This window comes from Mus caroli, unplaced genomic scaffold, assembly GCF_978045245.1.
Source record: "Mus caroli unplaced genomic scaffold, Mus_caroli_1 scaffold_15, whole genome shotgun sequence".
NCBI classification, from domain to species: domain Eukaryota; kingdom Metazoa; phylum Chordata; class Mammalia; order Rodentia; family Muridae; genus Mus; species Mus caroli.
In genome coordinates, this window is record NW_028227270.1 from 35744946 (window position 1) to 35817034 (window position 72089).

The 72089-nt window shown below is 38.9% G+C and overlaps 2 pseudogenes; both read left to right on the plus strand.

The window, feature by feature from the left end:
- Positions 1-33940: 33940 nt before the first annotated feature.
- On the plus strand, positions 33941-34533 carry LOC110308607 (high mobility group protein B3 pseudogene; annotated as a pseudogene).
- Positions 34534-43317: 8784 nt separating this feature from the next.
- On the plus strand, positions 43318-43554 carry LOC147000880 (Nuclear RNase P; annotated as a pseudogene).
- The last annotated feature ends 28535 nt before the right edge of the window (positions 43555-72089 follow it).

Consider the following 72089-nt stretch of genomic DNA (forward strand, 5'->3'; position numbering starts at 1 on the left):
AAACAGAACTCCATTGGCTCATGCTCTAAGATCAAGAACTGGTAAATCAGACCTCATGAAACTGGGAAGCTTCTGTACGTCAAAGGACTTAGTCAATGAGACAAAACAGCAACTTTCAGATTGGGAAGAAAAAATCGTCACTAACCTCACATCTGATAGAGGTCCAATAACCAAAATATATAAAGAAATCAAGAAGTAAATTATCAAAAAAGCCAAACATCCCAATTAAAGAAAGGTGGGGAAGAGATAGAACTAAACCGAGAATTCATCACAGAGGAGTCTCAAATAGCTGAGAAGCACCTAAAGAAATGTTCAAATCCTTAGTGATCAGAAAAATGCAAATCAAAACGACCCTCAGATTCCATCCTACAACAATCAGAATGGCTAAGATCAAAACCTCAGGTGACAACACATGTTGGAGAGGATGTGGAGAAAGAAGAACACTCATCCATTTCTGATGGGATTGCAAACTGGTACAACCACTCTGGAAATCAATCTTGGAGGTACCTTAGAAAACTGGAAATAGATATACCTGAAAACCCAGCAATATCACTCTTGGTAATATACCCAAAAGATGGCCTACCATGCCACAGGGGCACGTGTTCCACTATGTTCATAGTGGCCTTTTCTGTGATAGCCAGAAGCTGGAAACAACCCAGATGTCCCATGACAGAAAAATGGATTCAGAAAATAATGTCATTTTTTTTACACAATGGAATACTAATCAGCTATTAATAACCAGGAACACCTGAGTTTTGCAGGCAAATGGATGTAACTAGTAAATATCATCCCGAGTGAGGTCACTTATACCCAAAAGGTCATGAATGCTATGTACTCACTCATGAAAAAAAAAAAATATATATATATATGTATATATATAGAGAGAGAGAATGCCAAAGATATAGTCCACAGAACTCAAAAATGTCAACAAGCCGAAGGGCAAAAGTGTAGATGCCTCATTCCCATTTGGGAGGGAGAACAAAGCAATAACAAGTGGGGATGGAGAGAGAGAGTCCTGGGAGGGAAAGTAGATGGAGGAAGGGAATGGGGTTATGAGGGGAACCTGATCTGGTATTTCATACGGGAAAATGACTGAAGCCCTGAGGGCCAGCAGAGAGAATGGAAACAGGCAACCTCGGGAGGTAGGAAGTTAGAGAAACCTTCCAGCATGCACCAGAGACCTGTGAGGTGAGAGACTCTTTGGACTCAAAGGGAGGAACCTTAGATGAAATGCCTTGCAGTAGTGAGAGGTAACTTATAGAATCCACCTCAAGCAGGAAGAAAAGACATCAAATGTGGGAGGAGGGCCATCTCAGAGTCACAAATCTGACCCATAATTGTTCCTGTCTGAAAGGATTACAGGGAAGGAAATGGAGAGGAGCCTGAGGAAAAGAAAGTCCAGCAACAGGCACAAAGTGGAATCCATCTCAAGGGAAGGTCCCAAGGCCTGACACTATTACTGAGGCTATATAGAGCACTCACAAAAAGGCATATAACATGGCTGCACTCCAGAAGACTCAAGAAGCAAGTGAAAGAAAAGATGCAGATATTTGCATCTAACCAGTGGAAAGAAGCAGCTGACCCTTATTGTTGAATTAGGGAAGGCTGAAAGAAGCTGAGGAGAAGGGCACTCCTGTAGGAGCACCAGCAGTCTCAGTTAATTTGGACCCCTGAGATCTCTCAAACACTAGACACCAAATAGGCAGCATACACCAGCAAATATGAGGCCCTTAACACAAATAAAGTAGAGGACTGCCTGGTCTGTGTCCATTCAGAGATAATGAACCTAACAGACTGGAAGCCCCCGGGAATTTAGAGGTCAGGTTGGGTATGGGATGGGGAAATTCATGTAGAGCCCGGAGATGGGGTGGGGATGAGGTATGCAATGTGGAATAGTCAGAGGGTTGATGGGGGTGAGGGAATAAAATATGGAGTGTCAAAAAATTAATTTATAAATCAGTTAAAAAATAACATAAAAATACCAGGACCCAGTTATACCATTCCTGGATATATAACCAGAACATGGTCCGACATGTAATAAGGACACATGCTCCACTATATTCATAGCAGCCATATTTATAATAACCAGAAGCTGAAAGGAACCCAGATGTCTCTCAACAAAGGAATGGATAAAGAAAATGTGGTACATTACACAATGTAATACTATTCAGCTATTAAAATCAATGATTTCATGAAATTCACAAACAAATGGATGGAATTTGAAAATATCATTCTGAGTGAGGTAAATGTACTCACTGATAAGTGGATATTAGCCCATAAGTTCAAAATACCCAAGATTCAATTCACAGACCCTATGATGCCTAAAAAAAGGAAGGCCAAAATGTGGATGCTTCATTGCTTCTTAGAAGGGTAAACTAAATACTCACAGGAGGAAATATGCAGACAAATGTGTGAAGCAGAGACTGAAGGAAAGGCCATTCAGAGACTGCCCCGCCTGGGGATTCATCCCATATATAACCATCAAAACCAGGTGCTATTGTGGATTCCTGGAAATTTTTGCTGATGTAAGCCTGATATGGCTGTCTCCTGAGATGTTCCTTCAGAATCTGTCAAATACAGAAGCAGATGTTTGCAGTCAACCATTGGACTGAGCATGGAGGTCTCCAGTGAAGGAGTTGGAAAAGGGACTGGAGGAGCTGAGGGGTTTAGGCCCCAATGGAGGGGGCAAGAGTGTCAACCTGACAGACTCCTGGAGCTCCCAGGGACTGGACCACCAACCAAAGAATACACATGGAGGGACCCATGGCGCTGGCCACATATGTGGCAGAGGATAGCCTTGTTGAACATCAGCGGGAAGAGGGGTCCTTGGGCCTGAGGGTGTTTGATGCCCCAGTATAGGGGAGTGCCAGGTAGTGAAGGTACGAGTTGGTGGGTGGGTGTGGGAGCACCCTCATAGAGACAGGGAAAGAGGGAATGGGATAATATGTTTCCAAAGGGGAGACCTGGAAAGGTGAAAACATTTGAAATGTAAATAAAGAAAATATCCAATAAAAAAAAGAGTGGTACTGACTTTTAGAATGGATTAAGATAAAAATTATGTAAATATACCCATTATATACATGACATTAGACAATGACACAGATAAGTTACTTTTTCTATTTCCATCCATTTCCTTGCATATTTCATATTGACATTTTTTAACAGCTGAGCAATACTCCTTGTGTAAATTTACCACATTTTATCTATTCTTCAGTTGAGCAATATCCAAGTTATTTCCAGTTTCTTGCTATTATTAATAAAGCTGTTATGAACATACTTAATCAAGTAGCCTTGTGGTATAATGGAGTGTCCTTTGAGTATATGACCAGCACCCGTATAGCTGGATCTTGGGGTAGATCAATTCACAATTTTCTGAGAAACTGCCATATTGATTTCCATAGTGGCTGTACAAGTTTGTACTCTCACCAGCAATAGAGGACTGTGACCCCTTGCTTTATATCCTAGTCAGCATGAGTCATCACTTGTGTTTTAGAACGTTGCCATTCTGACAGGTGTAAGTTGAAATCTTAAGAGTTCTTATTATTTGCATTTCCCCAATGGCTAAGAATATTAAACATTTCTTTAAGTGTTTCTTGGTCATTTGAGATTTCTTCATTGAGGATCTGTACCCTGTTTTGTAAATTGGATTATTGGGTTTGATGTTGTCTACCTTCTGTGGTTCTTTATATATTTTGGAGATCAGCTCTCTGTCAGATATAGGTTGGACCTTTTCCTGTTTTGTAGACTGCTGTTTGGCCCCATTGATGGTATCTTTTGCTTTACAGAAACTTTTCAGTACTGTATGTAGAGAGAATCTCTTGTATACTGAATGAATGCATCACTCTCAATAAAAATTCCTATTGCCTATAGGAAAGGGTACTATAGAAAGTGAAACATCTGGTTGGCAGGAAGGATTCTGAGATAGAGTCAAGTGAGAAGATGCACCCAAGGGATGTAAATGAAGACAGACACATGAAATCTGAGCAGAGGTAACCAGCCACGTGGCAGAACTTAGATTAGAATAAATAGCATATTATGTTATAAGCTAGCTGGAAAAGTAGTCAAAGCTATGGCCAAGGAGCTTGTAAATATAATAAAGTGTGGAGGTTATTAAGGGTGCTCCTCAAGAACTAATAAACACGTTTGCAGCAGCCTTCCCACCTGCTCCTGGAGTCTGAGCTATTGTTTCCACATCACCTCAACACCAACTCCCAAGGGTGAATATGGTTGGGCAGGAAGTTCAGGGCATAATGCAACATCTGGTGCCCAATATGCTGTATGGACTACTTCCATATCCTTGTTTTTTGGCTGCTTGCAAAAATTCTTTTGGAGAGGTTTATTTTTGCCTGCTGCTACAGTTTGGCCTGAACACCTCTTCTCCTTGCAGTACTGCTATTGATTGATTGTTCAGTGAGTTGCCCCTTAGTGTTTTATTGTCCACTTGCCCCAGTGGCCAATGGACTTTGACTTTCAGTTTAGGTTTGAGTATGAGCACAGTCCTCCTTACTGTCTTCTTTGTCTTTGTCCTCTAGACCCTGGTGCCTCACAGAAGAGCTGGTCTCCCAGGTAGTGGTACTGGGATTATCTCCCTAATGCCTTTCCCCTCCCTCAGATTATGTGCGGTCATACAGCCTCAGAGTGACACAAGGGAGTCCCCTGCTTAGTACAAGATTTTTGACACCTAGTCTGTCATATCTGTCTGTTCGTCTTGTTTCATTTTCCCATGTTGTTATGGGCTCCCTCCCCTCCATGATCATGAAAACCCAGATTAGGGCACTTAAAATCCTTCTTGTGACACTTAGTCTCAAGGTTAAAACTCATGACTTAGATCAATTTTGGGAGAAGGCCACCGTTTTGCACCAGTGGATATCTCCAGAAAACATATGGGACCCTGACTTCTAGAAGCATATTCTCTTCCTCACCTGCAAGCACGAGGTACAGTCTAGGATTATCCTCCCTTGTTCTTTGTTCCTATCTTCCTTGCAGTCATCCAAAATCTTAAGAATTCTTCACCAGAAGTAGTGGTGGCTACCCATAACAAGCACTGCCAAGATCAGGCTAATGTACTCCTTTTCATTGCTGACTCAATCCCACGTTCTCTGGGCAAACAGGTTGGTCTCTATAATGCAGATGAGGACACCACTGCTCTGGCCCCCTGTCCCATGTGACTGAGACAGTGGAAAGGTGTGTCAATGCTGTCCCAACCAGAGACATGCTCATCCAGCATCTCTCATGGGAGGGCCTTAATGCCCCACCCGAAGTGCTGTGGCAGCCATAAGGAATGATGATATCCATAAATGGGAAGTTGCCACTTGTGATTTGGACTCTGTTATAGACCTCATTGCATCTCTCACTGCCTCCATTGACACTTTGGTCATGGAGCATGTACAGAGTGTGTTCCCTCCTCCTGATGGATCCCTGATTGCACCTATTGGAGCTGTGGCAAACCCTGTCACCATAGATGGGACTGCCCCTCAATTAAACCAAAGAACAGATTTCCCCTTTGTAACAAAGGTATCCATTGGGATAAGGATTGCCATTCTCAAAAGCAGGAAGACAATTTAAACTCCAAAAGGAGCATCCTTCAGCCTCACCAGTAAGAGGGAGCCTTGCTCAGTCAGGAGTCTTTTGGACCTTGCCTGTGTTTTCTCACTTCTTGATGATGACTGTGCACTTAAATGGTATACCTGTTATAGTGTTGGTTAACACAGGGGCAGATGTCACAATAATAACAAAAATAAATGATTGAGCTTCCCTTATTGGAGATTTAGGCCTGGTTCCTCCATTACAGGAGTTAGAGCCCAACAGACCACCAAAATGTTTACCCGACCTGTCCATTGGCAGGACTTGGATGACAATCATGGATCTTTTACACATATTATAGGTGATGACCCCCACAACTGCTGGGAAAGAGATATTCTGGAAGACGAGACTGCCATCTTTACTACATACAACCTTGCCTTTTTTGATGATGTTATACAACATGACCAACTGGACCTCAAAGGTCAAAGTTGGGGATCACCTGCAATTCTAATGGCCACTGTCCACACAGTACCAATTGACATCAAGGTACCTGAACCTATACAATTGGCCTGGCTCTCTGAAGCCGATATCTGCGTGGACCAGTAGCTCATTTTGGAACCTATACGTTCTGCTCTCAAGGAACTGATCTTGGAATAATTAGTTTTGGGCCATTTGGAACCCTCAGTCAGCAGACATAATACTCCCATTTTTTGTTATTAGAAAGAAGTCAGGGAAACATAGGCTTAGAAAGGATCTGAGAACTGTTAATGAACATATGGGGAAAATGGAAGCCACTCAAGTGAGACTGCCTCATCCCAGTGCTATCCCTCCCAAGTACCATGTAATGCTTCTAGAGATTAAGAATTGCTTTGTCCAGATCCTTCTGGCTCCCCAGGACAGACACCATTTTGCCTTTACAGTGTGGGAGGCTAATATGAATAAACAAACCAGAATATATCAGTGGACATCCCTGCTTCAGGGCATGAAGTCCAATCATTTCTCAGGTATCACGTGCCACCAGAGAAGTATCTTACTACTACTTTCCCCCAGCTACCAATTTTAGATAAACTCCATAGTATATATAGCTCTCACCTCATTCCCAAAGCAACTATGACCTTTCTGATACTAATAAAGCCTTATCCAAAGACCAGGAGAAAAGAACTCAACTCACATTCTCCCCAGTCTTGGCTCAATGCAACTCGGTGTATTATTGGGACTCATCAAAAATTTTTGAATGTTGCCAACAGGAGCCAATCAATATTTTCTCAGACAGCCAATACACATTACAGGCTATACACATGTACCATGTCTTTCTCCTATATTAAAGAGCAAAAAAAGCCCTATATATGTCTGCATGGGATTTCTCCAGAAGGCTCTTGAGAATAGGGCACATACCTGGTTCACTTCACATATAAGATCACATTCAAAATTGCCTGGCATATTTGCTCAAGGAAATGAAAGAACTAATGCCCTGATTATGGCTGTAGATATGGAATTCGTAGAACAAGTTGCTACATCCACTCCAGTAGTGACCCTCATAACAGGCCCAAAAGCCTGATGCAGTCCCAAGATGAAAAGTTCACAGAAACTTAGTCTCCTGGAACCATGGCATCCTGTAATAATGAATGCTCCAAATCTGTCCTTGCTTTAGATGATAAACGGATCTGTGTAAATGGATCCCTCAATATTCCTTTATTATAAGTGCCTCTAAGGATTGGTTTTGACATATAGCTAAGTTAGATTCTTCACCAGTCCTAGGCAGTCCTTCTACTAACCCTAGGCATGGATAGCTAAGTCACTGCCCTACACAGGAATTTATTATTATCTAGGAAGAAGGAAGGTTGTGGTCTAAGGAGGAACCAGAGTATATACTTAGAACTATAGATAGCTGAGTTACACCCATACACAGGAATTTACAATGGCCTAGGGGGCACTCCGCTCGCTAGAAGTGGGTGAAATAAATAAGACAAAAAACTAGATAAGGGGCAGCCTCTTAGCCCTGTTCAGGAACTGTGGACCTCGTTATAGGACATAGATCCAGTTATAAGAAAAACTTTGAGTTGTAGATTGATACTTTAGGTAAAATTAAAAGTTATGGTAAAAGCATTAAAAAGAGACTTCATAAAGGTCAAAATATAGCTCAATTCTTACAGTTACCTTATTTACAACTTCCCAATCCTACATTGTGTCAAAAATTCATACATAAGGCTTTATTGGAAGTTAGGAAATTATTCCTGCAAACATATATAATTAATTTTGTGTATGGTGCTTTTGTTGGTTGCAGAAAGTAAAGATTGTTTTGCAGATGGCTCTAAAATGTTTGACTAGTGTGGGCTGATGGTGGCTTCAGAAAAGATTCAGCATGTTAGACCTTTGGGTTATTTGAGACATTTAGTTTATAGAGATTGTATCTTTTCTCAGTGAGCTGCCCTTGGATTGGATGTATTGGAAGTTTTGGATGCTTGCCAGAAGCTGTTAGAGAATTTTGGGTTTAAATCCTGGTTTGACAAGCTGCCTCTTTCAAGCAGGAAAAGAAAGGAAAGGAAAGGAAAGGAAAGGAAAGGAAAGGAAAGGAAAGGAAAGGAAAGGAAAGGAAAGGAAAGGAAAGGAAAGGAAAGGAAAGGAAAGGAAAGGAAAGGAAAGGAAAAAAGAAAGTGGATTTTGGAGCTCTCCCAGGGACAGAGGGAAATTGGGAGACATCCTGTAAATTCTCTCTGGCCCATACAGGAGATAGCCTTAATATTGGTTACATCAAGTTCTCTACCCTTTTTGTATTGTCTGTGTTTGGTGCACCAATCTGTCCACGTGTCAATACATATATGTTTTTATTTCATTGTCTGAATGAGTGTTGTTCTATGTCTTATGTTGAAAAAAAAAATGGTTTAAACTATCTGCTGATTCAGTCTCAGTTTGCACAGGGGAAGCTGAGAGTGGCCCTGAAACTTAGCCAAGAATCAAGCACAGCAGGAGCACCCCTGTGAAAAACTGTTTTAAAAAAGGCATCTGCAACATCTTAGTTCTAAGGCAAATAAGCTGTTAGTTGTTTTTCCTAGAAAATTCTCAGCAATTGTGATTATTGTGTCTAGCAAATGACAAAGTGCTTTTAATCTTGAAATTATAGCTAGAAAAAGTAAAAATCTTTGATATAAATTTATAAGATTTGCTTAGCCGCTTCATTTGTTTTTGTTTTTGTTTTTGTTTTTTTAAACTGGTCTTAAAGGTATGCTCTGCATGTCATGGTCATAGAGTATTAGCTTATAAGTTATTGGGTTTGATTAAAAACGTGTAACATTGATAACAAGAAAGTTAGCTTGAAAGTGGTAACTCACGGCTAGAGTCATTTTTAAAACAACACATGGCATAAACAAGACCAAGAAACTAGGCTTCTAAGGATACTTCAAATTGAGATAATATATAATTCTTATCTTAGAAACTAGACTTATAAGAGATAAGATTCAAAACAATGTCTCTTTAGTAAAATATTAAAATTTACACTGTCATACATTCATGAATAGGCAACCAAATTTTGTAATGTTATAGTGATGGTTCTATTATTGATTCTAAAGAGAATAAATTGTTTCAAAATTGGGTTTTGCTTTCCCAAAGTTGTATATATATTCTACTATTGCAAAAGAAACAAAAATTCTAGAATCTGTCCTCACTGCAAGAGAGGCAAAGCTCACAGCAGCCTCGCAGGGCTTGTGTGGCCTTTCTTTTGTTTTGCAAACCATTCCTCAAGAAGTTCTTGAAACCTCACCTCTCCCTGCCTTCAGGGGAATTTCTTTTTGGCTAAACAATGTTACAGATCTACCCAGGTGTTGTTCATAATAAAGTTTAAACTTAAGATTTACAAAAGGTCAATCAGGCTATAGAGCTTATAAGGGCATTACAAGCTGGCTTATCTACTCCATATAAAATTATTATAGATTTGAAAGTTTGTTTTTTTCCTTTGCATCCTGATAATTGTAAAGGGTTTGCTTCTAGTGAGCTTGTAATCACTGGAAAAATTTGCCTCTAAGTATGGCTAATATAGCCTTACATTATGTAAGAAAAAAATTTTATTGTCTCTGCTTCAATACAAGAAGCTAAGAGTTTGAATCTTTCAGTGTATATTGCTTCTTAAATGGAAAGTATTTTATTAGCTAATACCTCTAAAGAGAAGTTTACTTCAAATCTTTTAAAGTTCTAGGGAGTAACTGTTACTCCAGAAAAGATTCAGAAGCAATATCTTTTTAACATTTAGGGTTTTAGTTATACTAGAAAATTGTGGTACAGAAAATTTGAGAAAGAAAAATTGATTTGTTTCAAATTATTTTTTGCAAAAGCTTCCAGGAGATGTTAATTGACTAAGACCTCACCTTAAACTCACCACAGAAGGACTTAAGCCTTTGTTAGATGCTATCAAGTAAGATTCAAATTAACTGGTGAGAAAAAAAAAGGCTTTACAGAAAATAGAAAAAGATTCTGTGATTCAATTGTTATCAATTATAATCAATGGTAATCAAATATTAGCTGCTTATTTTGGCAAAGAAAACATTAAGGTAAAATCATCTTTCTTCATCTCCAAGTAAAGTTTTAACATCCTATTATGACACTGAAATTTTGATGCCAAAAAGCTCGTTGCTGAGTAAGTGCCTTATAGTATTCTATAACCAGGCATACTTATGCCTAGGTGAAGTGGAAGAATCCTCATACTGGCACATGGCATGGTCCTATTCAGATCCTTAATATGGGGAAGAGAACATGTTTGTGTTTTTTCCACAGAATGCTGTAGGAGCATGCTAGCTTCCAGAGTGATTCCTGTGACAGGCTGACCTGATAGTTGCTGAGTGCCCTGACGATGGTAACAGGAAAGCTGTACTGGGCACATAGAGAAGGAAATCAGGGAGAGCAGACACTTGCAAGCAAAATGAAGAGACTCTCCCTACTCTGCCACAGACTGCAGCAATGAGAACCAACCTGGTGCCGACTTAAAAACAACTAAAGAAACTGAGGTGGAGGGATGGTACAGAGAATGAGCAAGAACACTACTGCTCAATACAGAAGTGGATGCTCACAGTCATCTATTGGATGGAACACAGGGCCCCCAATGGAGAAGCTAGAGAAAGCACCCAAGGAGCTGAAGGGCTCTGCAACCCTATAGGTGGAACAACAATATGAACTAACCAGATTAGCCAGAGACCATTTCTCTAGCTGCATATGTATCAGAAAATGGCCTATTTGGCCATCACTGGGAAGAGAGGCCCCTTGGTATTGCAAACTTAATATGCTCCAGTACAGGGGAATGCCAGGGCCAAGAAGCAGGAGTGGGTGGGTAGGGGAGCAGGGCAGAGGGAGGGTATAGGGAACTTTCGGGATAGCATCTGAAATGTATATAAAGAAAACATCTAATAAAAAATAGAAAAAAAAACTAATAATAAAAAAAATAGCTGCCCACTCACTCCCTTTCTATTCAGTATAGTAATTGAAGTTCTAGCCAGAGCAATAAGACAACTAACGAAAATCAAGGAGATACAAATTGGAAGAAAACAAAAAAAAACCAAAAGAAGTCAGAGTATCATTACTTGGAGATGAAATGATAGTAAACGTAAGCAACCCCAAAAGTTCTACCAGAGAAACCTATAGCTAAAAACAACTTCAGCAAAGGTGCTGGCTACAAAATTAACTCAAAGAAATCAGTAGCTCTCCTTTATACAATGAAAACTTGGTCAAGAAAGAAATTAGGGAAACAACACCCTTTACAATAGCCACAAATAATATAAAACATCTTGGTGTATCTCCAATAAAGCAAGTGAAAGATCTGAATGACAAGAAGGTGACATCACTGAAGGAAAAAGTTTAGAAGATATCAGAATATGGAAAGATCTCACATGCTCATGGAAAATGGCAACTTTACCAAAAGCAATCTACAGATTTAATGCAATCCCCAACAAAATTCCAACAAAATGTTTTATAAACCTTAAAAGAGGAATTCTCAACTTCATATGGAAAAATTATAAACCCAGGATGGCCAAAATGATCATGAGCAATACAAGAATTCCAGGAGGAATTAACCATCTCTGACCCAAGCTATACTACCGAGTAATCCTGATTAAAAATCTGCATGGTATTGGTGCAGAATCAGACATGTTGATCAATAGAACCAAATTGGAGACTGAGCAATAAACCCACATAACTATACATGCTTGACTTTTGATAAAGAAGATAAAACCACACAATGAAAAAAGTAAGCATCTTTAACAAATGGTGCTAGTCTGACAGGATATCTACAAGTAGAAGAATGAAAATAGATGCATATTTATCACACTTCACAAAAGTCAAGTCCAAGTGGATCAAGGACCTCAACCTAAAAACTTATATATTAAATCTCATAGAAGAGACAGTGGGAAATACCCTTGAACAAATTGGTACAGCAGACAATTTCTTGAACAGTACTCCAATGGCTCAGGCTCTAAGATCAACAATTGATACATGGGACCTCATTAAACTACAAAGCTTCTATAAGGCAAGGATATTTTCAGTGAGACAAATCAGCAGCCTACAGACTGGGAAAATACCTTCACCAACTCTATATCTGATAGAGTGCTAATATCCAAAATATATAAAGAACTCAAGAACTTTAACCCCAACAACTCAAATAATCCAAATAAAAACAAGGGCACAGATTTTTGTCTCCAGTGACAGTCTAAGACAGGACCAGCCAGGAGTACACAGGCTATAGAAGTGGTAGAGCTGCTGGGACAGGGACATTCCTGCCTCCATCTGAATCTAGGAGCTTGGGCTGTTCCATAGACCTCTGTGCATGGGTCCTGCCAGGGGAGAGTTCATCTCACAGGAGTGCTGACACAGGCTTACAGTCCCACAGGAGGGAGAAGCTCAAGCCAGAGACAGCAAGACCAACCAACACCAAACATAACTAGATGGAAATCAGCAAGTACAAGAAACATACCAACAGTCTCTAGATGGTCCATCCTTTTGTCTCAGCTCCAAACTTTGTCTCTGTAACTCCTTCCATGGGTGTTTTGTTCCCAATTCTAAGAAGGGGCAAAGTGTCCACACTTTGGTTGTTGTTCTTCTTGAGTTTCAAGTGTTTAGCAAATTGCATCTTATATCTTGGGTATACTAAGTTTCTGGGCTAATATCCACTTATCAGTGAGTACATATCATGTGAGTTCTTTTGTGATTGGGTTACCTCACTCAGGATAATGCCCTCCAGGTCCAACCATTTGCCTAGGAATTTCATAAATTCATTCTTTTTAATAGCTGAGTAATACTCCATTGTGTAAATGTACCACATTTTCTGTATCCACTCTTCTGTTGAGGGGCATCTGGGTTCTTTCCAGCTTCTGGCTATTATAAATAAGGCTGCTATGAACATAGTGGAGCATGTGTCCTTCTTACCGGTTGGGACATCTTCTGGATATATGCCCAGGAGAGGTATTGTGGGATCCTCCAGTAGTACTATGTCCAATTTTCTGAGGAACCGTCAGCCTCCAAATGCTAACACCATTGCATACATTAGCAAGATTTTGCTGAAAGGACCCTGATATAGATGTCTCTTATGACACTATGCCGGGGCCTAGCAAACACAAAAGTGGATGCTCACAGTCAGCTATTGGATGGATCACAGGGCCCCCAATGGAGGAGCTAGAGAAAGTACCCAAGGAGCTAAAGGGATCTGCAAACCTATAGGTGGAACAACAATATGAACTAACCAGTACCCTCTGGAGCTCGTGTCTCTAGCTGCATATGTATCAGAAGATGGCCTAGTCAGCCATCAGTGGAAAGAGAGGCCCATTGGTCGTGCAAACTTTATATGCCTCAGTACAGGAGAACGCCAGGGCCAAGAACACCAGGGAGTGGGTGGATAGGGGAGTGGGGGGTTATGGGGGTCTTTTGGGATAGCACTGGAAATGTAAATGAAGAAAATACCTAATTTAAAAAAAAAGACATACCAACAAAAACCAAGGCTACATGGTATAATCAGAACCAAGTTCTCCCACAACGGCAAGTCTTGGATACCCAAACATAAGGGAAAAGCAAGACTTTGATTTAAAATCACATCTCATGATACTGATAGAGGACTTTAAGCAGGGCATAAATAACTTTCCCCCCAAACAAACAAAGAAGCAAAAACAAACAAACAAAAAAACCCAGGAAAACAAAGAAAAACAGATAGAAGACCTGGAAACACAAAAATCCCTTAAAGAATTATAGGAAAATACAAGCAAACAGGTGAAGGAATTGAACAAAACCATCCAAGATCTAAAACTGGAAATAGAAACAATAAAGAAATCATAAAGGGAGACAACTCTGGAGATAGAAAACCTAGGAAAGAGATCAGGACGTATAGATCTGAGCATCAGCAAGAGAATACATGAGATAGAAGAGAAAATATCAGGTGCAGAAGATGCAATAGAAAGCATTGATACAACAAAGAAAATGCAAAGGCAAAAAGCTCCTAACCCAAAACATCCAGGAAAACCAGGACACAAGGAGAAGACCAAACCTAAGGATGATAGGCATAGATGAGAATGAAGACTTTCAACTTAAAGGACTAGTAAATATCTTCAACAAAATTATAGAAGAAAACTTCCCTAACCTAAAGAAAGAGATGCCCATGAACATACAAGAAGCCTATGGAACTCCAAATAGACTGGACTAGAAAAGAAATTCCTCCTATTGCATAACAATGAAAACACCAAATGCACAAAACAAAAATAAAAGAATATTAAAAGCAGTAGGGTAAAAGGTCAAGTAATATATAAAGGCAGACCTAACAGAATTATACCACATTTCTCGACAGAGACTATGAAAGACAGAAGATCCTGGGAAGATGTCATACAGACTCTAAAATATCACAAAGGCCAGCCTAGGCTACTATACCCAGCAACTCTCAATTACCATAGATGGAGAAATCATGGTATTCCATAACAAAAACAAATTTACACAATAACTTTCCACAAATCCAGCCCTTCAAAGAATAATAGATGGAAAACACCAACACAAGAAGTGAAACTACTCCCTACAAATAGGAAGAAATTAATCTTCTTTTAATAAACCAAAAAAGAATAAAACAAAAATGTCAGGAAGCAACAATCACTTTTCCTTAATATCTTTTAATATCAATGGACTCAATCCCCCAATAAAAAACATAGACTAGCAGACTGGATACATAAACCAAACCCAAAATTTTTCTGCATACAAGAAACCCACCTCAGTGACAAAGACAGACATTACCTCAGAGTAAAAGGTTGGAAAACAATTTTCTAAACAAATGGTCCCAAGGAAGAAGCTGAAGTAGCCAATCTAATATCAAATAAGATTGACTTTCAACATAAAATTATAAAACGAAGATAAGGAGGGTGACTTCATATTAATCAAAGGTTAAATCTACCAAGATGAACTCTCAATTATAAACATATATGCACCAAACGAAAGGGCACCCACACTCATAAAAAATCTTTACTGAAGCTCAAAGCAAACATTGCATTTCACACAATAATAATAGGAGATTTCAATTCCCTACTCCCATAAATGGACAGATCATAGAAACAGAACCAAAACAGAGACACATTGAAACTAACAGAAGTTGTGGACCAAATGGATTTAACAGATATTTATAGAACATTTTATCCTAAAAGAAGAGAAGATACTGTCTTCTCAGCACCTCATGGTAGCTCTCCAAAATTGACCACATAACTGCTTACAACACAGGCCTCAAAAGATACAAGAATATTGAAATAATCCAATGCATCCTATGAGATCATCACAGACTAAGGCTGGTCTTCAATAACAACAAATATAATAGAAAGCCCACATACACATGAAAGCTGAACAAGGCCCTACTCAATGATAACTTGGTCAAGGAAGGAAGGAAGAGAGAGAGAGAGAGAGAGAGAGAGAGAGAGAGAGAGAGAGAGAGAGAGAGAGAGAGAGAGAGGAAATACTTTTTAGAATTTATTAAAAATGAAGCCTCAACATACTCAAACTTATAGGAAACAGTGAAAGCAATGTTAGGACGAAAATTCATAGCTCTAAGTGCCCCAAAAAAGAAACTGGAGAAAGCATACAATAGCAGCTTTACAACACAACTGGAAAGCTCTAGAATAAAAAGAAGCAAATAGACCCAAGAGGAGTAGAAGGCAGGAAACAATCAATTTCAGGGCTGAAATCAACTAAGAAACAAAAAGAACTATTCCAAGAATAAACAAAACCAAGATCTGGTTCATTGAAAAAAAAATCAACAAGATAGATAAACCCTTAGCCAAACTAACCAGAGGACACAGAGATAGTATCCAAATCAACAAAATCAGAAATGAAAAGGGAGACATGAAAACAGAAATTGAGGTAATCCAAAAAATCATCAGCTCCTACTACAAAAGCCTATACACAACAAAACTGGAAAATCTTGATGAAATGGACAATTTTCTAGACAGATACCTGGTACCAAAGTTAAATCAGGATCAGATAAACAATCTAAACAGTACCATAACCCCTAAAGCAATAGAAGCAGTCATTAATCATCTCCCAACAACAGCAATAAAAAAGCCCAGGACCAGATGGGTTTACTGCAGAGTTTTATCAGACCTTCAAAGAAGACCTAATTCCCACTCTTCTCAAACTATTCCATAAAATAGAAACAGAAGGAACACTACCTAATTTGTTCAATGAAGCCACAATTACTCTGATACCTAAACCACACAAAGACCAAACAAAAAAGAGAACTTCACACCAAATTCCCTTATAAATATTGATGCAAAAATTCTCAATATAATTCTCGCAAACCAAACTCAAGAACACATCAACACTATTATCCATTATGATCAAGTAGGCTTCATCCCAGGGATGCATGGATGGTTCAATATACAAAAATCCATCAGTGTAATCCACTATATAAACAAACTCAAAGACAAAATCACATGATCATCTCCTTAGATGCTGAGAAAGCACTTAACAAAATCCAACACCCATTCATGATGAAAGTCTTGGAAAGATCAGGAATTCAAAGCCCGTACCTACACATAGTAAAAGCAATATACACCAAACCAGTAGCCAACATCAAACTAAATGGAGAGAAACCTGAAGCAATCCCCCTAAAATCAGGGACTAGACAAGAATGTCCATTCTCTTCCTACCTGTTCCAAATAGTACTCGAAGTCCTAGACAGAGCAATAAGAAAATAAAAGGAGGTCAAAGGGATACAAATTGGAAAGGAAGAACTCAAAATATCACTATTTGCAGATGTTATGATAGCATACTTAAGTGACACAACAAAGAGTACTCCTAACCCTGATAAAACAACTTCAGTGAAGTAGCTGGATATAAAATTAACTCAGACATATAAACTACTCAAAGGAAAAACAGGCTGAGAAAGAAATTATGGAAACAACACCTCTCACAATAATGACAAATAATACAAAATATCTAGGTGTGACTCTAACTCAGCAAGTGAAAGATTTGTATGACAAGAACTTCAAGTTTCTCAAGAAAGAAATAGAAGATCTCAGAAGATGGAAAGATCTCCTATGCTCATGGATTGGCTTGATTAATATAGAAAAAATCACCATCTTGCTGAAAGCAATCTACAGATTCAATGCAATACCCACCAAAATTCCTACTCAATTCTTCATAGAGTTAAAAAGAATAATTTGCTAATCCATCTGGAATAACAACAACAACAATAAAAAAAAAACAGGAAAACCAAAACTATTCTCAATAATAGAAATTCTGGGGGAATCAGCATCCCTGACCTCAAGCTGTACTACAGAGCAATCGTGATAAAAACTGCATGGTATTGGTATAGTGACAGGCAGGTAGATAAATGGAAGAGAATTAGAGACCCAGAAATGAACCCACACACCATGGTCACTTAATCTTTGACAAAGGAGCTAGAACCATCCAGTGGGAAAAGGACAGTGTTTTCAAAAAATGGTGCTGGTGCAAGCATTTTCAAAAAATGGTGCTGGTGCAACTGGCAGTAAACATGTTGAAGAATGCAAATCAATTCATTCTTATTACCTAGTACAAAACTCAAGTCCAAGTGGATCAAGGACCTCCACATAAAACCAGATACACTGAAATTAATAGAAAAGTAAGTGGGGAAGATCCTTGAGCACTTGAGCACATGAGAAATTTTCCTGAAGTGAACACCAAAAACTTATGCTCTAAGATCAAGAACTGACAAGTGGAGCCTCATAAAATTACAAAGTTTAATTTTTTTTTAAATTGCTGTAAGGCAAAGGACACTGTCAATAGGACAAAATAGCAGCCAGCACATTGGAAATTATCTACATCCCTACAGATGATAGAGGGCTATATCCAATGTATACAAAGAACTCAAGAAGGTAGACTCCAAAAAATCAAATAACCCTATTAAAAATGGGGTACAGTGCTAAACAAAGAATTCTCAACTGAGGACTACTGAATGGCTGATAAGCAGATAAAGAAATGTTCAACATCCTTAGTCATCAGGGAAATGCAAATCAAAACAATACTGAGATTTCATCTCACACCAGTTAGAATGGCTAAGATCAAAAAATGCAGGTGACAGCAAATGCTGGTGAGGATGTGGAGAAAGAGGAACACTACTCCGTTACTGGTGGGGTTGCAAGCTGGTACAAAAACTCTGGAAATCAATTTGTGGTTCCTCATAAAAATAGGACATAGTACTACCTGAGAACCCAGCTATACCATTCCTGGATATATATACCCAGAAGATGTTCCAACATGTAATAAGGACATATGCTCCACTATGTTTATAGCAGCCATCTTTATAATAGCCAAGAATTGGGAAATAAAAAGATGTTCCACAACAGAGGAATGGATACAGAAAATGTGGTATATTTACACAATGGAGTACTACTTAAATATTAAAAATTATGAATTCATGAAGTTCTTGGGTGAATGGATGGAACTAGCAAACATCATGGTGAGTGAGATAAAAGAAAACATATGGTATGCACTCACTGGTAAGTGGATATTAGCCCAGAATTTCAGAATACCCAAGATATAATTCACAGACCAAGAAGTGCTTTCTTTCAGGAGCCTAATATAGCTGTCTCCTGAGAGACTTTGACAGTTCTTGACAAATACAGAAATGGAGGCTCACAGCCATCCATTGGACTGAGCACAGGATTCACAATGGAGGACCTAGAGGAAGGACCCAAGGACCTGAAGAAGTTTGCCACCCCATAGGAAGAACAACAATATGAACTAGACAGTACCCCCCAGAGCTCCTCAGGACTGAACCACCAACCAAAGAATAAACAAGGAGGGACTCAAGGCTTCAGCCACATATGTAGCAGAGGATGGCCTTGTGGGACATCAATCAGAGGAGATGGCCTTGACCTTGTGAAGGTGTGATGCCCCAGTGTAGGGGAATTCCAAGACATGGAAGTGTGAGTGGGTGGGTTAGTGAGCAGGGGGATATGGGATTTTCAGAGGGGAAATGAGGAAAGGGGATAAAATTTGAAATGTAAATAAAGAAAATATCTAATAAAAAAGTGAAAAAAATAAATTTAAAAATTGGGGCACAGAGTTAAACAGAATTCTCAACAGAGTAAACTTGAATGTCTGAGAAGCACTTAAAGCAATGTTTAAAGTCCTTAGTCATGAGGCAAATTCAAATCATAAGAACTCTGAGATTCAATCTTACACTAATCAGAATGGTTAAGATCAAATCCTCAAGTAACAGCACATGCCAGAGAGGATGTGGAGATGTGGAGCAAAGAGAGCACCCCTCCATTGCTGGTAGAAGTGCAAACTGGTACAACCGTCTTGGAAATCAATTTGGTGGTTTCTCGGAAACCTTGTAATAGTGTTACCTGAAGACACAGCTATACAAGACTCCTAGGCATATACTCAAAATATGCTCCACTGTTCCACAAAGACATTTACTCAACTATCTATGTTCATAGCAGCTTTAGTTGTAATAGCCAGAAACTAGAAATAACCTAGATGTACTCAACTGAAGAATGGATGAAGAAAATATAGTACATCCGCACAATGAAAAACAAAGACATCATGAATTTTGCATGTAAATGGATGGAACTTGAGAATATCATCCTGAGTGAAGTAATCCAATTCCAAAAGTTAATATATGGTATATATTCACTTCTAAAGGGATATTAGCCATACAGGAGCCCCATGCTACACTCCACAGACCCAAGAAGACTGAACAGGAAGGGCACAAGCAATGATGGGGGAATGCGATGGTCATGGAAAGCAGAGGCAAGGATCTAGGTGGGAGAGGATATCAGAAGGGTAGTGGAGGGTGAGGTGTGGGGAGGGGCAGGGGGATAGTCAGATGGTCATGAGAATGAATGGAAATCTGCAACTGACTGGGCATGGGGGTGGGGGGAGGTGGAATGGAGGAGTCTCCAGGAAGAAACAGAGAAATAGCCCAGGGGAGGCACCCAAGAATCAATGCGGGTGTCCTTGGCTGTGACTCACAGCATTAGGTATATGGATCATGGGGAGGATGCTTCTTGTGCCCAGACAGAAATCCCTGTGGTGATTAATAGGGACACTAATGCACCCACAAAACTTTCAATCCAAATCCTATCCTATCTACAAGAAATGCAGGGGTTAGGGATGGAGAAGAGACTGAGAGAATGGCCAACCAATAACCAGCCCAACCTGAGACCCTTCCCATGGGCAAGTACTAATCCCTGACACTATTAATGATTCTCTGTTATGATTGAAGACATGAGTCTAGTGCAGCTGCCCTTTGAAAGACTCCACTCAACAACTGACACAGACAGATACAGATACCCACAGTCAAACAGTGAATGGAGATTTGGACTCTTACAGAAGAATAGAAGGAAGGATTGAAGCCCCTAAGGAGATAAGAACTCCAAAGAAAGACCAACAGAATCAACTAAGCTGGACCCTTGGCTGAACCACCAACCAAAGAGCATACATGGGCTGGCTGTAGGCCTCCCTGCACATTTGTATCCGATGTCCAGCTTGATCTTCATGTAGGTCCCGAACAACTGGAGCGGGAGTTATCCAAAAAGCTGTTGCCTATATGTGGGATATGTTCTTCTAGATGGGTTACCTTGCCTGGCCTCAGTGGGTGAGGAAGCACCTTAGCTTTGCAAAGACTTAAAATGCCAGGGTGAGGGATATGCTGGGAAGCCCCCACCTGCTCAGAGAAGTAGGGGAGAGAGAATGGTGGGAGGATTGTGGGAGGGGGTGACCAGGAGTGGGGCAATGACTAGAATGTAAAGTAAATAAGTTAATATATATATATATGTATATATGTATATATATGTATATATATATATATATATATATATATATATATATTTGAAGACCAGATATATATTGTTTGAAGACCAGAAAAAATACGCAATTAAAAATTTTAAAATACCCTTTATTGAACAAACATGCTCTTTCTGAGTCAAAAGCAAAAACAAAAACGACAGGCTAACATAATAGATTTTTCTTCTGTCACATCCAAGAATCATATCTTAACCTCAAGTTCAGACATCACCTCAGGGCATAATGGTAGAAAAAATGTATTCTAAGCAAACGGCCCTAAGAAGCAATTAATGAGTAATTTTAATATCTGATTAAACAGATTTCAATGCAAAACAAGTCAGAATATATAGGAAAAAAAAAAAAACACTGCATACTCATCAAAGGAAAAATCCACTAAGAAGACAGCAATTCTTATGTACCAAGCACAAGGGCATGCAGTTCATAATAGAAACACTACTACACCTTAAGGCACAAATTGACCCTTTCACAATGATAGTATAGGACTTCAGTAGCCACTCTCAGCGATAGACAGGCCATCCAGACAAAAACTAAACATAAAAATGTTGGAGCTAACTGACTTCATAAAACAAATGGACTTAAGAAATACTTACAGACCATTTCACCCTAGCTACATATGTAGCAGAAGATGGCCTAGTCAGGCATCATTGGGAAGAGAGGCCCCTTGGTCTTGCAAACTTTATATGCCCCAGTACAGGGGAATGCCAGGGCCAAGAAGTGGGAGTGGGTGGGCAGGGGATCAGGGCAGGGGGAGGGTATAGGGAAATTTTGGGATAGCATTTGAAATGTAAATAAAGAAAATATCTAATTTTTTAAAAGGCAAAAAAAAAAAACCCACACTAAAATGTACCTTCTCAGCATTTCATAGAACTTTCTCCAAAACTGACCGTATACTTCCATACAGAGAAAGTCTCAAAAATATAAGAAAATCAAACCATGCATCATATCAGACCACCATGGGTTAAAGGTGGATATCAACAGCAGCAAAAAAACGGAAGAAAGATTATAATTTTATAAAAAGTGATAAATTCACTACTGTATAAATATTGTGTCAAGCTAGAAATTAAGAAAAAAATGAAAACCTTTTTAGCATTGAATGAAAATGGATAAAATCATTCAAAACTTAAAAGACATAATGAAGGCAGTTCTAAGAGACAATTTTGTAACACCAAATTCCTACAAAGAATGGAGAAATCTTGTATTAGTAACTTAACACACCTGAAAGTTCTATCACAAAAAAGAAAAAAATTACAATCAAAAGGAGTAGACACCAAGAAATTATCAAACTCGAGGCTGAATTGAATAAATTAGGAACAAACAAACAAATGTAAAGAATTTATTCTTTGAGAATATCAATATTGATAAACCCTTAGCCAGAGACGAAACCCTTAGATAGAGACAAAATGGGAAACATACCCATAGACATCAAAGAAATCCAGAAAATCATAAAGACATACTTTGAAAACCTGTACTCCATAATCAACCAATATGTGATTTGAGCCTACTCCATGAAATAGAGCACATATCTACTACAGCTTCGGTGGCCAAGAACCTAGGACTGGATAGGCCAAGGACATAATAGAAAACCAAATAATACCATTCTGCCAAAATATCATAATACATACATCATATACATACACACACACACACACACACATTAATAAAATGATGCCTAATGACATTCTGCTATACTCGGAGAATGATGCCTCACTCAGAAATCATTGTAGAAGCTCCCTCCTGTGGCAGATGGAAACAAATGCAAAGATCTACAATAAGACATTGTGAAGAAATGAGAGATCTTGGAACATTCAGCCCTAATGGGTGTTTCAATCAAACCTCCCATCAAGGCTGGGGGAACTTTGTGGAAGAAGAAAAACAATACTAATAACAAAATGGCATCTACAAAGAAATTATAATAGCATCAACACAGAGCCACACATAAATAGAAACTGGTTGGATCATCAAAAACAAATAATAAAGATTAATGATTCAATTTTTAAAGCAATTTTACATTATGGGTGTTTTCCTGCATATGTATCTGTGTGCTACATCATACCTGGTACCCACAAAGGCATTAGATTCCCTGTAACTGAAATTGCTGATTGTTTTTGAGTCACCATCTGGATGCTAGGAAGAGCAGTCAAGGCTCTTAACTATTTACCTACTCAGTCTACAATCAATGGGACCAAGAAGAATGGATACAATAAATGAGGCAGACTAAAATAGCATGCAATAGCCAACTTTATTCAGAGCATCAGATGGTTTATACTCTGGATGTTAAGACTAATCACGTGAGTAAAGTGTGCAATCACAAAGGCAACCCACATGGAAGACAATACACTGAAGTGGAAATTTCTGTTGTGCTTGTTGTTGTTTGGGGGTGGTGGGTTTTTTTTTTTTTTTGTTTTGTTTTGTTAACAATTCAGTCTGGCTAATGGTTTATTTATCCTGTTGATTTTCTTAAAGAACCAGATTCTGGTTTTCTTGATTCCTTGTATTCCTTTTCTGGTCAAATCTATTTGGAGTTCTATAGGTCTCTTCTGTTTATGGGCAGTGATTACTTCAAGTTAGGGAAGTTTTCTCCTATAATTTTGTTGAAGATATACTTGTCAGCACACCTGTTGAAACCTACTTCTTCAGGACTCCAGCTTATACAGAAGACTGCCTAAAAAAACATGCCAAATGGAATTGAGCAACTACTATATTATTAGACTTCCCATTCACAGCTGCCCATTGTTGGGTTAGTCAAACTGTAGATTGTAAGTCATTACAATAAAATTCTTTAATATAAAAAATAAAATTTGTTGAAGATATTTACTGGCCCATTAAGTTGGGGAATCTTCACTCTCTTCTATAGCTACTATCCATAGGTTTGGTCTTCCCATTGTGTCCTGGATTTCCTGGATGTTTTGGGTTAGGGTTTTTTTGCATTTTGAATGTTCTTTGATTGTTATGTCAATGTTTTCTATGGTATCTTCTGCACCTGAGGTTCTCTCTTCTATCTCTTGGATTCTGTTGGTGATACTTGCATGTATGAGACCTAATCTCATTCCTAACTTTTCTATCTCCAGTGTAGTCTCCCCTTGTGATTTCTTTTTTGTTTCTACTTCCATTTTTAGATCCTAAATGGTTTTGTTCAATTCCTTGACCTGTTTGATTGCTTTCTTGTAATTCTTTAAGGAATTTTTGTGTTTCCTCTTTAAGTGCTTCTACCTGTTTACCTGTGTTGTCCTGTTTTTCTTTAAGGGAGTTATTTATGTCCTTCTTTAAGTCCTCTATCATCATCATGATATGTCATTTTAAGTTAAAGTCTTGCTTTTCTGGTGTATTGGGATATCCATGGCTCACTGTGGTGGGAGAATTGGGTTCTGATGATGCCAAGTAGCCTTGGTTTCTGTTTCTTATGTTCTTGCCCTTGCCTCTTGCCATCTGGTTATCTGTGATGGTAGCTGTTCTTAATGTCTTTAACTGGGGCTTATCCCTCCTGCAAGCCCGTGTGTCAGAACTCCTGGGAGACAAGTTCTCTCTGGGAGTAATTTGGGCATGAAGAGCTGTGCACAGGGTCAGCTCTGGGATGCAGATGGAAACTGGAAGGATCCTGTCCCCTGCTGTCCCTTGGTTCTTGTGTCCTGATATCTCTGGGTGGATCTCTCTTGGGTCAGGAATTTGAGCAGAAGTGGTGGTCTTACCTGTGCTCACAGGAGTGTCAGCACTCCTGGGAGACAAGCTCTTTCCCAGTGGTATTTGGCTATGAAGCGCTGTGACATAGGATCAGCTTCAGGAGCAGATGGAAACCAGAAGGCTCTAAAGTTGTTTTTATTTAAAACAAGAGACCGAAATCGGTTTTCTGGCAGAATACTTAATATATTTTTATTTAATTTTTATTAAATTATCTGATTAGTGTTTCCGTTGTATAACATAAATATGTAAAAGAAGTCTAAGTGAGAGAAATGAAAATGGAAAGCACTGGCTTATTAAGAGAAACATAACCAATTGCTCTAAGCTTGACACCACTTGAAGAACATACCATGTAATCCAGAAGACTATGATAGCAGTCAATAAATATGAACAACAGGAAAGTGTAGATGAAAGGCTATGGTGACAGATGGCAAATAAAGGGAACCTGTAGTCCTGAAGTGTTTCTCTAAGGACAGCATCTCCAGAGCTGTCAAACTCAATTCCTGTCTATAGCCACAGAAAGCTGCTCTAATAGGATCATGCCTTTGAGGAATGAAAATTCCAGACTTTAAAGGACATTATGGAGGTTTTCTTCCATAAGTATTCAGACGTAGTAGAACATTATGTAAATAATTCTGACTAGAAAATAGTTTAATAAGAATACCAACTTCCAAATTTGTTGTATTTTATACTTAGCAGACTCAAACTTTTCCATGATTGGAAATCTCCAACATTTGTCATTTAAATTTTTTAAGTTGGCCTCTTTGAATTCACTTAATAAATTAATAGTTCAAATTAAGTTTCTAAACATTGATTGCATATAAAAGAGCACACACCTTCCCATATTTCCTACATTTTAGAAACCTCTACTATAAATGCAAAGTTACTCCTTTTAAATCACTCCTATTAAGTCTATTAAATCTTTCCTATTGAAAAAGTATCTACAAGGAAAGATAAACTGATACCAATAAATTAGCTGTGTATCTCATGATTGTTAACACATAAAATAAATAGAATAGATCTTGAATTGTATATTTATAATATAGGGTACGTACTAAAATGGAGTAATATACTACATTTTTATAGAGACATTTATAAAAGATCTTTAAAGATGAAAAACTGCTGTGGAGAAAATAAAATACAAAAACTTTGAGAGGTTACTAGCTAGAAAAAAAATAAAACAGTACCATAGAAATAAATCTCTGCTTATAACATCAGTGTGTTAAAGTATTTTGTTCCAAAGAAACTATTCAAAGCAGATAAAGCAACAGAAGACTGGATGAGAAGGATCTCAGGAGCTCTTGTTGGGTCATCCACTTGCTTCCTTAAGTCCAGTTTACAGCACACAGGATGGCTGCCCCCTTCACTTGAATCACGGCTCAATGAGCAGAGCTCATCATGAAACGCTTCCAAGTGTGCCTAAGTTGTTTTCCTTTCCAACAGAAACAGACATGTAGAGATGTCATTTTCTGAACATCTCTACATTTAATGTGCTCCCTTCTCTTTCCTCCTCCTCTACTTCATCCTCCTTTTGCTCCTTCTCCTCTAACATTTTGGTATATGTGAACATTTTTCCACATTCCAAGCTAATTTAATCACTGTATGTAGAAAAATAAATTAGTAAAATATCAGATTGTTCAAAACAGATTCAGATATAAGTCCCATTCAAACCATTCTCAAATCATTTTCTTACTTTTTACTTCAAGTTGTCCATAAAGGCAGGTCTCTGACCATAATGGTTTCCTTTTCCTTGAGCATTGAAAGTGTTGTAAAAAACAATTCTCCATTCAAACCTTACTAAATTTTTTGTTATTGATCATTAAATATAAAACAAATAAATCCCAGATTCCTGGATTTTTTTCCAGGAGAATTGTAATTTTGATGCCACCCAGTGCTACATATTGAAATCTTATCTCAAAATACAGGGGAAAGATGATTTTTTTTTAAAGAAGTTGTGGCAATTCTATAGACTAGACAGAAACATGGATATTATGTGTTTAAAATGTAACTTTGCAAGTGAATGCTCTCTGTCTAAACAGTTTAAAGTCCAATAGGGCCAAAACTTTTAGCTGAAAAAAAAAATTTAATACCTCTGCTCAATTGGAATTCACTGCATTGATCTTATAGATGGAATGATAGATGGTCATGACCTTTAACAATTATTCACCCTAAATAACTATAGATGGTACCAATGTGACATCCAAATTCTCCCCAAATAACCTAGATGTATAGCAATAGGTTTTTTTCTTCACTGGTCTCAAAAATTCATGGCATATCAACCAAAATTATTTTACTCCTCTGCTCTGAAGCTGTACTCAGTTATTCTGAACATCTCATTAACTTAAAATTCTTTCTGTAATACGAACACAGAGATTTTTTTTTCTTATATATTTGGCAAACAATCCCAAAACCTAGCAAACACCTCACAAAGCAAGTAATCACACCTTAACAATTCATTATATCTTTCTTCATAAATAAACCAGGATTAAAAATGAACAAGAACAAGAACAAAATTTAAAAATACAATTTTTTAATGATTTAATACCACAGAAGAAACTAAATTAGAACTCTCATTCCTGAGTCCAAATCCACTGCCTAACCCCTACACTCAGGCACCCACCATACTCTTCCTTGTTTAAGACTCTGGGAAAAATACCTTCACCCTTGCTTCTATACAAGCATCGAAGGTGAGATTTCCTGACTTGGGCTTTTTTTTTTTGTCAAGAACTCAAGAGTTCCTCATGTTGGTTTATTAAAATGTGAAGAGCAATCTGTTCTCAAATGGCTTATATAATTATTTTCTTTAGAGTGCCACAGTGGAGCAATAAAGGACCTTACTCTGTTGTTAACCTAGATAAAACTAATATAATGTGGGAATGAAAGTGACCACAGAGCAGCAAAATCTATATTAGGATCTTTCTTAACTGTGTTCATTCTTTATCAAGAACATAGGATGGTTCTGGCATTATTAAACTCTATTAAGCAATATGACAGATGAAAAATTTTCTCTGTAATTAATTAGAGAAAGTGTTCAATAAATACTATTATCATCAATACACATTTCCAGTATTTTAACTACTATGACAAGATATCTCACAAAGGAAGTACACCCTTGGTTTTTATAGTAGTACAACTATACCGGCTGCAATGATATTTCTCTCTCTGTAAACAATAGCTTAGAATTTGTTTACCTCTTTGAAATTTAGTGACTTTTACCTTTGAGAACTGTATACTACATTAATTCATTCATGATATTGTATGCCACCTCCCTTCACAAACCACATACACATAAACATTACCATTAAATGGCTTAACAAATAGGAAGAAAGGATTCCACTTCTACCAGAAGATAAAATAAGTTTAAAATGTCACCACTTATTAACACTATATTTCACAAATGTTATGTTAATATTTTTCAAATGCACAACTGAAAAGATCAATCTGATTCATAGATATTTTAGGATATATGCAATTGTAATTCTAACACCCCTTACTTGTTAACACTTGTTAATGTTTTCTACATGAATATAGTGATCCAATCCAAAATACCAGTTGTCTTTTGAAACCTCACTTGGTATATCTTACAAAAAGAAAGCAAAACAAAAACTTGATCAACTTAAAACACACTATTTGAAAGTAGTCTGTTTCTGGACTTAATAAGTTGTATTATATCAAAGTCATTAAAACAATTTCCAACAAGAAGAGCCCTAGTCATGGAAACTTAAAAAACAATGTATCATCTGGCAGTCTTGGTTTTCACTCAAATTATTATTACAGGGAAGGGTTGCAGTTGAAAGTTCTTTCTCAAGTTACTAACATCTTTCTTTTTACAAAGTAAGCAAAACAGGAGAAGAAACACTTCAACATTAAAGGCATATGACTGGACATAAGCCCTAGTAATCAAAAAATAGAATAAAAACTGTCATGATTTTAACCTTTGCAATACATGTGGCATACTCCTTAGCCACTGATTTAACAATGACACCCACAGCCCTCTCGATCTGTGTGTGTGTGTGTGTGTGTGTGTGTGTGTGTGTGTGTGTAAAAATGCATCCTAGGTGGAGGGTGAGTGTGCACAAGCATATGTGTGCATGTGTTGGCTGGTGGTCAACCTCATATGTCATTCCTCAGGCACTGTGAACCTTGTTTTATGAGACAGGGTCTTTTTGTGCCAAAGCTGGTTGGCCAACAAACTCTAGGGATATGCCTGTCTTTTTCTCACCAGTATTTGGATTTCAAACACACATCATTCCTGCTGCTTGTTGGGGTTTTTTTGTTTGTTTGTTTGTTTTGTTTTTTTAATGTTAGTTTTAGGCATTAAACTCAGATTCTCTGTGTTTGCAGAACAAATACTTTACCAGCTGAGCCATCTGACTAACCCCCATTCTTTTTTTTTCTTTTCTTTTTCTTTTTTTTTTTTTTTTTTTTTTGGAGACAGGGTTTCTCCATGTAGCTCTGGCTGTCCTGGAACTCACTTTGTAGACCAGGCTGGCCTTGAACTCAGAAATCTGCCTGCCTCTGCCTCCCAAGTGCTGGGATTAAACATGTGTGCCACCACCGCCTGGCCTAACCCCTATTCTTATGTCTTTAGAAGGGATTGTTGAGAATTTTATTAGTGGGTGATGTAGATAACCCTAATATGGATGGACCAGTGTTTGCAAATTATAATCCCTAAACTTTCTGCTACCAAGACCACTGTAGTCATATACAGATTCTATCTTTAGAAGCCCAATCCAGCTGCCAGACAAAAAGAATATGCAATTACTAACAACCCTCATCACTCTCCCAGTCAGAATTCCATTGATGTAACTATTCTTCTGACTTCTAAAAAAATTAATAATAATAAAGTTTGCTGCTTTGTTTATTTAATTCATGAAATACAGAACAAAGTCTTCAAAAGATTTTACCTCCAATCAATGGACAGTGTCTTGGTACCCATGTTATTGAATTATGGAAAGGCTGGAAGAAGCTGAGGAGGAAGTCAACCCCATAGGAAGAACAGCAATCTCAACTAACCTGGACTCCTGAGATCTCTCAGACACTGAACCACCAACCACTACTCTCTGGTTCTTGGCCATCCACGCAGTGCCAAGAATGGATTCCTTCTCATGGAGTTGTTGACCTTAAATCAAGTCAAAGATTGGTTGGCCACTCCTACAAGTTCTGTACCATCATTGTCCTAGCATATTTTGCAGACAGGGCAGATTTTAGGTCAAAGGTTTTAGGGTTGGATTGGTGTTCATGCTTCTCCTTCAGTACCCTACAGAATTTCTTCCTACACTGAAGACACGAGTATGTAATGGGAAAGGCTAGATATTGGCAAAGCTGAACATCTCTATGTTCAAACAGTTGGATGTCTGTTGTCCTTGGCAACCAGGCCCACTGTCAGTATCCCAATAGCATCCCTTTGGCTTTACATCAGCCTCCATTGGTGAGTGATTTCTTTGGAATCCCCTTGGCCCACAACTCAGTTGAATGAGACCCAGTCCCACTACTGGTAGCCTTGTTAGGTGACAAAAAATAACCAATTGGCACACCGCATCCCCCACAATTAGGATCACTTTCATATATTTTAGAAAGTTTCCACTACACTAGATTTCCATATCATCTCACAAATTCCGCAATTCCAGCCGTCTCCCCCCTCATTTCATTCCACAACCATATCTTCCTTCTGTCTCCTCACCTGATCCTCCCAATCCTATACACAGATGCCCCCAATCTTCATGTAAAATATATTTTATTTTCCCCTCCCAGAGCAATCCATGGGTCCCTCTCTTGACCCTTCCTCTATATATAACATCTTTAGATATACAAATTGAAATGTATTATTACTTATTTTACTAATATTTGTCTAATATTCATTAATAAGTGAATATATATCATATTTATCTTTCTGAGTCTGGGTTACTTCAATCATGATGATTTATTCTAATTCCATCTATTTGCCTGTAAATTTCATGATGTCATTTTGTTTTAACAGCTGAACAATACTCCATTCTGTAAATGTACCACATTTTCTTTATAAAGTCTTCTGTTTAGGGACATCTAGGTTGCTTCCAGTTTGTGGCTTTTATTAACAGTGCAGCAATAAACATGGTTTGAGCAACTTTCCTTGTTGTAGGATGGAGCATCCTGTGGGTATATCCAAAAGTAGTATAGCTAAATCTTAGAGAAGATTGATTTCCAATTTTCTGAGGAACTGTCACATTTATTTCCATAGTGACTGTACAAGTTTGTACTCCTACCAGTAATGGGTGAGTATTCCCTTTGCTCCATATACTGTAATTGACCTTAGCCATTCTATCAGCAAATTGTCTTGTGTTGACTTTTGGTATACAGTTTGAGGATACAGTCAAGATCCTTTCCCTTTTAGTAAGTAACTATGATAGCTGCTTATAAACTTGATAGAACCTAAACTGACATGAGAGATGAGATTCTGGGCCTTCAGGGAAAATCTTGATTTACCTGAGGTGGGAACATCTACCCACTGTGGGTGGCATCATACCCTGGATGGGATCTTGAACTGCTTAATACTGAATACTTAATACTGAGTGGAGGAAGGTATCTGAGCAGCAGCAGTGTTCATCATTCTGCTTCCTTATTGTGGGTATGATATAAGCACAGCTGCCTGAAGCCCCTGCTGCTTTGATCTCCCTGCTTTGATAGACTCCAACATTTAACTGTAAACCACAATAAATCTTTTCTTATTTTTGGTTGATTTTTGTCAGAGTGTTTTATCACAACAACAGAAAACTGAAACTAAGACACTATGTATAACAACACCATTTAAGGAAAGATAAATAATCCCTGGGTGCACACAGCCAAGCATTTCTCGGAGTTTCTAAGAAATCAGCTAAACATGTGTACAGTGGTCTGCTTCTGCATTCTATGACCTTAGTAATTCATCCTACATCAAAACAATAGTGTTACTTATGTGTCATCGTACATTGAAAAATGTGGTTTATTGTGCAGTATTACTACATTTAAATAATGAATTATGTGGTATGTGCAATCTCTGTGAGTATAATTATTTCACAAGGTTGCACAAGTTTTGATTCTTAATTATGTATTAATTTATTCTTCTTTTTCTATTTCTTATAATCTATATATAAGAATACAAAATCTATAAACATTGTTATAAGTATGCAACTGCCTAATGTTTAAGTACAATTGAGCATATTTATGAGCTAAACCCTTTATATTTCCTTTATGGCAAACATTTTCAGAACCCTTTGTTCTTACAGCTTTTTTGAAATGTATAATACATTATTGATATATACCTGTATTAACTGTAATAAGCTACCAGATCACAGGACTTTGCTGTACTTAATCAAAAAGCATATAAGAAGAAACTCCTACATGTAAGTAAATAATATAATACAGTCCTAACATTGTGGGCATCAGTGATATGTACTTTCTTATTAATACTAAACGTGTTTTACAAGATAACTTATCTAACTAGTTGATGAATATGCAGTGATTTGTCCCTTAGACCAAATCTAGCCATAACTCTGTCAAAAAGCAACTAGCCACATAATTATGTGTGAAATCTTGATGGAATAGATTTATCTTGCACAATTTTGGTAATATTTTACATTATCAATGATTCCATATTCTACCTAGTGGTATGTAAATTACAATAATAAAATAAAATTCATTGAATATCGGAAAAAACATCTACCCTGAAAGAGCTCTTTTTAGTGTCTAGAAATTAGAAAATTGAGTCAATTTTCTTAGACAAGATCAGGCATGCTCCAAGTGGTATAGCCATAGAATGAGTCAGTTCTTTAATAAATCAAGAAAGGAAATTTAATAAATCTCATCCTTGGGCAAAAAGAGGAGAATAAAGTGAGTAGGACTTTATTAACTTTTCTGATTGCTTATAATCTTACATTTACTAGAAAATCAATTGCTCAATTTACTTTTGAGAACTGAGCCAGTTTTAACATGCCATGTAATTTCTTAAACTTCCATAAAAATATTACACATATTCATAGAATATAACATGATGATTCAATGCATGTATATATTGGGTAATGAAATCTAGGTAAACCCATCAGTGAGACATGGTATGACATATCTATACTCCCAGTACTTGGGAGACTCGGACAATAAAATTATATATTCTTGATAAGTACTATGTTCTACCTAGTATATATTTACATTATTAAACAAGGAAATTGACAGTTCACTCTTAATTAGTGCCATGTTCTACTTAATGTCATATCTAGTGTCTGCTTACTTTGTGAAGCATGGAAATTGACAGTTCGTTCGTAGCCAGCTTGAGCTACATAGAAAGATTCTGTCACCCCTGCCTCCAAAAAAAAAAAAAAAAAAAGGTAAAAAAAGGTAAATATATCATTGTCTGTAATTAAGTCTGATATAAGATCTCCAGTAAGCATACTCAGAGAACTGAATGCTTTTAACAGACTTTACTTTGGAGCAATACCTTTATGGGGTGGGAGAAATAGAATTAGTCAAAGGACATACTTCTTACACAGTAGGTTTCAATCATTCCTTAGGAACACCCTATAGCTAAGGTGGTACTTCAGAGATGTCTTGAATTAACAGACAGCCCTGACCTTACAGATTGATGAGGAGTTAGACATGGAAGGGGTTCTAACCAAACCAAGGGGGAAGTTCCATTGGTTAGGGGCAGTTGCAAGGGACATGCATGTATATGCTTCCAGCAAACAACATTCCCTTGGAAAACCATTTCCTCATTCCAGTAAATAGATCATGACTTAGTAAACTGTGGTACCCACTTGTCCCTTGTGCATCCACATGTTTCATAGGTAAGTCTACTCCATATGTAACCCTTCCTGGATTTGATTTGTCTCCTTATCTAAGAGAAATGATAGTGGAACAGACTTGAGACCCTACAAATTCAGCTGTGTTAGGAATCACCACCTCTGTCCAGCACTATCCATTCCATATGAACAGCAAGTACTTCTGCTAGCACAGGTAGGTCATTTGACAAAATGGACACAACTCTTTATCATTGAGATATCTGGATTTCTATGGATCATATTTTCAGGACATTATTTCTGATTATGCTACTTACTGATAACATAAATATCTCACCAAATTAGTTAGGTTCTAGTAATTTCTTCATTGACCACAGTATACATACAAAGAATTCTATCTCTCCCTAATTATCAAAAGAGTTTTGCATATCAGTGTAGTGAAAAGAGACATTTAACATAACCAGGGACAATGATAACCAAAAATTTAAGGTATAATGTGTTCCCTGGCAAGAACCAGAATCTTTCCTGATGATGCACATAACTCATAGCCCACTGGCCTCATGTGGTTACATGCGGCTGAATATACAAATTCATAAACTTACTTAAAACTTTCCAGCAGGCAGCTCTCATGGAGGCAGCTAGCCTGAGGCTGGGGAGTGCTGAGCCGCGCCTCTTGTGCCCTGTGCTTGCCCAGACTAGTGAAAAATACAGTCAGGATGGCTAAAGGTGACCCCAAGAAACCAAAGAGCAAGATGTCTGCTTATGCCTTCTTCCTGCAGACATGCAGGGAGAACATAAGAAGAAAAACCCAGAGGTTCCCCTCAGTTTTTCAGAGTTTTCCAAGAAGTGCTCTGAGAGATGGAAGACCATGTCTAGCAAAGAGAAATCAAAGTTTGATGAAATGCCAAAGGCAGATAAAGTATGCTATGATCGGGAGATGAAAGATAATGGACCAGCTAAAGGAGGCAAGAAGAATGACCCAAATGCCCCCAAAAGACCTCCATCTGGACTTTCCTTATTCTGCCCTGAATTCCGCCCCAAGATCAAATCCACAAACCCTGGCATCTCCATTGGAGATGTGACAAAAAAGCTGGGTGAGATGTGGAAGAACTTCAGTGACAGTGAAAAGCAGCCTTACATCACCAAGGCATCAAAGCTGAAGGAGAAGGATGAAAAGGATGTTGCTGACTATAAGTCTAAAGGGAAGTTTGATGGTGCTAAGGGTCCTGCTAAAGTTGCCCAGGAAAAGGTGGAAAAAGAGGAGGAGGAGGAGGAAGAGGAAGAAGAGGAGGAAGATTAATAAAAATTCTGTCTCCTTGTGAATACCTTAGAGGAGGAGAGCGCTGTGATTGAGACATCTCTTATTTGAGTTGTGTCTATTGCCCTTGTTAGCTTTAATTACAAAATTTGATCACGATCATATTGTAGTTTTTCAAAGTGTCAGTGGTTTACATGAAGTGGCCGGGGGTGTCAGGAGTGCCCTGAAACTGTATCGAAGTTGTACATAGCTCCAAACATTTTTAAAATGAAAAGGCACTCTCGCGTCCTCCTCACTCAGTGCACTTTGCTGTTGGTGTGACAAGGCATTTGAAGACGTTTCTGGCATTTTGTTCTCAACTCGTAAGGTAGGTTAACTATATGGTTATTGGCTAGAAATCCTGAGTTGTCAACTGTACATATCTATAGATTGTAAAGAGAACAAAACAACCCAGACAGATTCTTTTTTTTTTTTTTTTTTTTTTTTTTGGTTTTTCGAGACAGGGTTTCTCTTTATAGCTCTGGCTGTCATGGAGCTCACTTTGTAGACCAGGCTGGCCTCGAACTCAGAAATCCGCCTGCCTCTGCCTCCCGAGTGCTGGGATTAAAGGCATGCGCCACCACGCCCGGCTAAGACAGATTCTTGATCTTCCTTGTTTGGCGTGGAGGCTGTAAGGGGAAGATGTCTTTTGGAGGGGGCCATAGCTCAGGGTATGCACTGTGAGGCTGGATCTGTTGATACTGCAGTGGGCATCCATTTAGCTTCAGGTTGTCTTGGTTTTGTATATAGTGGCATAGCGTTCTGCTGACATTCTCAGTTGTGGAAAGGGGGGAGGGTTCGGCTGGCATGAGAAGTGTTTGGAGTTTTTTCTTTAGTTAAGTGCAGTAGGTTTTAAACTTTTTAAAGAAACTGTAGAACTCATGGTTGTCAGCAAAGCAAAGAACTTCTGCATCAATGGAAGTTCAAGAACCCTCTGGACCTAAACTCAATTTGCAACATTCTGTTATTTTTTTTTTTTTTTTATGTTTAGAATGCTGAAATGTTTTTTGAAGTTAAATAAACAGTATTACATTAAAAAAACCTTTCCAAAATGTTTTTGGTAACTTCTTTTTGTAGCATAATAATGCAGCTATTAAACATGAAATATGGGAGGAAAGATCATGTCACAGTGCAGTAAGATTGGATAAAGCATACCAGAGACATGTCTTAAATAGTAGAGGCAGAGGCAAACATTTCCTGGCCTGATAGTAAAAATTTTATATTGATTCATTTTTCACTAATTTAACAAAGCACCTATGGTGGTTTGAATATGCTTGGCCAAGGGTAGAGCATTATTAGAGGTGGCCTTGTTGGAGGAAGTATGTTACTGTGGGGATGGGCTACTCCTAGTCAAGTGGGAGTCAGTCTTCTGTTTGGCTCAGAACAAGGAACTCTCAGCTTGTCCAGCACCATGACTGCCTGGATGCTGCCATGCTTCGGCCTTGATGAGAATGGACTAAACCTTTGAACATGTAAGCCAGCCCCAATTAAATGTTACCTTTTTAAGAGTTACATTGGTCATGCTGTCTCTTCACAGCAATGAAACCCTAAGGAAAAAGTTGGTACCAGAGTCTGGGGTATTGTTGTGATAGGTCTGACCAAGCTTTTGTTTGGAAAAATATAGATTTAGGGACTTAAGATTTAAAAAGTAGTGGAAAGCTTTAAGTGGAGCTTAATGTGATATCCCAGTAGGAATATGAAAGACTTTGTTGCTGAGGGTGATTAGAATAAAGTAAGCCTGGCTCTAAAGATATTGTAGAACAAGGAAGTGTTCACAAATCCTGAAAGGCCAATAAGGAGCTGATCTCCTATGCAATAACACCCCAGTCTTTATTTACAAACTCCGACTGGGGCGTAATGCACCACTAACCCACAGGATCGTCTTGGTGAAGCCCCGACCTCTCATCAGCATAAGGATTTATAGAAAACAGCAAGCAAGGGTTGAGTATTTCTAGCCTGGTAAGCACCTCATTAGGAGGTTATTATGGCTTTTAACCCTATTGGCTGGTGCTGGGAGCCAATAGGATCTTTACCAGGTCAATAGTCCATTGCTTTTTCATCTGTCTTTCCTGAACTTTCTCTTTTATTAAACATTTTTTCTGTCATCATAAAGTCATTAAGTCTCTCGGACTCTTTTCTTTTAACCTCTTAACCCTCCTGAGTTGCTTTTTTGTTGTTGTTCAGTTTTTTGTTTTGTTGTTGTTTTGGTTTGGTTTGGTTTGGTTTGGTTTGTTCTGTTTTTATTGGGTTTTTTGTTTTGTTTTTTGTTTTTTGTTTGTTTTTGTTTTCTTTTTTTCTTAATATACAGTGCTGCCTGGTTTATAAAAGCTAGACCTGTTGCTGGTTTTACTCTGGAGTATCTCTATAACCCTTTCTATGGAAGCTGTGGAACTTTCATTTTTTTTCTCTAACATCTTATTTATCTTTGGTGGGCTATCTTATAGCCACTTTGAGACTTGCCAACAGAGACCAGTGTTAAGACTTAGAGTCTCTACTTACCTTTAGCAGTGTTGAAGTTCCAATATGAGTGGGTTTAAGGGAAAGCCAGCATCAATGGCTGCTTGGTGAGTTCTCCCATGGGTTCCCCTGTGGGGCCAGGAACCAGCTTCCTGATCCAAATCTAGATTATTTTTCTCTCTTTTTTTGTGTGATTAAGAGAGCCTGCAAAAGCTTCTGGTAGTCATCCCAAGTGAGATGGTGGGTGAAGAGGACTGTTTCCAAGAGATTAATTACTGAAAAGGGGCATTTCTGAATTCTCTAGTTATAACAGGTCACTAGCGGCAAAGGGACAATAGTGATGGGGTTCGTTTCCTTAATCACCAAATATTCCTGATGCACACAAGGGCAGGAAGACAGACTCAGGCTCAGGAGGCAGCCCCCAGTGGCTTTGTTTCCCTGGAGCATGTCTCTCCTCCCCTGCCTACAGTGGGACTGCCTATGACAGAGCTGCCATTCTGCCTGAGGGGTTGAATAAGGTGGGCCTGCCTGTTGTCTGGGAGAAAAAGTTTTCCTATGGTGACAGAAAGATTGAGTTCCCTAGTTTTAACATAGGAGAATTGAAGGAGTTGGTCCCATGTTAAATGCTCATCAAAATGTTTTCCGGTAACAAAGACAAAATGACAAAATACAAGAAAAATTCCAAGCACTCTGTCCTACAACATGCCACCAAAAAAAAAAACCCAAACAAACAAACAAACAAACAAAAACCAAACAGAAAGTGATGCTCATATATATGAAAAGAAACTCATCTCTTCTTGTCTGTCAGAAAGGAATAAAGTAATGAGATTGGTGGGTGCCTTTGGTTCTCTCAGCCCATGCCCACCCCAGACCAGAACTCAGAACATTTTCTGGTCCCTCATGGCCAAGGTTCCTTGGCACATCTGCATTGACCTGTCCAGCCACAGATCCAGATTTAAGTCCCTTTTTTCAGAACAGAATTACAGAAGTGTCATCACTCAGTGTTTATGAACTGACAAAGACACAGACAGGAATTTCCATACATAAACACATGGACAGACTCACAGACTCAGACACACATTAGCAGTATTAAGACCCTCTGGGTTGGGTCCTGGAGGCCTTGGAGTTTCCACACAATACACTAAAATGTTATGCCTTCCTGCTGTGTCAGTGTTGGTGGGGAGCCCAAGCAGGATCTCTAATGTGATTGCATAGGAATCTGCTCTTTGATGGTCTTTTGGGGTTCACAAATGTTTACTGGATCAATAGTGTCGCTACTGTCTCCGACCAGCAGAAAAGAAGAGACGAAACCAATGTCCTTCTCAAGGCAGTTTATTCAGGATCTTCACAAATGTGTAGGAAAAAGAAGAATGCCCCGAACTCTCTCGGCCATCCCCCTTTTTCCCCTCCTGTCCACTCCACCTCACCCCAGTCCAGGTAGGCACAGTTCATTGGCTCAGGACTACATTCGTCACATCATCCAATCTTACGTCGTGGTGCATCTGTGCAATGCAGCTCAAGGTACGTGGCTATCTTGAGGGATATGAGGAAGTCAGGTGCCAGTCATAAGACTTGGCAGCAGTCCCAGGCGCCATCTTGGGGCCGTGGCCACACCCGCTCCTCACACAATAGTATCACAGGAGTAGAATATTTGTATGTGGCTGAGAGAATGCTCTTGTGATATTTTGATGAAGAATGTACCTATTTTTTGTCAGAAGAGCATGCCTTGGGCTAAGGTGAAGAGAGTCAAATTAATTGCATTGACAAAGGATGTATCAAAACAATCCAGTTTAGACTTTGCTATTGTTTAGTCTCATGAAGAACTTTTTGATTTTATGTTGCAAGTTTAGAGAGAGAAAGCACAAAATGTCTGACTCAAGTAATAAAAGGGCACTAGGAAGTACAATGGAACTGAATTCTATGTTCAAGAAGATAAACAGATTAAGACAGTGGTGACTTCGGTGCAAGATCCCACCCAGCTAAGCTTATTGTTTATATATTTGCATTTGAACAAGGAATAGTTATATCTTGTTAGGCATTATTACTTGGTCGTTGTTTTCATTTGGACTTTTAATCTGAAATGAACTACAATCCAGAATTGGAGAGCACAACTGTGATGCAGATCTTGAGGCTGAAAGACACAGCCTTTTGATCCAGATCTTAAGGAACAGTGGCCAAGAAAAGCTTAGTACTAGGCATAGTAGTGCACATCTTTAATCCCAGGAGAAAGAAGCAAGCAGATCTCTGAGTTCAAGGCCACTCTTGAACAAAGAAAGTTCTAAGTAGAGAAAAGCTTAGAATCCCAGAAATCAGAAAACAAAAGTATGCAGATCTCAGTGTTCAAGGTCAGTTACAAGAGCAAGTTCCAAGACAGCCAAGCTTAGGCAGTGAAGGAGTTGGAAAACAAAGTTGGTGATAATGTAATAAAAGAAGGGGGGCATGTTCCAGCTCCAATAAGCAGAAGAACTTGGCACCTCCAGTCATGTGTCTGTGGCTTTAGAATAAAAATAGAAGGGTCTGCTTGGACAATTGATGCAGGTTTGCTGAAGCTAAGAAATTAGTGGTGATTACAGAGACAAAGTTTGGAGCTGTGATGAAAGGATGGACCATCTAGAGACTGCCATATCCAGGGATCCACCTCATAATCAGCTTCCAAATGCTGACACCATTGCATACACTAGCAAGATTTTGCAGAAAGGACCCAGATATAGCTGTCTCTTGTGAAACTATGCCGAGGCCTAGCAAACACAGAAGTGGATGCTCACAGTCAGCTAGTGGATGGATCACAGGGATCCCAATGGAGGAGCTAGAGAAAGAAAGTACCCAAGGAGCTAAAGGGATCTGCAACCATATAGGTGGAACAACATTATGAACTAACCAGTACCCGGAGCTCTTGACTCTAGCTGTATATGTATCAAAAGATGGCCTAGTAGTCCATCACTGGAAAGAGAGGCACATTGGACATGCAAACTTTATATGCCCCAGTACAGGGGATCACCAGGGCCAAAAAAAAATGGGAATGGGTGGGTAGGGAAGTGGGGGGGAGGGTATGGGGGACTTTTGGGATAGCATTGGAAATGTAATTGAGGAAAATATGTAATAAAAAATATTTTGAAAAAAGAAGAGATAAGCATCAATGAGGTGAAATCTGGGAAATGTTTTCTGAGAGACAAAGAAAATGTGTTCCAGAGTTCCAGAGGTACCAAGCTTGTACCTCATGCTGAAGCTGGACTTGGTAATGTGTAAAAATCACTAAGATGGTGCTGGCATTGAAGGTATGAGGGGGTCCTGGAGAGCAGCAGAGGCTTGACACTATAAGAGGCCAGGGAAAGCCATTGGTGATTGTTGTCAGATTCAGTTGACAGCCCAGGACTGAAGGGGTCATGAAAAGAAGTTGACACCACAGAAAGAGCCTATGAAAGGTGATTGATGAAGCTTAGCAGAAGACCCCAGTGTTTTGGAGATGCCAGTACCATGTGACAACTACCAAGAACAGCAACAGCAGTGGAATGGAGTCAACTAGAGCCTAGACAACTACAGAAAGCAGAGCTGGAGATGTAAGCAAGCTCTTTGAAGGAGCCAAGAAGTAATGGTAACACCCACAGTCTATAGCAGTTTCAACAATATTAAAAGCCCAAAGTTCAAAGACTTTTCTGAGATTCATTCAATCATTTAATTCCATATAAAGTCAAAATCAAAAAGCATATCACATAACTCCAACATCACAGGATATATAATACCATTCTAAAATGGCTCTGCCCCACAGTTACCTGGCAATAGCCAGGAGAGCCTGACCTACTATAAAAGAAGTGGTTGCTCCTCAACACTCAATTATTCTCTCTGACTCTCTTCTCTCCCTGACTCCCTTCTCCCTCTCTCCTCATTCCCTTTCTGCCCCTCCCACTCCACATGTTCCTGGGCCAGCCTCCTCTCTCTCTCTCTCTCTCTCTCTCTCTCTCCTTCTCTGTCTCTACTTCCTTCTCAACTCCCCTTCCCATGCCCTGCTCTTGCCAGGTAACTGTGAGGAGGAGCCAGAAGGAATGCTAACAAAGGGGACTCTTGAAGTTGGACTAAATGTATTTTTATTTACTATGGTTAGATATGACCCTCATAGACTCATGTGTTTGAACAAGCACATGCAGGCTTAGCAGTGGAATATAGTGGTTTGAATATGCTTGGCACAAGGAGTGGTACTATTAGGAGGTGTGGCCTTGTTGAAGTAGATATGGCCTTAATGGAGGAAGTGTGTATCTGTAGGGGTATGCTTTGAGACCCTCTTCCTAGTCAAGTAGGATCCAATTGTACTGGCTAGCTTTGTGTCAACTTGACACAGCTGGAGTTATCACAGAGAAAGGAGCTTCAGTTGAGGAAATGCTTCCATGAGATCCAACTGTAAGGCATTTTCTCAATTAGTGATCAAGGGGGAAAGGCCCCTTGTGGGTGGGACCATCTCTAGGCTAGTAGTCTTGGTTCTATAAGAGAGCAGGCTGAGCAAGCCAGGGGAGGCAAGCCAGTAAAGAACATCCCTCCATGGCTTCTGCATCAGCTCCTGCTTTGTGACCTGCTTGAGTTCCAGTCCTGACTTCCTTCAGTGATGAACAGCAGTATGGAAGTGTAAGCTGAATAAACCCTTTCCTCCCCAACTTGCTTCTTGGTCATGATGTTTGGGCAGGAATAGAAACCCTGACTAAGACACCAATCTTCTTCTGTTTGGCTCAGAACAAGATGTAGAACTGTTAGCTCCTCCAGCACCATAACTGCCTGGATACTGCCATGCTTTCTGACTTGATGAGAATGGACTGTACCTCTGAACATGTAAGCCAGGCCCAATTAAATGTTGCCTTTTACAACAGTTGCCTTGGTCATATTGTCTCTTCACAGAAATGGAAACCCTAAGACAGTACCCAAGGTTAGATCACTTTTTGAAGCAAATGATTTGTTTAGCTCACTGTTCTGGGAAGACTATGGGTATCATCTTATATCAGGTAAGGACTTTGTGGGTAGATAGTAAACAATGGCAAAATCAAGCATGTGAGGAAGCCAAGAGGGTCAGTCCAGCTCTTTCTGTTTTCTTATAAGTAACATATCACTAATCTTGTAGCTAATGATATGAATGCAAAAACCCTTTCATGAGTTCTTGAAGGCCCAAAAGAACTGTGAACCCAGTTTAATTATGATGTTCTGAGGATCATAACCTCTGTAGGGATGAAAGTAGCAGAATAACCTCCATTTTGTTTTTAACATTCCCTTCTAAGTTAATTTTCCCCCAGAGAGGCATGACCCCATGCTTGAGGTCTGGGAAAAAAATCACAAACTGTCCCTGACAATTGCAAAATAGACACAACAGCTGCAGCTAGCTGATAACAACAGAGTGGGCTAAGAAAACACAAGTTGTTCCCAGGTCAAGATGTTCCTTTAGATATGTGCTCCTTCTTTGTGGTTTAACCAGGTACTATAAACCAATTAGTTTAAAAGTCAATATTCCTTTACTATCTTACCCAATCATGTAAGGCCAAGGCTCAGAAACCCCTGCTTGCAGTATTTTTCCTTTATAAACCCCCTTTCCTTAGACCTTGAGGCCACTCTCCTATCCTGTTGCATCAGTAAAGTTTGTGGCCCAGGCTCAAGCCTGAATAAAGACTCATGTGCATGCATCAGAGTTGTGGTTCCTGGTGGTCTCTTTGGGTTTTTTGTCATCTGGGCACAACATTTTGTGCATTGGACGGGAAACTCCAAAGCCACCAGGACCCAACCTGCAGGGTCTCAATACTGGTATGTCTGAGTCTAAATGTCCATGTGTCCATGAAAATTTCTGTCTTTGTCTGCCTATGTGCCTGTGTGGTACCATAATTATTCTGTTCAGAATAATTTTGTAATTCTGTTCTTAAGAGGCCTATTCTGTATTTTGTGGCAAAATAAAAACTAAAAATAAAAATGATAAGGGCAAATGTAGCCAGTGGGGCTTGGGAGACATTCCAAAGTCATAGGGTACGAAGTCCCCCTGGTGTTTCTGGGAAGAAAAGAACAGATGTAGAACCCCACTATAAGCCATCCTGTCTGTTTTCTCTGTTGGCTAGTTTTCATCACCCACTTACAGCTGTCTTCTCTAGACCACTGAAGTGCCCTGGGCAGGGACAAACAGGGAGACCCAGGTCCTAGACCTGATGTGAGCTGTTGGTGCACCCTGGTGGGCATGCACACCCAAACACCCTTTTCAGCGAGTCCCACGGGGCCCTCCCTGCCTGCTGCCAGGCACAAGGAACCTGACCAGGTCCACTGCAGGTCTGGTGGCATGGCTGGTACAGGTGCATCCCCCTCCCCCTCCACAGGGCACAGGTGCAACACACACAGTTATCCAGAGCCCCTAGAAAGGTTTAAGGCTGGGGCCAATTGCAGCCCTAACCGAGATCTCCCTGAGTGAGGAGGTGTATACCCAGAAAGCAGGACTCCACTCGTGGACAGATTGAGCAGGAGACACTCCAAGTGGGTAGATGTATCTCTCACCAGAGGTTGGAACAGACTCCTGGTCACTCAGTAAATGGTTACCCTTCTTGCCAGGAGAAGTGCTTGCTCCCTGTCTGAACAGATATAGTCTCTAAGTTGTGAAGAGAAGGTCTCCAATGACACTGTTCTGCCACACTCAGCCCACTAAGAAGCAACAACCACTCCCTTCCATGCACCTGAGAGTACTCAGTGCAATCACCTACCCAGAGCTCTTGCAGGTTCTCTTCACCACCGACAAAGGCCAAGAAACTGGTTCTTGGCCCCATAGGGGATCCCATTCTGATTGGGACTTCAACATAGATGAAGGAGCAGGGTGTCTCTAGATCTATGGCCAGGCTCAGTTGGCCTCAGCAATAAGTTGGCTAAGGTATAGACATGATGTTAGGCACAGAACTGATGAAAGTCCAGCAGCATTTCTTGAATGGGTCATAGATGGTTTTTCCTGCTATACACAAATAGAACTTGGAAAAACAGAAAATTCTAGCATGGCTTTTTATCAGTTCCTTGCTTTTATCAAGCAGTCAAAACTAGACATAAGGAAGAAGCTACACAGACAAGAAAGATTAAGAAAAAAGTTGTTGAGGGATCTAGCGGAAGTTGCGGAGAAGGTATAATACAAAAGGGAAACTGCAGAAGAAAAGCACATTAAGACAGGAAAGACATGGAATAGAGAGATTTGGCCAGAGTCCTTCTAACCAACAATGCCTCAGATCCAGGAAAAGTATATGCTAGCTCCAACGGATTGCCAGAGGAAAGGAGTCTATAGGAGGTTGCCAACTACCATTGGGTAAGAATCAGTGTTTTTACTGAAAAAAAAAAAAGTCATTGCCCAGAGGAAAAAGTCACAGGCTAAGGTCATGTTTGAAGGGAAAGAAGAAGATTGAGGGAGGTGGGGCTCAGAACCCATCCCTAAACACAGGGTAACCCTTAGAGTGGATGGAATCGGGGCCCAGGACTCCAGGGCAGAGGTCAGTATGTTGGTCCACACAGGTCCCCTCCCCTGCTCTAGGGTCTGGAGATTTCCTGGTAGATACCATAACTCAACATTTGGTACTCCTGAAGTAAAAGGGGCCAATGTGCTCCAAAGTGTCCTGGATCTAAGGGGCCACAGGTACTAAGCAATATTCATGGACTACCCGAAGATCAATAGACTTGAGAATAGGATGGGTAACCAATTCATTAATGGTTATTCCTGATTTGGGAGAAAGTTGTTAGCAAAGATGAGAGCTCAAATTCATTTCAAACCTGAAGAGATCTAATTACTAGATATTGGAGAGGCAAATTTGCTGAAAGAGAAGGAAACAGAAAGTGAGCTATTCCAGAGCTGGTCATGGAGGCATACAGCTGGTAGCTGGTCTCTGGTCTCCAGCAGGCCCCATCCACCCTTGTTTTCCCACCTTCTTGGCATACACAGACCCCCCCTTGGGGCAGGGGTGAAGTTGGAAGCAGTAATTGGATCAGTGGCCCAAGTAGTGGCGTGATAGAGTGCTGTCAACCTCCCCTTCTTGAGCAGCTTCCTTCCTCCTCCAGAGGCAGAATGTGGCAGAGCTCCATGGCTGATAATGTTGCAATCTCAGCTAGGGCACAAACAAGCAGTTAGAATTCCTGAGTTTTACGCAGATGGCCTATGGCCTCAAATTTAAAGTGCCTAAAGGTATCTTTAGTCTTTGAACCTTGATTAGAGCTAGGGCCATGGAAATGACCAGTGGCTTATTTATCAAAGAAACTGGACCCAATGGCAGCAGGATGCCCAGTTTGCCTGTTTACTATTGCAGTCACAGCACTGTTGATTAAAGATGCAGATAAACTAACTTTGGGACAGAATTTGTTTGTGAAGACACCCCATGTTATTGAAGGGGTACTCAATCAGCCTCCTGATCAATGGCTCAGTAATGCCCACAGGACTCATTATCAAACTCTACTAATCAAACCTAGCCAAATTATTTTCCAGCCTACTGTTTCCCTGAACCCTGCAACTCTCCTACAAGATTCTGACTTGAACTGTCCACTCCATCAATGTGAAAAGCTACACAGTTACACAGTACCAGACCTGACTTGAGGGACTGTCCTCTGATAGAGGCAGAGTGGACCTGGTTTACAGATAGGAGCAACTTCATCCATGAGGGTCAGAGGAGAACACGGATGGCAGTGACTACAGAAACAGAGGTATTCTGCCTCATTCTCTTCCTCCAGGCACTTCAGCTCAAAGGGCTGAGCTAATAACAGTAACACAGGCCCTCATCATGGAGAAAAGACTGGCTGTTAACATCTACACAGAGAGCTAGCATGCATTTGCAACTGTTCATGTGTATGGAGCCATTTACCAACAAATGAGGGCTCCTAACAACAGAGGGAAGAACTACAAAAAATAAAGATAAAATTCATAAAATTCTAAACTCCTTAACGCCTCCTGGCTGAAAAAAAAAAAAAAAAAAAAAAAAAAAAGCAATCATCCATTGCCTAGGACACCAAAAAGGAACAGCACCAGTGGCTAGAGGTAACAACCTGGCTGACAAGGCTGCTAAGGAGATAGCCTTACAGGAAAGAACCACCTCTGTGTTCTACTTGAACCACCCAATCCTAACCTGCCAGACCAACCAGTCTGCACAGAGGAAGAAATTAAATGGGCTCAAAACCAGCCCATAAGTCAATAATGTCTAGAGGGCTGATGGCAATCAACTAAAGGTAAGCTAATATTACCTACCTTTTTAGAAAGAACTATTCAAAAAAAAAATCCACAGAGTCACCTACATGGGTGTCAGACAAATGACAGATGTGGCCAGACAATCAAAACTGACTTTCAAGGATATACAGAGCACTCTTGAAAATATAGTGAAAAATTGTAAAGCCTGCCAACTGACAAATACTCCCAGCAACCCCAAACATCCAGGTTCCCGACTTCAAGGTAAAAGACCAAGGGCCTACTGGAAAATTGATTTTACAGAAGTCAAGCCAGGAAGGTACAGTTACAAGTATCTGCTGGTGTTTGTAAAAACTTTCTCCAGGGACAGAGGCATTCCCAACAAAGGCTGAGACAGTAAAAGTGGCCAAAGAATTGCTGGAGGATATCTTAACAGGGTATAGATTTCCTCATATGATAGGATCAGACAATGGTCTGATATTTGTGTCCAAATTAAGTTAGGATGTAGTAAAATTCATTGTGGTAGATTGGAAATTATATTGACTCCAAAGTTCAGGGCAGCTAAAAAGAATAAATAAAACATTAAAAGAGACCTTAACTAAATTAGCCTTAGAGACTGGTGGCCACTCGGTGATGCTCCTTCCCTTTGCCCTATATCAAGTAAGAATTCTCCTTACCAAATGGGACTAACCCCCTTTGAGATCATGTATGGTATTCCAGCCTTTGCTGTATACAGCCTGCAGTAAGCAGCCATTGCTGAACTGGAAGATGATTTAATATTTAGGGTCAGTCAGAGCTACTCTCCTGGTGGTTTAACCAGGTACTGTAAACCAGTAAGTTTAAAAGCCAACATTCCTTTATCCTCTTACACAAACATGTAATGCCACAGCTTGGAAACCCCCACTTGCAGGGTTTGTTTATTTTCCCCCTTTAAAAGCTCCCTTTCTCTAGACCTTAGGGCCGGTCTCCTTTCCTGTTGACTCATTAAGGTTTGTGGCCCAAGCTTGTATGCTTGCATTGAACTTGTGGTTCCTGGTGGTCTCTTTGGGGGGTTGCAATTTGAACAAAACACCTCTGCCTAGCTTCTGTACCTTAACAATTATACCACCTCTAACATCCCTAAATCCCCAGTAGTGACCAATCTTAAAGTATTTGAACATGAAAAAACAACCCACAACAACAGCAACAGCCCACTCTAATTTCACCTGTTGTTTCCAACATCAATGTAGTCTCACCACTAGAAACATACACCACTGATGTGGAGTATATCTACTACTCATACCCACTAAATTCAGCATCTATCTCATTGGAAAGTATTTCCAAGGTTATAAATGCTTAGTGCTTTGTTGGGAAACCCAGTTACTTAAGGCCTAAGTCAACCATGTCCAGATAGCTGAGCTTGGTGCAAAATGGAGGACTCACTTTCCCAGCAGGGATTCCTTTTCTCTACCTTATCTGGGAAACCCCAACTCCCACACTCTATCTGAGGAATGTCATGTAATCCTTGGTGAAGTTATAGGTTCAACTTCTTGGAATACTTCTCCATGCAAATGAGGTATCCCCATTTAAGCCTGAGCCAATGAAACTTCACCCTAGGAAAAAATCCCTTCTCACTTTTTAAGGTTTATATAGTCCATGTTTATCCTGAATAAAGCACAAGCTTTTTCATTGAACCTCATCTAGAATAGCTACTTCATCAAATAGCATCTAAAGGACCTGTAGTACTGACATCTCCTCGACCCCACCCCCATCCAACCCCCAGGCATTCACTGCCAGACCAAGATCCTACCCCACCTTTCTGGACATCATTCCATCCTTCACTGCCTGGTGTTCCTCAGCAAAGGCTTCTACAGGCATTTATGAACCACTCTACCCTCAGATAAAATATAGCTTTTCAATGCTTTACTGTTACACAATTAGATGTAGCTGTAATATTTTGAGCCAGCTCCCTTGTTTTGTTTCCCATCCAGAATCTAAGTTACTTCAATGGGTAGATGTGCTACAGAGAAAGAGATGTATGCAAGTATCTCTCAGGGTTGTTTCAGTCTTTTTTTTTATTAGATATTTCATTATATACATTTCAAATTTCAAATGCTATTTCAAAAGTTCCCTATGTCCTCCTCCCGACCTTCCCTCACCCCCACCCACCTACTCCCACTTCTTGGCCCTGGCATTCCCCTGTACTGGGCCATATAAAGTTTGCAATACCAAGGGGCCTCTCTTCCCAGTGATGGCCAACTAGGCCATCTTCTGATACATATGCAGCTAGAGAAATGAGCTCTGGGGGTACGGGTTAATTCATATTGTTATTCCACCTATAGGGTTGCAGAGCCCTTCAGCTCCTTGGGTGCTTTCTCTAGCTTCTCCATTGGGGGCCCTGTGTTCCATCTTATAGATGACTGTGAGCATCCACTTCTGTATTTGCCAGGCACTGGCATAGCCTCATATGAGACAGCTAGAACAGGGTCCCTTCATCAAAATCTTGCTGGCATATGCAATAGTGTCTGGGTTTGGTGGCTGATTATGGGATGGATTCCTGGGTGGTGTCTCTGGATAGTCTTTAACCTATCAAGAACTGTCATTCAATTTGTATTCATTTGTGCTGGAGAGTAAAATATGTAGAGTATTCATTTACATTGTCATGTTTACATGTTTTACATCCAGCATATTTAGGTGGTTTCTACCAGCTTGAGAAGCTAGATAAAGTGCACTAGATACATTGAGAATTAATAATGGGTAAATTAATATACATATAATATATATACTAAAATATATATCATACTAAATTTTATATATATATATATATCATACTAAATTTTAAAATAAAAACTCAGAATCTCAACAAAATTCTAGAAGATGTATGGTTTAAACAAAAGTCCTTTTTTTATATCTGTCCTCAACTCCAAATTATCTGACTCTTCCTGTTTAAAAGCAGGGGAAAAGGTTGTAATACATAGGAAGCTTTGAGGATATAAATCTCTGGGCTCTGAAAAGATTATGGCTTTCCACACTACTCCCACCTCCTGAGACTCAGCAAATGCCTGGGGAAGGGATTTCAGAGTGAAGCTCACCAAACTGAGTCCTTCAAATAGCTTCAACTATCAGATATATACCTATGGATGAGGCCTTTCACAAAGCAGGTGTGAGGAGACTAGAAATGAAAGACACTCCTCAGCATGGTCCATGCATTGCCTCTGGCAAAGTTGCTTAAATCCCTACCACTCTTTCTCACCAAAAATAAAATAAACTATAACATTATAGGCTATGAATCACAATGCCAACAAAGGAAAACAACAGTGTGTAAACTTGCAAACTACACTGGAGAATAAATAGAAAATATGGCCAGCCAATAAGTGTGCTAAAAGAGGGAAGTGGGAATATTAAGAGTAAAATATTAAGCACTTAAGAATATTCAAGAGTCACATCCCTAGGAGCTGGCAGGCACTGGCAATTGCAATGTGGGTGTGTTTTTTTTAATTTTTAATATTTTTTATTACATATTTTCCTCAATTACATTTCCAATGCTATCCCAAAAGTCCCCCATAGCGCCCCCCACTTCCCTACCCACCCATTCCCATTCTTTTGGCCCTGGCATTCCCCTATATTGGGGCATATAAAGTTTGCAAGTCCAATGGGCCTCTCTTTCCAGTGATGGCCGACTAGGACATCTTTCGATACATATGCAGCTAGAGACAAGAGCTCCGGGGTACTGGTTAGTTCATCATGTTGTTCCAACTATAGGGTTGCAGATCCCTTTAGCTCCTTGGGTACTTTCTCTAGCTTCTCCATTGGGAGCCCTGTGATACATCCAATAGCTGACTGTGAGGATCCACTCCTGTGTTTGCTAGGCCCTGGCATCATCTCACAAGAGACAGCTATATTTGGGTCCATTCAGCAAAATCTTGCTAGTGTATGCAATGGTGTCAGCGTTTAGAAGCTGATTATGGGATGGATCCCTGGATACGGCAGTCTCTAGATGGTCCATCCTTTCATCACAGCTCCAAACTTTGTCTCTGTAACTCCTTCCATGGGTGTTTTGTTCCCAATTCTAAGAAGGGGCATAGTGTCCACACTTTGGTCTTCATTCTTCTTGAGTTTCATGCGTTTAGCAAATTGTATCTTATATCTTGGGTATCCTAAGTTTTGGGCTAATATCCACTTATCAGTGAATACATATTGTGTGAGTTCCTTTGTGATTGTGTTACCTCACTCAAGATGATGCCCTCCAGGCCCATCCATTTGGCTAGGAATTTCATAAATTCATTCTTTTTAATAGCTGAGTAGTACTCCATTGTGTAAATGTACCATAATTTCTGTATCCATTCCTCTGTTGAGGGACATCTGGGTTCTTTCCAGCTTCTGGCTATTATAAATAGGGCTGCTATGAACATAGTGGAGCATGTGTCCTTCTTACCAGTTGGGACGTCTTCTGGATATATGCCCAGGAGAGGTATTGCTGGATCCTCCGGTAGTACTATGTCCAATTTTCTGAGGAACCGCCAGACTGATATCCAGAGTGGTTGTACAAGCTTGCAATCCCACCAACAATGGAGAAGTGTTCCTCTTTCTCCACATCCTCGCCAGCATCTGCTGTCACCTGAATTTTTGATCTTAGCCATTCTGACTGGTGTGAGGTGGAATCTCAGGGTTGTTTTGATTTGCATTTCCCTGATGATTAAGGATGTTGAACATTTTTTTCAGGTGCTTCTCTGCCATTCGGTTTTCCTCAGGTGAGAATTCTTTGTTCAGTTCTGAGCCCCATTTTTTAATGGGGTTATTTGACTTTCTGGAGTCCACCTTCTTGAGTTCTTTATATATATTGGATATTAGTCCCTTATCTGATTTAGGATAGGTGAAGATCCTTTCCCAATCTGTTGGTGGTTTTTTTGTCTTATTGATGGTGTCTTTTGCCTTGCAGAAGCTTTGCAGTTTCATGAGGTCCCGCAATGTGGGTGTGTTAAAGCGTAACCCAGACATTGAATGAATACTAAGCAATCTGTTTTCCCTCTTCACATCTTTGTCAATTTTTCTTGAGAAGATGGAGAGAGAAAAGGTAAATTATATCCAGTCACTATAAAAATTACTAACAAATTAAATTTTCTGTTAAAACTAGACTTTTGAGGAATGCCACAAACCCAATTAATGCCCACTGTGATCTATATAGTAATAGAAGGTACTTAAGTTACTTTTTAAAATTATTAGAAATAGAAAAGAAATGACCAGAAAAAAAAACAGAGAGAAAGAAAAAGTGAGTGAACAGTGCGTATTGACATTCATCACTATAATGAAACAACTCTCTCAGGCTTATAGTTGGATGTTAAAGGCAAAGATCAGGTGAATCCATTGTTTAGGTCTTTGGTGAGATCAATGGTGATATAGTGCATTATGGCTGAAACACTTGTAAAAGGTACAAGTCAGAGGTCACCTCTTGAACAGGAAGGCAGGGAAGAAAAAGTGACATCAATGCCATAACTATCTTTAAGAACTGCCAAGGAGCCCCAAGAAACTATCCTTCTAAGTACACACTGGCAATGTGTGTACTGGCAAAGACCTCCCACTAAGCCCACCTCCCCAAGGTCCTATTCCATCCCAAGGGAAGCAATCTGTGGATCAAACTTTGATCACAATAATCAGTGAAGAGCACTCCTCTCAAATTTAATCTTAGCATATGGCTACATGACTATCAGACACGTGATCCTCTAAGCACTAAAACTCCTGCCATAATTTTGCCACAGTATCAAAATGTTATTTTAAGCTTGTTCCTAAGGAAACGTAATACAAGCCATATAAAACATTTATTTATATGCGTAAATATTTTATAAATGAAACAAAGAGAGAGCATCTGTTTGACAATCATTAGACTAAGATGGACAGACATCTGTGTCATCGAGTAACTGATTTTTAAAAGAAAATCTTTATCCCATTAGTTTGTCAGAAAAGTGTTTACATATTTGGTCAAGAATGCAGTATTTTACAAAATGCTGTTTAAATGTCCTTATTTGGATCAGTTTTTACAGAAGTTTTTTTTTTTTTTACAAGTATTAAAAGCTGTAATCAAGAATCAGATAAATGCTAGGTAACTGTAGCAAACACAAGTTTTCTTAACTATATATGGACCATTAAAATATGGCAGATACATATATACTTTTAAAGAGAAAATGTTTAGTAATCAACTTTGGTATATTCTTTTCAGAAACAAACAAATCTAAAAGATATTTAAATATGTTAAAGTTATAAAGAATATATAGTTGAGTGTATATGGATAATGTTTATCCTTTTAACAGAAAAGGTATGTTGTCACACACATATTTTGGAACACTTAAATACAACTCACATACACCTCTAAAAATGAAAGGCTTTAATCAAAAGGTTGTAACCAAAAGAAATTGGAAAGCATATTTATCAAATAGGATGGTTTTATTCTGCTTGCCTTAACATTACCCATTTATTCTGCTTGCATTAACATTCACATTGCATTACAATAGTGGGCACTCTATCCTTAGGATCCCAGGAGCTAGAGAGAAAGGAAGCACTGGAGAAGGAACAATGTCTGAAGAATCATATTCATTTGTGTACTAGAGAATGAGCAGCAGACAAAATGGTGGCCAGACAAGGTTAGATCAGTAATTGGTTTGATAGACATAGTATTGTTGAATGGGAGGTGACTTTCCATCAGTAGTGGAAACATTCTCTCCACTGACAATAATTCTAGACACTACAGAAATCAGAGAACTGAGACCTGTTCAAATAAATGTCTAAAAGTATGTGCTTCCTAGGATTTCTCAGATCTGCTGAGAGGGTCCTAGAATTATGGGATTTGGGGTAAAAAAAAAATTGGATGGAAAGGAAAAATAGCAAACAAACATGTCTATAGGGATTTCTGTTAGAAGAAGGGGCATTTAAGCAAAGGAAGAAGTGTGGAGCTTGCAAATGAGAATTATTTCATTTCATGGCTGAAGAACACTGTGGAGAAACAATGGACCAAGTTCATCTAAAGGAATGAACACAGAACCAAGAAGAACAGGGCCAGAAAAGTGGCTATTCCCTCTTAGATGCCATACTTGCATGTTTTAAGATGTTTTGTGTCCTGTCATGTGACCTGGATTCTAAATAATGACATACCACAATTTATAATCATATCTGATGTTCACAAAAGAAAAAAGTTGTCTCTAATGCAAAAATTATTCCAAAATTCAAATTAATACAAAGTACTTTGCAATGTTTAATTTTCTTCTCTAACATCCTTAAATAATAAACCTCATTTTTATCTCTCAAGAATGCTAGATATAAGTGGTTAGTTCCTAGGGGTGAGAGAGAATTAGGCATGGTAAAAGAAGTTCCTTGTGGTGTTTACTACAGATGAGAAATAGTAAAACAAAATGTTAATATCAAATATTTTATGAGCACTCAGACTATTTTTTTTCATGATTCATGCTTACTTGTCCCCACTAGAACTTCACAACACGTGGTGAATAAAACCTCCTCCGTTGAGGCCCATGCTTCAAAAGGGTTGAGTTCAATGGTCATCTTCCGAACTACTGTTGAGAATAAAATTCAATTATATATTTGAGGCCAATAGTAGGTATAGAAAATAAGAAAAATTAATGGATAGAATTACTGAGTTTGGGATTTACTTGATTTAAGGCATAGCAGGGGACATTAGTATGCAGCATGATACAAGGGAGGTTTTATGGATATGTCTTAAAATGTGAACTCAAATTTCCAGCTGCTACAATATTCAATAACTTTTATTAAGAGGTGACTATGAGCCATGCACCATGGGGTATTAACTTTATAAAGTCAATTCTTTGTTTTTCTCTTCTTGAACTATGCATTAATGAGTTTATAGGCATGTAGTTACTAGTTTCTTTTTTGAATATCAGCTCAATTTGTATTGTATGTGCTTCACCTTCCACAAGCCCAGCAAGCACAACCCCAAACACATATTAGGTATATATCAATTAACAAATTATAGATTTAATTTAAACTTCCAATTTATATGAGGACATGAATGTTAAGGGATTATTTAAACAGCCAGAACTGTTGTACAGGTTACCAGTTATAAAGTTGATGTTGGTTCTGCATTTTAAATCATCAAATGTATTTAACTCATTCAGGGAGCACACATAAACATCTGCCATTTATTTCATCTTCATTCCCTAAGGCTGCTAATTAAATTAAAAGCTATCTTTCATCTCTTACTAATTTATGTTTACCAAACTCTAATCTTTCTTGTCAAGATCCTTTAAGATTTAGTGATTAGTATCAACTCCAGACTAAGTATCATACCAGGTTCCAGGGTACCTCACAGAGCAACTTTGGGACCAGACACAGTCCAGCCAATCTACCCAGAACATACACTACCTTACTGAGTCTCTGATCTCCTCCTGAGATCATAATTTATACACTAAAATTGTAACATGTAGCTTTAGATACATAGAATGAATTTTTTTTGTCATTTGGTTTTTTGTTAGTTGTGTTTGTTTTTAGTTTGTTTGCTTGGTTTGGTTTTGTTGGGGTGTTTGGGTTTTTCAAGACAGGGTTTGTCCATGTAGCTCTGGCTGTCCTGGAACTTGCTCTATAGACCAAGTTGGCCTTGAACTCACTGATACCCACCTGCCTCTGCCTCCTAAGTGCTGAGATTAAAGGTATGAGCCACCAGCGCCCAACCATAGAATGACTTTTATAATATACAATGATTGCATTGACAGGTTTTGCCACCAATAGTCCCTAAACAAGATGAGAAATAAATATGAATGAGGCATGACAGAAGCAAAGTTTGCATGTATGACGATGATGTTCAGAACACAATGCTATACTGCTCATCTTTAGTATATCTCTGTTCCATTATCCCTCAAGCAGCTTTAAAGAAATGACCCCAGAGCTGGTGAACTCTCTATACAGCTACATGTAGAGATTAATCTCCAGTCAGTAAAACAGGATATAGTTTACCCTGTACTTGCCAGAGTAAGATGAAATATATTTTCCATAGTGGATGGGATGCCACCAAGAGTATTCCAAAATAGACTGTACTCAGAGTTTTATATGTGCTTTCCCATGTGTGGTGAACAGCCGGATCCAAAGCCTGGAGCACTCAGATCAAGGATCTTAGCAATCTGGAAAGCAAACCTTATGGTTAGCAATTTAGTCATACTGTCTAAGTTTTCATGAAAAGAAATGTAATCTAGAACATGTTACATAATGAAAACTAAGTAATTTAGTTAAAAAAGTAATGATGTCCTTTTAATGATAGACACATTCTTGTAATGGTATTAGATTATGCTGTCAAAATATACAAATACATTTACTTGACACTAACAACAGTTTTAAAAAACACAAAGAAAAGCACAATCTAGATACTGGTTGTTTACCATGAGCTTGGTAATCAGAACTCAAAGAGTGACATCACATTTCACAAAGTGTCATTTGGTTTTAAAAATTAAGAAGCAGCTTCCATACCATAAGGACAAGGGCAGCTTCATGGATATTGGGGCTTATTGCTCTGATTCCCTAGAAATACTCAAAAAATTGGGATTTTGTTGTTGTCATCCTTTGGGTTTTTTGTTTTTGACAAGGGCCTCCATGTATTGTATAACTAGTCCTCACAAAAGGATTGTCTATGATTTAGGTCAGGGTCTCTTCAGCTTTTTCAACTCAAGACCTCTTAACAGTCTTTAAAGTGAGATTGTGATGTTGAGGAAAAAAAATTCAAAGATGCATTTATCTAATCAATTCATCCCAAGTATTTTTTTGATCTGAGTGTTAAGTACATACCAGTAAACAGAGTACTGAGGAGGGAGAGGCAAGAAGATTGGAGTCCTAGTCAACATGGGTAGACAGTGAGTTCAAGATTAACCAGGGCTATCTGAGACATTTTTCAAAAAGCAGTATTTGGGCACCTGTGTCATATCTGAGACTCAGTGTGTAACTAAGTATGTGAGTCAGCCCATGAGATAAAGAGCCTTCCATGCTGGAGTTTATGGATTTGCTTAGGGAATTCCTCAGCAGGAATCATTTCACATTAATTTTTAATATTACTTTTTTTAGAATTAGAATATAAACAGCAAAATACAACTGCCTTCATTTTATTAAATGTATGCCATAAACATAGAAAGCATCATATGTATCATTATCTTGTGGGTTACAAGGTCACAAAATCTGACAATGACTTAGATGTTAGCGGGATCAATGTATAAGCTACTCTACAGGAGGTAGACAGTGGAACATTTTCCAAGCACGTAGGCACTTTTAAAGTCTCAGAAGTTGAATGTGTTATTTACACAGAAAAGAAAATATTCTATGATGAATTATTAGCAAAGGACTGTGGGGTGGCAGTGAAGACATCATCAGAGGAAGATTTCCCTAGCCTGTCCTTGGTGCCAGTGGTGACAACTCATCTGTGTTCATGTGAAAATAGTTTGACCCCTTGCAATGAAGCACCACAGCTTTGTCCCATCAGTACACACCCAGACACTGTTGTGTGTGCAGAATGGACATTGGCGGAAAAACCTAGTCTTCAGCAAAACTTTATTCCCCACTTTGTTCTGGATTGTTCCATCTGTAAGCAGATGGACAGACAGTAAACAAAATCCAACAATGCTGAAAGTGTTTTCCAGGGTCTATGACAGGTACTGCTGTTCTTTATACATAAATATTTATAATGAAAAGAACATTCCGTTTCTTCCTTTAAGAACATAGAGCATATTTACCCTGGTAAATATCTGAATATTATCTGAAGACACAGAAGAACACAGCAACTTAAAGGCTACTAACCTTGTAGCAGCCGCCTATGTTTAGCAATTCCTGAGTCAACAGCGCCACCATGTGGTGTTTGAGTATAAAATAAGTTTCTTTTTTCACACAAGTGAAATACTGCTTTAAAAAAAAAAAAAAAAAAAAAAAAAAAAAAGAGGGTCCCCAATGAAGAAGCTAAAGAAAGAACCCAAGGATCTGAAGAGGTTTGCAGCCCTATAGGAGGAACAACAATATGAACTAACCAGTACCCCCAGAGCTCCCAGAGACTAAACCACCAACCAAAGAGTACATATGGTGGGACTCATGGCTCCAGCTGCATATGTAGCAGAGGATGGCCTTGTTGGTCATCAATGGGAGGAGAGGCCCTTGGTCCTGTGAAGGTGCTATGCTCCAGTGTAGGGGAGTGCCAGGGCCAAGAAGCGTGAGGGGAGTGGGTGAGTTGGTGAACATGTGGAGGGGGGTTTTCGGAGGGGAAACCAGGAAAGGAGATAACATTTGAAATGTAAATAAAGAAAAAATAGAAAATGAAACGATCATTTTACAAAAAAAAATTGTGCAATATTTTTGGTAGAAATACTAAAACATAAGTATATTATTTAGTGAAATGCATGTTCATTAAATTGTTTTATATCCATTCCTTTTTAATACATAACTATCTTTATGCAAATGTATTGTTTTGATTTCTGTTTTGTCTATGAGACTCATCAGATAACAGAAAATTTAAGGTCTGTTCAACTTTCAAAATGTTCTTGCATTCCTATATAAATACTTTATGGTCTGTTGATTTCTACCATAAAACTGAATGACATTTTAATTGTGTTGTTTCTAATACACTGTCTGGCTTAAGCATATTCTTGAGCTTTAGAAATCTTGATTACATTTTATATTTCTTTACTTATTTAAAATCTTTATTTCATCATCATCTTATAAAATCCAGTGCACATGTTTTATAACATTCATTATTTCAAGATTTTTGCACTGTAAGTACTCATTATTATTACATAGAGAAGTAACGAGTCTTATATATATAACTGATATACTGAAACCCTGCTAAACTAACCTAATGATTTGAAATATCCTTTAAATTCCTTAGGATCATCAGCATATGGTACGGGGTTTCTATGAGCAATACAATACAGCTTCACTTTCTCCTTCCCTATTTGCATCCCCCATAAACTGCTAAGGCTGTGTGTTATTGCTGTATAAGAATTCTGATTTTAGTTCCTAAATATTATGTGCACAAGACATAGCAGTTTTTGTCACAGTTTTCCTCCATTACTAATTTTATGACAGAAGTTTTTTAGATTTAGTTTTAATTATGTTAGTTAAATGCAACTAATTATATTAATGTGTCTGTGTCTCCATGTCACTTTTTATCATCTCTGCCATTCACCATAATTGTCCATATCATCTAAAATCTCAAATTTATTATCATAATATTGTTAATAGTACTTTCATCCTTTTGAAGTCTATAAAATCTACAATTGTTTCTGTTCTATTTCTGACACTGGCAACTTATTTTCTTTCCAGTTTTGTTATAAAAGACATCATCTTCATTAATCTTTTAAAAATTAAACAGCTTTTAAGCTCATCAATTTAATGTTTTTCTACTCCTTACATTTCTACTTTTATTTTTATTCTTCTTTTGGGCTGAGTTTTATCTTCTTAGGGTTCAATATGCAAGTTTAAGTCAACGTTCATTTTATTAACTCAGTTGCATAAAACTTTCCCTCACTTTACTGTTTAGCTATGTCTCATCCATTTATTATTCAATTACAACTATTACTTACTAAGTGAACAAAATGCTAATAATGTATTATCCGCTTGACTACTACCAATAACTGTTATGTTCAATTTTGCAATAAAAATTTTGGCTTTAAGTGGTAAATGTGCATCAAATCATAAAGCATGCATATATGTTAATGGGTTTGTACAGACTAGAGCACCCACTCCCAGGGAAAATCCAGTAGAGAAAACCTCTCCCATTAATATCAAAGTGGTGTAACAATAGTGATTCTACCATTTCTTCAAAATGTTCGCTTCATTTGCTTTGAGTACAGACCTACCGCAGGATTACAAAACCATATGGCAATTAGATTTCTTTTTTTTTTCTTTTGAACAGCCATACTACTTTCCATAATGATTGAATTAATTTACAGTTCTACCAGTGTATGCAGATTCATTTTCACTATGCCTTTGTATGTTTGAGACTTTTAGACTTTTCTTGTGATTACCTGTCTTCTTAGAGAACGTAGTATTTCATTATATACCTGCTGAGATAATCACAGGGGTTTTGTCTGATCTATAAGTGTATAGCTTGATTTTACCTCCTTGCATCCCTGAGATAAGTCCTCCTTGAGGCTAGTGAATAATCTTTGTATTCTGTTGGAATCGGGTTGCTTGTATATTCGGGGGGCTTTTTGCATCTATGTTCACCAAGGTCACAGGCCTATGGTAGAATTTGTTGATGTTGATGTCTCTGGTATTGGTGGCACTATATTACTATGGAGAGAAATTCTCCTCTAACGTTTGGAATAATAAAGAGTTGCTATGAATTAATCTTTAAATATTTTATTTGTGCCAACAAAAGTGCTGATTATGAGATGATCTTCAGTGGAAGACTTTTATTACTGATTCACTCTTATTACTCAGTGTTGAGCTGCACACAGTTTTTGTTTCCTCATTTCAGTCTTGGTAATGTATTCATGAATTTCTCCATTTTTCTAGGTTGTCAAATTTCTATGAATGTAGGTTGTATTTCTGTAGTGCCACACCTAACATCTCTCTGTTGACTCTGGATATGTTTTCTGTGTCCTCTTTCTTAGTCTAGTCTAAAGGTCCATCTACCTTTCTAAAGAACCAGTTCTTTCAATAGTCATCTGTGTTGTTCTTGTTTTCGATTTTTACTGCTTTTAGTCTCAATTGCATTTGTTACTTCCCTAATCTTTATAAAGTCTGCCATTCTGCTGACTGGTGTTTTGTTTGTTCTTTCTTGCCTAGTTTCCTGAGACACAGTAATAGTGTATATAGTTTTCCGACTCTTTAAGGAAGCCACTGTTTGTAGTAACCTCCACCCGCATTTTGCTGCATTTTGCAATTATCCCATTGTAACTTCACTGCCATTTGTCTTAAGAAATCTTTTTAATTCACTTTTGATTTATTCCCTGTTTAACTGGTCGTTATAGAGTAAGTTATTCTATTCCATACATTTTAACTGTTTCCAAAAGTTTTTCATGTTTTTGATTTCTAACTTTATTGTATTTGTGATTAATAAAAATATGATTTCAATTCTTCAAGTTTTTGAGACATGTTCTGTGACCTGTTCTAAATATGCATTTTGTTCTGAGAAGAGCATGTATTTTGCAATTACTGGATGAAATTTCTGTGAATAAATGCTAGCTTTTTGTTGTTCTTGTTGTTGTTGTTGTTGTCGTTGTTGAAGGGTAAAAAATAACTTTGGTGTTTCCTTGTTGATTTTATTAAACTAATAAAAACTCGACTCTTGTATTCAGCCCCTTGCCAGACTTGGACATTATGATCAAAACTAAACATAACACTAGACCAAGAAACTGTTACATTTTATATTTTTTTCATAGTCTTTACACTGAAGCCATGAATGCTTTATGCTCTGTACTTTAATATTATGTCATCCTGAACTTGTTTTTGTTGGTACATGCTGTATTGGAACTTATATAGAGGTCCTGAAGATTCTTTGGGTTTTTTTCCTATTGATTTCTACAAATAAAGGGGAATTTGGCACCTTCCACTATTTCTTCTTACTCATTCACATCTTTCTTCAATTTTCAGGTCCTCTTTTAGCATTTTTTTTCTAGTACACATCTGGTATATAGTCACTTGGCTTCTTCTTTTTATCTGTGATGGTTTTATCTCTTCAATTTTTTTAATTGGCTTAGTGGTGTTCTTTACTGGATTTTTTCTTTTCTTCTTTTTTATCCAGTGTTGTGAAAATGTTATACACTCCCCTCCTAGCATACAAGGTTATGACTGAAAAGCCTGAAGCCAGGTTACCTGGAAACCGACTGTATGCTTTTTTTTTTTTTTCCTGGTTTGCTTGCAGCCTTAAAAACTGTCTTTTCCTTTCATCACTGTGAGTTTGATTATATTTGCCATAGGCCTAGTTTGATTCCATCTGTCTAATAACGTTTGACATCCCTAAACTGTGTATTTGCTTCCTTCTGTAGGTTTGAAAATTTCTGAGTATAAGTAAATTGACTAGTTTCTATCTCATCCACCTTTTCATGTACCTCCCAAATATTACTAACCAAAGGTAAATCTTTTGCTATTAATCACAGACTCCACGTATTCCTAATCATTCTTTTACTACTTTGAGTACACATTGACACCTGCCTTGTCTATGGGCTCATTAATTCTCTCTCCTGTCTTATCTCTTCTGCTATTGCTGTCTTCTAACACACTTTAAATCGTTGCTTAGTGTAGGTTTTATCCCAAGGATTTCTATCTGATTTTCATTGCTTCTATTCCACAAAGGTTTTGGTTGTTCCTGATGTTTTCTCTTCAGCATTGTGTTTGCCCTTGAGACTGAGGAGGACAAGGTGAAAACTGACTTTCCTTTGTAAGCACTTCTGATTATACAAAAGTTGGATGGCATGTCCATGAACATCATATGGAATACTCTACTTAAACCATCTTTTCCAGTCTCCTTTAGTCTGGTTTTGTGCTTGTCTTTAAAGAAATTGTAAACAGACTTCTTTTCTTTGCACTAGTAGACACATGCACTATTTCACCATGGGGCAGCATCCAGGCCCATAAGTGTGGGGAGTTGCTATTGGGTCACTGTCACTATTTCAGCACTAGTTGACAATACAAGCCCACCACAAACCCAAGTTTATCACAAATTGACAGTCATGTTAGTGGAGAACCGGGAGGCTTGCTGAAGAACTAATTCATTCCAGGAGTCTTTCATAAGGCTAAGACTCAAATGACTCTTTCACAGCCACCAATGTGTGATGAAGCACTATAGCGATCTGCTTGCAAATGGCAAATTCAATATAGATGAACCAGTTCTAGACTTCTAGTCATATCTGCAGCCATCAATTTACTTGAACCTAAAACCTACCAAGACAGACTCAGCAATGGGAAAAGATAAAAATACATGCTGTTATGGACTACTGATGAAGTAAATACATGGCTCCAGACCATATCAATCAGCCATAGATGAAGCTTTCTGGAGTAGAAGTCTGATAAAAGAGGGCCAGTATCTAGTGCTTGCTAATTAATTATTACTCTGTACTATGCTGCCAACATCTCAGGGGAAGAATTGGTGAAAGCTGGCCCTTTTGCCATTAAGTCTGACACTATACTAGATTCTATCTGTTTCACAAGCCTCAAGACTTATGAGTATCCCCAGGGACATATCATATAAAGTAGAAAAGGAAGATCAAAACTCCAATGTGTTTCACCAAGTGCAGGTTTCGATCTGGAGCCAAGAAAAACCTAGAGCCTCTGTGAGCAATAGCCTGGGTGGCTATAGCTATGTTGCTCCTGGTTAGAGGGCAAATATTTTCTTGCTTCCCAAGATGATGATAGGCAGAATCATACCCAAGTGTCACAATTGCAGGGTGTGCAAGTGTACAAACAGTGAGTAATGGACTTGACTGAGTCCCCCTCCACATCTAATTGAATGTAGGCTACAACAGAAGTCTGTCCCACCAATATGCAGAGTCCTAAGTATTTCTGCAAGTTCTGTGAACTCTGGCATAGGTATGACAGCCTTCATTTTCTATCTGGTACTGGGATTCATTTCAGAAGCCCCAGAACTCAGCTCCAAGGTACAACCTGGTGTTACTGTTCCCCCAATGGATGGAACTTACACTGCTGTACAATTAGAAGAGGCATGGTAGAGCTATTCAAACATCTCAGATGAAGATTGGCTTGGTATATCTTCTCTGACTGAACCCAGTCCTGGCAATCCTCTGCTGTTGGGACCCCATATCAGCTAGTATCTGCTGCCTGGTTTGCAATGTTTGAGAGATCTCAGGGGTCTAGATTAATTGAGACTGCTGTCAATTAATCTGCATGTCTTCCTACATGCCATCCTCCTTCTTAGCTTCTTCTAGCTTTTTCCTTATTCAACCACAGGGGTCAGCAACTTCTGTCCATTGGTTGGGTGCAAATATTTGCATCTGACTCTTTCAGTTGCTTGTTGGGTTTTTTGGAGGGCAGTCATGATAGGTCCCTATTTTGTGAGCACTCCATAGCCTCAGTAATCATTTCAGGCCTTGGGGCCTCCCCTTGAGCTGTATCCCACTTTGGGTCTCTCAATGGACCTTCTTTTCCTCAGGCTCTTCTCCATTTCCATCCCTGTATGCCACGGGCAGAACCTAGTCGGAGTCCCTCAACCTGGGGGAGAATTAGAGTTCTGGTACCCAGGTGGGCAAGGAGTCAGAGAGTGACAAACAGACATGAACATAAGAAAGTGCTGAATCTGAGTGTAATCTTTCAAAGTGAGCATCAGACTTATATTACAGAAGAAAACAAGGAAGTTAGGTGATACATCAGCCAAGATACATTGAAGTCATCCAATACATAATGACACAAATCAGAGAAATGCATACATAAAGACTGGCAGGAACCAGGCAGTGGTTACAAGTGAGATAAAAGCAACCCTATCTAAAGTCAGCTATTCTAAGGAGCCCGGTTTGAGGGTTTCACGCCCTAGTCACAATTCTAGTCAATTGTATAACCCACCAGCAGGATTCCCTTAGTAAGTACCTAATTATGCTATTCCTCTGAGCCTTGTGAAAACTTGCACCAAGGGGGTTCTGCTCTTGTTAACCTTTTCATGAATAATATAATACTCTAGTTCCTCCTTAAACTACAACTCACCTTTTTCCTAGATGATTGTAAATTTCTACATATGGGAGTGGCTTAGCTGTTATTCTAAGTATACATAGGGTACCTCCATTTATCAGAGGAGCCCACCAACTTTCCTCTATTATGTAATATAGTCTACCATGCATGACTGTAATGAGAATTCCAAGTTTACTTTGTTGAACTTGTCCTGAGATTTCTAACTCTTTTCCAGTAAAATACTGAAAAAAAGCACACAAAACCCTCCACCGACTATCTCAAAGAAAAATCTGTACTACATCTGTATTACATAATGCCAAAGAACCTCCAGGAGATCAGGTTTTTTGCCTCAAAATTATGGCCAAGCTTTTGAACTTGTCCAGGCTTCACTGGAGTGGGTGTGGCACCTGTAGTTCTTTTAGACAGGAACAATTATGGGTTAGAGTTTTGACTGTTGGATAGCAATCCCATCCCTCACTAGATGCCCTGTCTTTCTACTGGAGGTAGGCTCTACAAGTTCTATCTCTCCACTGTAGGGTCCCTTCCTTTGAGGCTTGAGAGTCTCTCACCTTCCAGGTCTCTGGTACATTCTGGAGAGTTCAGTCAACCTCCTACCTCCTGAGATTGCCTGTTTCCATTCTTTCTGCTGGCCCTCAGGGATTTCAGTCCTTTCCCCCAACCCAATACCTGATCATGTTCCCCTCTCCCACCTCCCCCACAATCCCGTTCTTTTTCTCTGCCAGGTCCCTGCCTCCCTCCCACATTGTAGTTGCTTTCTTCTCTCTCCCAAGTGGGAGTGAGTAATTCTCACCTGAGCCCTTCAGCTTGTTGACCTTTTTGAGTTCTATGGACTGTATCTTGGGTATTCTGTACTTTTTTTTTCTAATATCCACTTATTAGTGAGAACATGCCATGCATGTCCTTTTGGGTCTGAGTTACCTCACTCAGGATAATATTTTCTAGTTTCATCCAGTTGCCTATAAATCTCAGGATGTCCTGGCTTTTAATAGCTGAGTAGTATTCCATTGTGTAAATGAACCACACTTTCTGTATCCATTCTTCTGCCCTGGGATGTCTGTGTTGTTTTCAGCTTCTGGCTATCACAAAAAAAGGTCACTATGACAATAGTGAAACACATGACCCTGTGGCATGGAGGGGCATCTTTTGGATATATTCCCAAGAGTGGTACTGCTGGGTCTTTAGGTAGATCTATTTCCAATTTTCTGAGGACTGTCCAGATTGATTTCCAGAATGATTGTACCAGTTTGCCATCCCACCAGCAATGGCATGTTCTTCTTTCTTCACATCATTGCCAACATGTGCTATCACTTGGGGTTTAGATCTTAGCCATTCTGATTGCTATAAGGTGGAATCTCAGGGTAATTTTTATTTGCATTTCTCTGATCACTAAAGACTTTGAATGTTTCTTTAGGTGTGTCTCTGCCATCCAAAATTTCTCTGTTGTGAACAGGACAAAACCAAATTCAAACATCATCTATCTACCAATCCTACAAAGGATCCAGAAGGAAATCTCCAACACAGTGAAGGTACCTACACCAAAGAAAAGACAAAATATTAAGCATCTCACAACAAAGCCAGAAGGAGAGAATCACAAGCACATAAAGCCACCTACAAAAACAAACATGTGAGGAAGCAACGGTCATCTGTCTTTAATATCTCTCAATATAAAAAGACATAAGCTAACAGACTGGATATGCAAACAAGCATTTTGCTTCATATAAAAAACACACCTTAATAACAAAGACAGACACTATCTCAGAGTAAAAGGGTGGAAACAAGTCTTTAAAGCAAATATTCCAAAAAACAAGCTGGAGTTGCCATTCTAATGTCCAATAAAATAGACTTTCAACCAAAAGTTATCAAGTGTGATGAGGAAGGTCACTTCATATTCATCAAGGGAAACCTTCCATGTCCCATTTTTTACACACTTTTCTTTCACTTTTTTTTTTTTAAGAGATAGGGTCTCCTTGTACAGGATTGGCTTTCTTGAAATTGCTGTGTGAACTGAGCTGACCTCAAACTCACAGAGACCACTTGTCTCTGCCTCCAGAATGTTGCAGATTGGTTCTAATGATTTACCTTATTTTGGCTCCCAAAAAGCTATGCTTCTAGACCTTAGGGTCCTTGCCCCCAGCTGACTTCAACTGATAAAAAAGAATTGCCATACAGCCAGTGGCTAGGCAGAAAGATTGAGGCAGGGTTTTTAGATTGTGTGGTCAAGGTGCAAGGAGAAAGAGGAGAGATGGAGAATCACTGTGACTTAGAGGGAAAAGGATCAGATTTAAGAGCTGAGGAAGAGAAAGCATCCTACAATGTTCATGGAAAGGAAATACAGCACTACATAATGCGGGAGGTGTGGGGGCTGAAGGCTGCCCAGAAGGTAACAGGACAGCAAAGATAAAACATACATTTAGAAGGTGTTAAGTCAGGAATACCAGAGAGAAATGAATGCTAGCCCTGGAGAGAATTAGAAATGCTCAGCCATTGAGCTAGTCAAGGCATATCAAATTAGGTGCCATAGGTCTTTCATTTGCAAATCCAGAGAGCTCTTGGATGGGTGACTGTTTGCAATCCACAGGGAGCCAAAGTGGTTTAACCAATTCATTGCTACATCAGAATGTGATAATTAAAGTTGTGCACCAACAGACCAAGTTTTCATTTTTTTTTAATTTTATTCAATTTATTTTTTCTTAATGCCCCTTATAATGCGTTCTTTATCTTGTGATATTTAGGCATTCATATTTAACATTATAAAATTATTTTAATGAGGCATCTTTTATTTTCCATTTGTTCTGTCTTCATATTTTATTAAATATTTTATTAGTATTCATTTTATTTTCACAATTGGATTATTATTAGATCTACTTTCATGATTTCTTAGAATATTTCTGATGTTATCCATATATTCAAGTTTTCAGCATAGTCATGTAGTTATACCATTTATAAGCAAAAAATATATACTTTTGTTTCTTTTTTCAGTACTTTGAGTGACTATAACATTTTATCTTTGACTTAAACATTTTTCTTCTCAAAATATTGTAAAACTCATAAAACATTGCTGTTAAACTTGAACAGTTAAATATTTTTAATACTTCAAAATAAATCAGTTGGCTAGTTGTAGTATAAAACACCTTTTGTACCAGCACTTGGGGCAGAAACAGATCTGTGTGGGTTAAAAGCCAACCTGAAATACATGGTGCATTTCAGAGCACACAGGCCTACATAGTAAGACAGTGTCTTAATAAATACACACAAAAAGCTTGATGTTTGCACTCACTCATCTGTTTCCAATCCTTCCTTTTTATCTTTGTGTTCCCCTAAGACTCCATGCCATAACGTTGCCTCTTAGTCTGAACTCTAAAATACTTATTGAAGTAAATTTCCGATGCCAATGAATTTCCTACGTTTCATGGTATTGTACTTTATGTTTTGTTTTTATTTTTTTACTTATTCACTTTACATCTCATTCACTGCCCCCCTCCTGGTGGTCACCCCTCTGATAATCCTCCCCTCATCCCCCTCTCCCCTAGCAACTAGGGGCACCCCTGAGTATTTCCCCACTCTGGCACTTCAAACCTCCATGAGGCTAGTCTTATCCTCTCCCACTGAGGCCAGATAATGCAGCACAACTAGAAGACATATCCCATGTACAGTTTTTGGGATAGTCCCTGCTCCAGTTGTTAGGGACCCACATAAAGCTGCATATCTGCAACATATGTGTGAGGAGGCCTAGGTCCAACCAGTGTATATTCTTTGGTTGGCAGTTCAGTCTTTCAAAGTCCTAAGGGTCCAGATTAGTTGATACTGTTGGTCTTGTTGTGGAGTTATTATCTCCTTAGGAGCTGCAATCCTTCCTCCTAATTTTCCATAAGAGTCTCCAATCTCCATCTACTAGCTATGAATGTCTGTATCTGTCTGAGTCAGCTGCTGGGTGTAGCCTATCAGAGGACAGTCATGCTAGAGTCCTGTCTGCAAGCATAACATAGTATCATTAATAATGTCAGGAATTGGTGCTTGCTCATGGTATGTGTCTCAAGTTGAGCCAATTATTGCTTAGCCTTTCACTCAGTCTCAGCTCCATCCCCAATCCCTAGATTTCTTGTAGGCAGAATAAGTTTTGGGTTAAAAGTATTGTGGGTGAGTTGGTGTCCCTATCACCCCACCGAGGTTTCTGCATGGCCACAGGTGGCAGCCTCCCTACTCTCCATATCTCCAATGCTGTAAGGATACCCCATTGATCCTTGAATACCTCTCCAGTTCCAGGTGTCTGTCTCTTTCTGGAGATGCCCCCTATAACCCCACACTAATCCTGTCAGTTACAGATTTTCATACATTCTCATGAACATGTGGCCATTCCCCCTCCCCCTCCTCACACTGGCCCCTGAATTGCTCACTCTTCTTCCCACCCCCTCTTCCACCCAGTTCCTTCTCTCCATCTGCCTTCCATAACAATTCCATTCCCCCTTCCAAGTAAGACTCAAGAATTCTTACTTATGCCCTCTTTCCTATCCAGCGTCTTGGGGTTTATGGAGTATGGATATCCTGTATCCACTTATACATGAGTACATACCATCCATGTCCTCTGGGAATTAGGTTACCTCACTCAGGATGGTATTCTCAAGATCCGTCCATTTGCCCGCTCAACAAAGGAATCTCAAATGGCTGAGAAACACTTCAAGAAATATTCAAAGTCCTTAGTCATCAGGGAATTACAAATCAAAACAACTCTGAGGTTCCATCTTAAGCCCATCAGAATGGTTAAGATCAAAAACTCAAGTGGTAGCCCATGCTGGTGAGGATATGGATCAAGGGGAATACTCTTCGATTGCTGGTGGGAGTGCAAACTTATACAAACACTTTGGAAATCAATTTGTTGTTTTCTCGAAAATGGGGAATAGTTCTACACAAGGACCCAACTACACCACTCCTGAGCATATGCTCAAAAGATGCCACACTATACCACAGGGACATTTGCTCAGCTATGTTCATACTAGCTTTATTTTTAATTGCCAGAAACTGGAAACAACCTACATGTCCCTCAACTGAAGAATGGATAAAGAAAACGCAGTACATCCACACAATGGAATACTTTTCAGCTATTAAACACAAAGATCATGAAATTTGCAGACAACTGGATGGAACTGAGAATATCATCCTGAGTGAGGTAGCACAGAACCTGAAAGACCCATATGGTTTCTACTCATAAGTGAAAACTAGCTATAAAGTGCAAGATAACCATGCTACAATCCACAGACCCAACAAAACTGTGTAGTAATGAGGGCCCAAGGGAGGATATGTAAATCTCACTCAGAAGGGAAACAAAATGATTTCCAGAGGTACAGGGAGAAAGGAAACTGGGTGGGAGAGAGGGTAAAGAGAGGAACAAGAATGGTGATCAGGTGTAGGGGGCAGGGAAGGAGAGAGCTGGGGATGAGAATGAAAATCGTTTGGGGGTCCTCTCTGGGACTAGCTGGATGTCTTGCATGGGAGAGGCAACAGGGAGTTTATGGGGTGACCCTAGCTGAGACTCCTTCTAGCAGGAAACATAGAGACTGAAGTAGCCACCTCCTGTAGCCCAGCAGGAATTCCAGTGGACTGAGGACATCAACCCTCCCACAAATCCTTGAACCTAAGATTTGTCTTGCCTACAAGATACACAGGAATAAAGATGGAGCAGAGATTGAGGAAACAGCCAATGAATGACTGCCCCAATTTGAGACCAATCTCCTGACACTAGTAATCAAACTCTGCCATGCTTGTAGACAAACCTAGCATAACTGTCTCCTAAGAGGCTTTATCTAGAAGCTGATGGAAAAAGATGCAAAGACCCACAACCAAACAAACATCAGTCAGACCTCAGGGACTCTTGTGGAAGAGTGGAGAACGAATTGAGCAAGCAAGAGAGGTCAAGGAAACCACAGGAAGACCTCTGAAATCAACTAACCTGGGTCCATGGGGACTCACAGAAACTGAATCACCAACCAAAGAACATGCCCGACCTGGACCTTGGCTCCCTATATATTTGTAGCAGATGTGCAACTTGGTCTTCATATCAGTTCCCTAACAATTGGAGTCTGGACTGTCTGGAACTCTGTTGCCTGCCACTGGATCCTCTACATGGACTGCCTGCTTAGACCTCAGTGGGACAGGATATGCCTAGTCCTGCTGGGACTAGATTTCCCAGGATATGGTGGTATACAAGGGGACATTCCCCTTCTCCTCAGAGAAGGGGAAGGGTGATGAGAGAATTGTAATGGCAAGATTGGGAGGAGAGGAGGGATGTGATTGGGATGTAAAGTGAATAAATAAATAAATTATTGAAAAAAGATCTGCCTATAAGCGAGTCCTAATTAGTAATTCCTAATTACTGATTGTTTTAAAAGGGCCCAGCTCCCTTCCAAGTTCCAGGACAGCCAGGGCTACACAGAGAAACCCTGTCTTGAAAAAAAAAAAAAAAAAAACATGGGGAGGGGCAGCAGCTCACTGTAGATAGTGCCATCCCTGGGTAGGTAGTACTGTAAGGAAACAAGCTGAGAAAGCTATCAGGGAGCAAGCTAGTAAGCTGCAGTCCCCCAGAGCACCTGCTTTTTTTTTTTTTTCCTCCAGGATTCTTCCTTAAGTTCCTACAATGAATTCCCTCAGAAACTGAGTGTGACCTGAGAGCTCTAAAATGAAAAAAATAAATAAATAAACCCTCCTTTCTTATCAAGTTCCTCTTTGGTTGTGATGTTTTATCAAGCAATAGATATGCCCTAAGATGTGCCCATGGCCTACCATCTGTCAAGGTTAGGAGAAATTCTTTCGTTCAGAAATGTGTTTTTAGAATAAGTCTTCAGTACATTTCCATAATTTTCAATTATTTTAACCTCACTAAAATTATCATGCTATTTTATATTTGTTTTAATTTTTCAAGAGATATTTATTTTGGTATCTTACAATACTAATGTTGGATATTCTTTTAAAATCACTAGCTTACATAATATTTACTGTTTACTTTTATTAAGTAGATTAGCTGATATTCTTGAAATAGAAAGAATGTCAATCAATGTCATTTCATTATTTTCTTAAGGTTTGCCAAAGACTTCTTTTAATATAATACAAGTTATTAAAACATTTGGAATAATTATTGCTACATCTGCCTCTACATTCTAGGCTAAATTAAGAAAAAAATATTAGATGTATAGTTAGTCAATTTGCACATAGAAATGTCGAGATTATTTATATCAGTCTAAATGTGTCTTCTTACTTTAATCCTCAGTGACATCATATTAAATGAAGAAGGAAAAAATAGCATTATTTACACCCACTGACGTAATTCATAGGAAAGAAAACTGACACATTCAATCTTTATTAAATGTTCAATTAGGAGCAGAGTAGATAAGGGCTAAGCCCCAGTGATAGACAAGACCATGCTGCTTGGAAAGAGAAACATCAGCTAATTCATAGAAATAATGAAAAATTACTGATGTAATGAACTCTGCTGGATAATCAATTGATACTGGGTAATTTTCCAGCAAGATTAAATGAAGCAAATGTCACATTTATCTCAATGGAATGTGTGTCAATTAGTGAAATAAAGTATGAAAAGCTACTAAAGTTTGGAAACCAGAAGCTAAGCACTACTATTGTGCCTTGAATTCTTGATTTTGATTTCAGCTCTGAAAATCCAACTGCTTTGGGGGTTTTTCTTCCTCTTGCAGCAGTAGTTGTTCTAACATAAGTTCCATATCTAGAAACAAGTAGAATACTTTACAATATTATAAACTTTAAATGATTCTAAATGATATACATCAAACTGAAATAACTGGTTAACCCTAATGATGGTGAATTTTTTTTTAACATTTTGATTCATCTATTTTTTCTCTGATTAATCCCAACAACTATGCATTATATTTGTGACCCATAACAACCAATAAATGTGAATTAGGGCTTCAGCTTGCTGATATAGCACATGCCTAGAACCAGTGAAGCCATGAGTTTAGTAAGAATAAACAAAAATTATAAATCAAGGTAAAGCAGAGGGAGGAATGATTCCAAAAATAAGTTAATATGTTTTTTCCCTTTTTTCTTTAAATTAATTTATTTTTTTACACTCCATATTCCATTCCCCCTCCATCGACCCTTTGACTGCTCCACATCCCACACCTCCTCCCCAACACCCCTGTCTCCACATAGATGCCCATAGCTCCACCTCACCTGACCTGTAAACTCCTTGGGGCCTCCAGTCTCTTGTGGGTTAGGTATATTATCTCTGAATGAACACAGCCCCAGAAGTCCTCTACTCTATGTTTATTGGGGGCCTCATATCAGCTGGTATATGCTGTCTGTTTGGTGGTCCAGTGTTTGAGAG